The 72,089-nt window shown below is 43.5% G+C and overlaps 1 protein-coding gene and 1 long non-coding RNA gene across 4 annotated transcripts; one reads left to right on the top strand and one right to left on the bottom strand.

Annotated features, from left to right (window-relative positions):
- Positions 1-22,310: 22,310 nt before the first annotated feature.
- On the bottom strand, positions 22,311-44,347 carry LOC127297299 (MADS-box transcription factor 50). Of its 3 annotated transcripts, XM_051327596.1 has the most exons (9): positions 44,074-44,346; positions 43,684-43,933; positions 43,056-43,094; positions 23,958-24,036; positions 23,414-23,475; positions 23,227-23,326; positions 23,080-23,121; positions 22,941-22,982; positions 22,311-22,755 (listed from the first exon to the last, which is right to left on the bottom strand). In XM_051327596.1, the coding sequence occupies exons 2-9, from the start codon at positions 43,863-43,865 to the stop codon at positions 22,606-22,608; spliced, it is 696 nt and encodes a 231-aa protein (XP_051183556.1). In that variant the 5' UTR covers positions 43,866-43,933; positions 44,074-44,346; the 3' UTR covers positions 22,311-22,605. The 3 variants fall into 3 exon arrangements, with proteins under 3 accessions (XP_051183556.1, XP_051183557.1, XP_051183558.1); XM_051327597.2 differs by having other exon boundaries at positions 43,684-44,347; XM_051327598.2 differs by lacking the exon at positions 43,056-43,094 and having other exon boundaries at positions 44,074-44,330.
- Positions 22,728-23,286, top strand: LOC127297300 (uncharacterized). Its single transcript, XR_007849054.2, has 2 exons — positions 22,728-22,866; positions 23,045-23,286. It is a non-coding gene; the product is annotated as an uncharacterized lncRNA (long non-coding RNA).
- Positions 44,348-72,089: the final 27,742 nt, after the last annotated feature.

Here is a 72,089-nt window from a genome sequence, read left to right as displayed (position 1 = left end):
GACAGACTGAAAGAGTCAACCAAATATTAGAAGATATGTTGAGAGCATGTGTGCTAGAATATGGATCTAAGTGGGAAGACTGCTTGCCGTACGCAGAATTCTCGTATAACAACAGCTACCAAGCCAGCTTGCAGATGGCCCCCTTCGAAGCACTGTACGGAAGGAAGTGCCGTACCCCTCTGAATTGGTCGGAAGTAGGAGAGAGTCAAATCTTTGGACCAGATATTCTCCAAGAAGCCGAAGAGAAGGTTCACAAGATTCGTGAGTACCTCAAGACAGCCCAATCAAGACAGAAGAGCTACGCCGACAAGAGACGCCGAGAGATGACCTTCGAGATCGGAGATTTTGTATATCTCAAAGTGTCCCCTCTTAAGGGAATGCAGAGATTTCAACTCAGAGGAAAGCTCGCACCCCGATATGTCGGACCTTTCAAGGTCCTGAGTCGCCGAGGAGAAGTATCCTATCAGCTGGAGTTACCGGAAGAAATGTCAGCGGTGCACAATGTGTTTCACATCTCGCTACTCCGGAAGTGTTTAGAAGTACCTGAGAAGACCGAGGTTTTCAAGAACATCGACCATCGAGCTGTGGATATCAACTCAGATCTGACATACCGCGAAGTACCTATTCGCATCTTGGAAGAAGCTTTCAGAACCACTCGTACTCGAAGTATCAAGTTTCTGAAGATCCAATGGAGTAACCACACCGAAGAAGAAGCCACTTGGGAGAGAGAAGACTTTATGAGGACTGAGTACCCAGATCTCTTTAGTACCTAGTTTTCTCAGATCTCGGGACGAGATCTTTTGTAAGGGGGAAGGGTTTGTAACATCCCAAGTTTCAACAATAATAAACAAGAAAGAGAAATTCCCCAAACCCAAAAATTTCAATTAACAAAAACTTTTTCCATGCATATAGTGCCACATATAGATATATGCATTTGAGTGATATTCTTTTGTGCAATTGCCATGATGAGTGTTAGTATGACTAAGTATTGCTAAGTGAACCCTAAGCAAGATCACTAAACCCAAATTTGAGGAGAAATAAAGAAAATGGGAAAAACCCATCTCTCACTCACATACACTCTATGTAAAATAACCAATCCTCAACCAAGGCCAAGTTTGCTTGCCCCATTGCTTCTAAAATGCTTCAATGTGATAAACTAACACTTTTGCATCTTTGGATCAAAAATCAAATCAAAAGAAATCAAGATTTCTTCATACATGTGATAATGGTCACTTAGCCCAAAATTATTTTCTTCACCACTTTACCCCTCTGTATTTCTCAAATCTTGAACTAAGCAAGGTCAACTAAAGCCAGGTCATCCAAGACCATGTCAAGGTGAGCAACTTTGGTGTTGACCATCCTCCCTAAAGTTGACTAGGTTGACCCGAAAAAGAGGGCAAAGAGGGAACCCGGGAGAGAAAAGAAGATCACCCCAAATTTTGAAAAGTTGCAATTCAATTCCAAATTGAGTGCCACCACCACCAATACATCACAATATTTATATAAATGAGATTCACCAAAAAGAATTTCAAAATTCAAAAGAAAAGTTCATGCGGCCATATGATCGAACACCTTGCAGCGACTTTTCCAAATTGAGACACACCCTTTTACACCCTGGTTTCTTCCCTAAACCCCTTTAATTCTTGATCATCACACTCTCTTACAACCCCTGCTTCACCCTAGTACCTGCCCTGGTCGATTAAAGTGAGAGGAGGAAGAAGAAAAACCCTAAAACTATGCCGTGCCATGTACCCCGGCCACCTTTGGGCATCCCTCTCTCTCGCCTCCCTCTCAACCTTTCCTATTGTCCTTGAGCATCTCTGGAGCACCAGGATCACGCCCGTACCACTGGATCGATCGCCACCGCACGGCACCGCCCGAACGCCCGTGTCCAAACCTTGCCAGGACGTGCCAGCCGGCGTGGTGATCACGCTGGACGCGCAAGGACGTCGTCCACTTGCACGCCACCGTCCTCGCCCCGCATCCCTAGCACCGCCTCGAGCATCGCCTCTGCACCCTCTACAAGCTAGACGACCGCCCGTGCCTGCCCTGCACCGTCGCCGTCGCCCGAGACGAAATGATGCCGCGCGCCCAGTGATAGACATTGCACGCGCCCGAGCGATCCCATCCCCCTTTTGCTGCGCCAGCTACTCCTCGAGCATCGCCAGGACAAGGCTTACACGCTCCCGTCCTTCGCTTGCCCTTTCACTCGCTGGAAACGCCACGCCATGGCCGCGCCCTTGAAGCACCCCCGCGGCACACCTCGCCGCTATAAATAGAGGCCCTCCCAGCAAGCTCCTCTCACACCACTCGACTCCCCTCTCACCACTGATCTTCCCCACCACCATAGCTTGATCGATTGCCGCCGGAGGAGGAGCAATTTCAAGATCGGAGCCGCCGGGGGACGCAGCTCACCGTCGACGATTGGCGCCACCCCAAGCGCCGCCGCTGCTCCCAACCTCTTCCCCATCGACTACACCTTCACCGCGCATACTGCCTGAGTCCTGCATCGGCCTGGTAGGCTCCCCGACCCCCTACTGCCGCCGTGCCCTCGTCGGAATACCGTCGGTGACGACGACGCTCCCCAGCCGTAGATCTCTGTTCTAATCCTACGGCCATTCTTTCGCGTACCGTTTCGCCGTGTAAAGAGGCGCCGACAGGTGGCCCCCACCCTGTCAGCGCGGCCCGAACGCGCCAGCCGCGTGTTGGGCTGCGAAGTGCTGCCGAATTTCGTTTCGGCCCAATAGCTTTTCCCGCCTAGCCCACCAATTCAAATTCCATTTATTCTTTATCCAAATTTTGCTCTGCTGAATGTCTAGTAAAATTTGAATAGTTTGAATTCTACCAAGCCAAATCTAGCAAACTTTATACCTTTGGAAAGCCCATGAAATTACCCATCCAATGCCACTGGCCCCATCTCCATTTTCGTTGTAGATTTAATTTGACAAAAGAGACAAGACAGGGACTTTTGCACATTCAAACTTTATTTAAAATTCAACCAAAATAGATTTTTGAGTAATTCCAATTCTAATAAATCACAAATGATGTCCTCTAATTTATTATGCAATAACATAGCCCTGTTGTTTGTATGATCATGGACTAGATCAAATAAAATGGCTATGTAGTCATTTCTAGAGCTTTTTGAAGTGGAATTCAAACTCAACCCTAATGTGAGATTTACCTCTCATTTAAATTTTGATCCTAAGTACTAATAACCAGGGGGAATGACTTAGGCTAATGAACCCTTGAGAATTATTACTTAGAGAGTTTAATTCATTTAAATGCTAAGTTTTAAAAACTATATGAAGTGTAACACTTCAATTAAATTGAACTCACATATAATAGATATGAAATGTTGACTTTGGGGTCAACCTATATTTCATACCCTATTATTATATGGAGAGATTAAATCTTAATATTAAGTAATGCAAAGAAATGGAATTCTTTAAAGACCTACATATCAAATCTAAGAAATAGGAATAATGAGAGGAAATTATTTTCTCTCTACTAAAGACAAATCAAATAACCCACCATGCCATGTTTGATTGATACTGGGACTAGTGTGTGAACTCTTTGAGTGTTTCTAGTTTAGTATGTGAGCTTGGTTTAGTATTTATACCTCGTATTCGTATATAGACGCTAGTAACGAGGAATACCAAGAGGAGGAGTGCTACTCACAGGAAGAAGAAGAGAACTTCGATAACTACCCAGCTCAAGGCAAGCTAACCCTTGCTAAACACAAGTGCTTAGCTCTACAAGAGCAAAGGCACCATCACACTTTACTTTTATGTATTACCTATCCCATGTTTTTACTTACTTTTGCTTTTGCTTATTTATTTTCAAAGTACTTTTGATTTATGATTCTCTTGTCTAGAATAGAACAAGAGCATCAAAGTTAGCCTAAGCAAATAAAGCTAGATAGCACCCCCTCATGACTAGTTGCTATGGCTAAAAACTAAAATTGACTACTCTAGATGGGAACATTTGTGAAAAGAACTGAAGTGAAGGATTTTTTTTGAAGGTGAATATGACCAAGAGAAGATGGTGATTTTTGACAAAATAGATGATTGAGTTTGAATGCGATACCCTTCCAATTATACAAGTACCCCCACAATACCTGATTATGGGTAGGGCTTAACTAGAAACTTGTGTATTTTAGTATGGGTTCCCTCTGAACAAACATCATAGGGGTTACGCCGCGGCTGCCTCCGTTACTTGTGGATTGATGTTGAAATGAGGTGAATGTACGGCCCAAGCCCTGTGCAGTTCCCGGGTTAACTGCGGTTTCCACCGGGAGGCCAAGCTCATGGGGAGAGGTGCTCATACTAGCGTATATAAGTGAAAGGTTTCGATTGATGATCCGCGTACTGTGTTACGATGATTCGAGGTTACCCTCGACGGATGTAATCAAAAGTTGTGGCACAAGAGTACAACCTCTGCAGAGTGTTAAACCTATTCGAATAGCCGTGTCCACGGTTACGGACGATTGGAAAGGCCATACTATCTCCGTTATCATTAAAATGTTTTGATTCTAGAAATGAATGGTGGTTTGAAAGGTGACATTATGGTGATCCATAATGAGTTGTGGGAATGACACTAATGTTCCCACTTGAGTTAGTCTAGCACATGATAAGGTTTTACCAAAGATTTATAAAACTAAAACTTGGCTTTATGCAAATAAACCTAGAGCTTAGCACTCTCTTACACTTAATGATTAGGTTATCTTAGAGTTAGTTTGCGAGTACTTTAAAAGTACTCATGGCTTTGCCCTGGCTATTCAAATGCCAGACTATGAAGGAGAGCACCAGTATCAGGATGACGGACAACAGGACGTCTACGATAACTAGGATCGTCTTCTAACGTCAAGCGTTGCCTGTGGAATAGATCGTCCACTACTACTTCGCTTCCGCTACTATTTGTGATGTTGAACAATATATTCGTGTAATATTGGATCATGTGATCTATGGTTGTAAGACAATATGTGTTGTAATAAATGATGACTCTATGCTACTTACTATTTTGTCTCGCAAAAACATTATTCCTGGGATTGCGATGTACGGCATAATAGGCATCTGGACTTAAAAATCCGGGTGTTGACACTAGCATTCTTGGTAGGGAGAACACTAGCAACATTTCTAGTTACCATCTTGCTTTCTTGAATATTGCACTTACTGGTCAGACATCTTATCACCTTGGTGCTCTTATTGCTCGCCGCCTGACTACCAGGGGGCCTATTTTTGGAGGAATTATCGCACTGCGCGTTTTAACATATCTAAGTCTTCCTATTGATCCTAATGATGTGCCATTGGTCCCTAGGAGACTCGATATTACTGCTATGAAGAGTCATCATTTTGTTACCACTGATTCTACTTTAGATAATATGGTCTATAGAATGTTGTTTTCTGACGGGGATGAGAAGGAAATTCCTCTTCCCCAACCAGGTTTGTTCAGTATTGACAGGCAATCATGGTCGTGCACTAAGGAGGAAGTGGATGAACATTTGAAGATAAAAGACTTCCACCAGCAACATGACTCCGAGGACGCCGGGGCCTCCTACGACCACACCGTCACGTATCCGGGTGCTTCTTCTAGCACATACCCGGAATACGATCCATCTTCGTCATACTACGGAGACACTACCTCATGGGATCGATGGGATTGAACTCCACTTAGGCCAAAAGCCTAAGCTTGGGGGGAGGTATACCGGCATCACTCATTCTTTGCATATTATGGTTGCTGGATACTTGTACATACTTGCTTTGTTCGTTTGAGTGGTTTTCTAATGAGAGGAAGATGATATTTGGGGAAGTGCTGCCTGAAAACAGATTCTGGAATGTTACCATAAAAATTCTCAAAAATAGCCAGAGCGTCATTTTGAGCTGAAAATTTTTGTGCAGGTTCCCCAGGTTGTTATATAACTTTCATTAGTTGAACACTTTTCGAGCTGAGCAACGTAAGATTTTTGTAAAAATCGATTTCTGTACTGCTGTCAGGTTTTGGCAGATTTCCGCCATCTCGCTTTTCTGTGTTTCTTTTAGTTTGCTATTTCTTGTTTTCGCTTTGTTTCTTTCCCAAAACACAAAAAGACCAAAAATATTTCTGTTGTTTCTCTTCACCATTTGTTTGCTTTGGTTTCTTGCATTTGTTTCACTTTATTTGCTATTGCTAGTTTGCTATGAGAAAACCCAAAAAGATTTTGCTTTGTTTGTTTGTTTCCTTTTGTTCTTGTCTCTAGTTCGAAAACACCAAAAATATTTGCTGTTCTTCTCTGGTTTGTAAAGTTCTTTATTAGTTCAATGGTCTTTGGTGGCTGGAGCGTGGTTTTCATTTCATATTATCCAAGCTGCACAAGTGAAAATGCAATAATGACGATCTACGACAATCTGATTATGGTGAGAGGCTGGTATGAACTCTATTTGTTTTCATTTTTGTACATATACTCATCCATGAGCATGCTTAGTTGGTTCATGTGAGGTATATGTTATTTGAGAAAGTCTAGTAGTTCATGATCTCTCATGTTTAGCTCCAATTTATTAATATGAGTAGCATGTCATGGATGTTTGCTTGCATTGTTTTATTCATAAGTAAGTATGGCATTGTGGTATCCTCCTCTGAATAATTCATTTATATCGACTTGGCACATGCTCACGCATGCATATGACTGAACAAAAAGTCAATTAAGCCTCGATGATCTATATTGCTTCAGAGTTCTTGTATCACTTTTATGCCTCCGTTAATTTATTTTGCCGCAAGCATGATTATGACAGTTACTGCTCTCTTGATTTGTCGCTCCCTAGTCTATTGCTAGCCTCCACTTGTACTGAGCGGGAACGCTGCTCGTGCTTCCAAACACATGAAAACCAAGTTGTTCCAAAAGTGTCCACCATAAATACCTATGCATGGCATTTCAAACCATTCCAAGTAAATTCTCATGCGCTACCTTTAAAACCTTCAAAATGCTTCTCAATTTGTGTTTATGTTTCATAGCTCATGAGGAAGTATGTGGTGTTTAGCTTTCAACCTTGTCATTTACTTTTGACGGACTCTCATATGGACTAGTGGCACATCCGCTTATCCAATAATTTTGCAAAAAGAGCTGGCAATGGGATTCCCAGTCCCGAATTAATTAACTTAAATAGACACTCCTCCATGGTTTGTGATTGTTGAACGGCACCCGAAGGATTCGGTTAGCCATGGCTTGTGTAAGCAAAGGTTGGGGGGAGTGTCATCATCATAATAAAACTAAAATAAAAAAAGGCACTCCTTCATGGTATGAGATTGTTGGCATGCACCCGAGGATTCGGTTAGCCATGGTTTGTGAAAGAAAGGTTGGAAGGAGTGCCAAATAAATATGCAATAATTCATGGGAGCCGCTCTTGAAAGTCCGGTTGGCGAGGTAGTTAGTGTACCCATTACCATTCGTTGACAACAACAAACACCTCTCAAAATAATTTTACTCCTGTCTTTATAAAAATGAAAAGCTCTAGCGCATGTTAATCCCTGCTTCCCTCTGCGAAGGGTCAATCTTTTACTTTTATGTTGTGTCTCCATTATTTCTTTGAGCACTATCTTGAGAGCACAACTGTCATTCTTAGTATAATATGCTTGTCTCAAAATATGATTGATTGTGGTATAACTTTGATGCATTTATCTTTTGACAATCACTACTTCTAGTCTTTCTATGAACTCCAGAGGTGCCCGGGCATTTATGTTTTGCCAATCAAATACAGGCAAGCGAGATACCACTTTATCATACTCTCTTATGAACATTGCAATCCTGCTTATATACATGATTCATGATGCTTATTATTAATTGTTGGTACCTCTCCATGATTGACATAGCTGTTAGATGATCTTATTTGCATGTATCTCATTATGAATTGCTTAAGTATTGGCCATAGCATGAGAATATATACATCATATGAGCAAATGTGTTCGTGAAAGTTCTTTTATCGCTCAGTTGTTAACTGAATTGCTTGAGGACAAGCAATAAGCTAAGCTTGGGGGGAGTTGATACGTCCAAAACGTATCTACTTTCCCGAACACTTTTGCTATTGTTTTGCCTCTAATTTGTGTATTTTGGATGCAACTAACACGGACTAACGTTGTTTTCAGCAGAACTGTTCTGGTGTCTCGTTTTTGTGCAGAAATCCAACTTTCGGGAAAATCCTCGGAATTTATGCAGAAGGTCCTATTTTCCCAGAATAATGACGGAGCCAGAAGGACAATTAAGGTGGAGGCCCGAGGGCCCCACACCATAGGGCGGCGCGGCCCAGGGGGGCCCGCGCGGCCCTGTGGTGTGGCCCCCTCGGCCGGCTTCCGACGCCCTCCTTCGGACTATTTATCGGCCTCGACCTAAAAACGCACGGAGAGAAGTCGAAGTCGCCAGAAACCCTCCAGAACGCCGCCACATCGCGAAACTCCATCGCGGGAGCCAGAAGTCTTCGTTCTGGCACTCCGCCGGGACGGGGAATTGGAGGAGATCATTGCCGCCATCACCGCCAACGCCTCTACATCAACCAGCCATGTTTCCCCCATCCATGTGTGAGTAATTCCCCCGCTGTGGGCCGAAGGGGATGGTAGGGATTGGATGAGATTGGTCATGTAATAGCATAAAATTGTTAGGGCATAGTGCCTAGTGTCTGTAATTGGTACTTTGATGATATTGTTGCAACTTGTTATGCTTAATGCTTGTCACTAGGGCCCGAGTGCCATGATCTTAGATCTGAACATGTTATTGTTTCATCATGATATTCATTGTTTATGGTCTTACCTATAAGTTGTATACACATGTCGCTGTCCGGAACCGATGGCCCCGAAGTGACAGAAATCGGGACAACCGGAGGGAATGGTAGCGATGTGAGGATCACATGTGTTCACGGAGTGTTAATGCTTTGCTCCGGTACTCTATTAAAAGGAGTACCTTAATATCCAGTAGTTTCCCTTGAGGCCCGGCTGCCACCGGCTGGTAGGACAAAAGATGTTGTGCAAGTTTCTCATTGCGAGCACGCACGACTATATATGGAACACATGCCTATTGATTGCTTTGTACTTGGACACCGTTTTATTATTATCTGCAAATGCCCTGCTATGATTGTTACATGAGTTTCTCTCATCCATGCAACGCCCGTCATCCGTCCCCGTGCCTACAGTATTTTAATCCTGCTGTTTACTATAATCACTACTGCTGTCTCTGTTACTCTGCTGCTGTTATTTCACTACTGCTACTGCTATAAAACTGTTACTACTGATAAACTTTTGCGAGCAAGTCTGTTTCCAGGTGCAGCTGAATTGACAACTCCGCTGTTAAGGCTTCCAAGTGTTCTTTGTCTCCCCTTGTGTCGAATCAATAAATTGGGTTTTACTTCCCTCGAAGACTGTTGCGATCCCCTATACTTGTGGGTCATCAATCAACGAGTCTTAGCAACGGTGCATACTAAGGACGATCAGTTCATGGATATGCGGATATCGTTAGTGCCCCAATAGTTGGAGGATTGGGACGCCTGGCATCTTCAACCTTCGTACATTCCCATAAAACTTATGAGTTTATGTAGTCTCATGAAATTATATTCTATCACCTTGCAACAAGGTCTTAGATATCACATATATCTCATACCTCGCTTATTTCTGAAAACAAAATTTTCAGCTCCTTAATTTTCAAACAGATTTGAACTTCAAGTTTCACGGAGACAAGATGATTCTAGGTACTAATTGAAACCATTGTTCTTTGAATCAACAATGTGAGGTTTACTAAAAATTTGCAATAGGACTTAATAATTTCTTGATTCTTTAACAATACGGTACCAGTCCGTAAATTTACTTGTCAGACTTAACAGTATTTCTATCTCAATTACAAAACTAGCGCATGGTAGAAAACGGATGCCAATTCTACAAATTAATTAAAAATACTATTCAGATTATGTTCATGATAATAAGTTCATGTTTTAATCTAATTACTAATGAACTCCCACTTAATACAACATCCCTCATAGTTGTTAAGTGGTACACGATCCATATCCACTACACCAAAACCGATCATCACGTGAGATGATGTAGCTTCAACGGTGAACATCAACATGTTGATCATATCATCCATATGACTCGTGTTCAACCTTTCGGTTTCCTGTGTTCCGAGGCCATGTCTGTACATGCTAGGCTCGTCAAGCAAACCCAAGTATTCCGCGTGTGCAAACATGTCTTACACCCGTTGTTTGTGAACGTAGAATCTATCACATCCGATCATCACGAGATGCTTCAAAACGACGAACTGTACCAACGGTGCATACGAGGGGAGAACACTTTATTATCTTGATATTAATGTGAGGGATCATCTTATAATTCTACCGTCGTGATCTAAGCAAGATAAGATGCATAAAGGATTAACATCACATGCAATTCATATGTGATATGATATGGCCCTTTAGTCTTTGCGCCTTTGATCTTCATCTCCAAAGCACGGACATGATCTCCATCATCAACGGGCATGATCTCCATCATCTTTGGCGTAGCGTCAAGGTCCATGGCGCCGTCTTCATGGTTGTTCACCTCATGTAGCAACTATTACAACTACTTTGAAATAATACTACAACAGGAAATATAAAGACAACCATAAGGCTCCTGCCGGTTGCAACAATACAATAATGATCATCTCATACATATTCATCATCACATCATGGCCATATCACATCACCAAACCCTGCAAAAACAAGTTAGACGCCTCTAGTTTGGTTTGCATATTTTACGTGGTTTAGGGTTTTCGAGTAAGATCCAATCTACCTACGAACATGAACCACAATGGTGATACTAGTGTTGTCAATAGAAAGAGTAAATTGAATCTTCACTATGGTGGGAGAGACAGACACCCGCAAAGCCACTTATGCAATACAAGTTGCATGTCGAGCGTGGAGAAAATCTCCTGAACGCGGTCATGTAAAGTTAGCCCGAGCCGCTTCATCCCACCATGCCGCAAGATGCAAACTACACGAACTAAAGACAACAAAGCATCAACGCCCACAAAACAATTGTGTTCTACTCGTGCAACCAATCTATGCATAAACCTGGCTCTGATACCACTGATGGGATTCGTAGCATAGAAAACAAAAAATTTCCTACCGCAAGAACGAAAACCAAGCCAAGATGCAATCTAGTAGACGGTAGCAACGAGGGGATCACGAGACTAACCCTTGAAGATTTCCAAAGCCTACGAGATTAGATCTCGTTGTTGCAGAAGATGATCACTTGCCGCTTTCAAAAGCGCGTAGAAGATCTTGACGGTGCCACAATCGGGCAGCACCTCCGTACTCGGTCACACGTTCGGTGTTGATGAAGGCGACGTCCTTCTCCCCGTTCCAGCGTGCAGCGGAAGTAGTAGATCCTCCTCGGAATCCCGGCAGCACGATGGCGTGGTGGCGGTGGTGGTGGAGATCTCCGGCAGGGCTTCGCCTATGCGCTGCGGGAGAGATATGTGGAGGAGGGGTGGCTAGGGTTTGGGGAGAGGGGGGCTTGGGCGCCGGCCTCAAGGGGTGCGGCCAAGGTGGTGGCTTGAGTGGTCGCCCCCCTCCCCTTGTCCCTCTTTTTATAGGTGGAACCCCCAAGAGTTGGACTACAAGTCTTCGAATAAGACCCCAACCCAAGACATTCCATAAGGTGGGAAACCTACCCAAGGTGGGACTCCTACTCAAGGTGGGACTCCCACCCCTTCCTTGGGGGGGTGGCCGACCACCATGGGTGGAGTCCACCTGGGACTCTTCCCCCCTTATGCTGGCCGGCCATGCTAGGTGGAGTCCCCACCTTCCATGGTGATTTCTTCCGGACTTTTCTAGAACCTTCCATAAATGCGCCGGATCATTTTCAAACTTGGAAAATGACTTCCTATACATGAATCTTATTCTCCGGCTCATTCCGGAACTCCTCGTGATGTCCTGGATCCCATCCGAGACTCCAAACAAATATTCGAACTCCATTCCATATTCCATATCTACTTAAACGACATCAAACCTTAAGTGTGTCACCCTACGGTTCGTGAACTATGCAGACATGGTTGAGACTTCTCTCCGACCAATAACCAATAGCGGGATCTGGAGATCCATAATGGCTCCCACATATTCAATGATGACTTAGTGATCGAATGAACCATTTACATACGATACCGATTCCCTTTGTCACGCGATATTTTACTTGTCCGAGGTTTGATCATCGGTATCTCTATACCTCGTTCAACCTCGTCTCCTGACAAGTACTCTTTACTCGTACCGTGGTATGTGGTCTCTTATGAACCATTCATATGCTTGCAAGCTAATTAGACGACACTCCACCGAGAGAGCCCAGAGTATATCTATCCGTCATCGGGATGGACAAATCCCACTGTTGATCCATATGCCTCAACTCATACTTTCCGAATACCTAATCCCACCTTTATGACCACCCATTTACACAGTGGCGTTTGATGTAATCAAAGTACCCTTCTGGCATAAGTGATTTATATGATCTCATGGTCTAAAGGACTAGGTAACTATGTATCGAAAGCTTATAGCAAATGAACTTAATGACGTGATCTTATGCGACGCTTAGGGCCTCTTTGTTTGGGCTGGCTGCGGCTAGCTGTGGCTGGCTGTGCAGCTGTGCAGGAAAAGCTGCTGCGCAGGGAAAGCTACCGTTTCGAGTTTTACTCTTTGGCTGTTTGACTAGCTGTGTGGCTGTTTCGAGTAGTGTAAACTGAGAAATTGTCTAAAATTCCCCGAAAGCGTATATTTTCACCAATTTAAGTATAATCTTTACTATTAAATTGCAATAGGCGGTTGTTGGTGTCACAAACAGACTAAAGAGTTTTTTAGGCCCAACGTCTTTGTGCAACCGGCAAAAGCTGAACACGCATCAATGTACTATTGGCACCGGCAAAAGTTCATCTACAGTAATGTCATAGCAGAATATTTATGAAAATTTTCCCGTAGCAACGCACGGGTATTTAGCTAGTAAATAATGTATCGGTAAAATTCAATAGAAACATGGATCGCAAGATAATACCATGAATACCCAAGAATATGGACGAGAAATATTTCATCAAATACATATCCATCACAAATATAGTTATATCGAAAAACATATCCATCACAGATTTCGTTTTATCCAAAATACATGTTCATGCCATTATACGAGCAAGCACAGAGCATCACGTGTTGAGAAATAGCTCACGGCAGCATGTGCGTAAAAAGTTAATTAGCTCTAGCAGCTAGAACGTTCACAAGCATCGGGAACAGAACACAAAGATCCAGCGACCATAAACTAGACTAGGAAGAAAGGGCCGGCGGAAGACAGCTCACTTCACGGGACAAGCGGACCGTGGGAGAACAAATGGACATGTGCGAGTCGGCCTCCGGTGGCAGTTTTCCAGTAAATAGATCAACCGAAAAGGGTAAAGCTGGATACCTGTTCGGACTGAAGAAGAAAAGCTCGGGAAGCACCTCGATAGGTGCTTTTTCGTGTCTACGGGAGGAGCATCGGCTTTGGCAAAAGCCAACAGCAAAGCCCACTCCTTTGTTTCATTTAGCCTACTTATTTTTGTGGAAAGCACCTAGAAGCTGAAACAAAGAGGTCCTTAATTTGGGTGTGTCCATTACATCATTCACTTAATGACATAATATTGTTATTAATAACATCCAATGTTCATGATCACGAAACTATGATCATCTATTAATCAACAAGCTAGTTATACAAGAGGCTTACTAGGAACTCCTTGTTGTTTACATAACACACATGTATCAATGTTTCGGTTAATACAATTATAGCTTGGTATATAAACATTTATCACAAAGATATATAATAACCACTTTATTATTGCCTCTTGGGCATATCTCCAACAAGATCCAGGTATACCTACAATTCCTTGCTCTATTAAAAATAGTTATGTTAAGACTGCTCTATGTGATTTAGGAGCCGAAGTTAGTGTCATGCCTTTTTCTCTTTATAGAAGACTTGATTTAGAAAATTTGATACCTACTGATATATCTTTGCAACTGGCTGATAAGTCCACTACTGTTCCTGTTGGTATATGTGAGGATGTTCTTGTTCAAGTTGCTCATAATTGTTTAATTTTAACTGACTTTGTTGTGCTAGAAATGAGCGAGGATGACAATATGTCTATTATTCTTGGGAGACCTTTTCTTAATACTGCAGGGGCTGTTATTGATAGCAATCAAGGCAAGGTTACTTTTAATGTTAATGACAAGGAGCATACCGTATATTTTCTGAAGAAGATTAATGGGACATATTGCCTAAATTCTATTATCAATATTGAGACCATTCAAATTGGTCAAATACATGTGCCTATGTCAAAGCCTCATAAGGAGTGTGATATTATTATGATTGGAGATATTCCTATTCAAATTGAGGTAACTTGATTATTTTGTGAAAATGCAAGGTTTTACTTCATATAAAATTATTTTTGATGTCAAAACCTGATCAACCTTCCCACCAAAGTGATTTTGATGAATGAAACAATGCTTTCATAAGTGCCACTACTGTTTAATTTTCATATTAGAATGTTTTAGAGCTACTGGAAGTTTTATTTGGTTTGGTCTTTCATCGTTGTTTAAATTTTTCCTGCGCTGAATCATTTGTTTTAAAATATGGAATTTGGTCAAAAATGAAGTTTCTCGAAAAATTCCAGAAAGTTTACCAAAAAAATATTCATGAGATGAGGAGGATTGGGACCTGAGGCTGCTCAGGGGGGGGGGGGGGGGCAGGCCGGCCATACATTTGCCAGGCGCGGGCACCCCCCTGGTCGCGCCTGCTATGTGTATGGGGCCCTCCTGGCCCCACTCACTCATCCCTTCCACTCATTTCACTCTCTCCCGAAAAAACTCGTACCAGTTCGTTCTCACTTGCGTTTTCTCCCGAGAGCTCAGGATTTCTCGATCTCCTTGCTCAGCCTAGATTTATGTCTGAATTTTGGCACATTTGCTCTCCGGTATGTGACTCCTCCGCTCATCCAAGTAGAATTTTGTTTGGTGGAGTATATCTTGAGTATTTTGCCATCTTAGGTGACATGTTATGTGAGCTTGCATGCTTGATTTATGCTCTTAGAAGTAGTTTTGATGCATGTTTAGCCTTCCTACTTTTTGTTATAGTGATTCTACCTTGTTTATTTGTCTTAAAATAATTTTTGTGAGATTTGTTGAAAAAATTCAGAAATGGATGGCAATGCTTATCAAATCCTTCAGCATGAATTAGAAGTGGGACAAGTCATGAGAGTTCATCGAGAAGAAAGTGTCTTCCCTTCTTTATATCCATGTCCCGAGTTCATGAGCATTGCAGGAATTTCTGCAGATTTCCAATTGTTGCCTCAAAGGGCAGGGTTAGAAAACTTTTCTTGTGATGAACCTTTTCAGTTCTTGAAGCTAACCATGTCTGTGGTGCAGGATTTTGAGTGGAATTTCAACTCTTCTAACCCCATGGTGCATTATAAAATATATAACAAATCTGTTAGCTTGCCTCTTAGTGTTTTCTGTGCAACTATTAAGGTGCCTTGTTGGGGATCTTATGAGAAGCTCAAGGAGAAACCTCAACACTTGGCGGACTTATACAAGGAAATTATCCAGGGGAGGAGCTTCAAGGACGAGAATGGTAAAAAAAGAACATCCAACTCCCATCCATACGGTATTTTGCCTATTTTGTTACAAAGTGCATCTTGGCAAGGAAGAACGCAAGTAAGTTATCCGCACATGATTTAACTTTTATAGCTGCTGCGGTGAAGTAAGATCGAACTTACAACTTGGATGCCATGATAACCCAACGCTTGGCTCTTAACCGCGAGAAAGGAAGTATTTGTGGAGGTCTTATTGCCTCCCGCTTACTTGCTTTCCACGGTGTGGCACCGCATGCGCTTGATTTGGCATTCAGTTCGAGAAGACTTGATCTTAATTCAATGATTCAACACCAGTTTGTTTCTCCCGATTCCGAGCATGACCATTTACTCTATGAAATATCTTTCTGAAAGAAAGCTAGGAGAGTAATTCAAACTAACCGCACAGTTAGATTGCCTGCACCGCTTCTTGATTTTTCTGGCAGGAGAAGCTTGTCACTTTTGGAGCCCGAGATGGACGCATACATAGCAGAGCAAGACCAACAAGCGGAAGGTGATGGGGGAGAAGCCGAAGATCACTCTTTTCAGCCCGCTAGCACTTCGGGATTCTCCTATCCACCACCGGACTATGATTATCGGCAACACACTTCATCTTCTTCATATGGTCCCGGGTATCAAGGCACGGGGGATTCAAGTGCTTGGGATCCCAACTATCGCTGGTATTAGACCTCAATTAGGCCAAAAGCCTAAGCTTGGGGGGAGTTACGCCAGCATCACTCATTCATTGCATATTACAATTGTCGGTCATTTGTATATACTTGTTTCGCTTCTTTTTGTTGTTTCTCTTTCGGTTATTTTTATTACAGTAGGTTCTTATTTTAGTTTTTGAAGGTTGTTACTACTGTAGTAACCTCTACTTTCACTTTTTATTTCATTTATGTGCCGATGGTTGACTCTAATATGAGGAAGATGATATTTGGGGAAGTGCTGTCTAAAAAAACAGATTCTGGACTGATACTAGAAAAATTCCTAAAAATAGGCAGTACGTTATTTTGAGCTGCCAATTTTTTTTCATGCTCCCCATGTTATAATCTAACTTTCATTAGTTGAGAACTTTTCGAGTTGAGCAGCATAACATTTTCGAAACAATTCATTAATGTACTGTTGTCAAGTTTTGGCAGATTTCGGCCACTTTGCTTTTGTATGACTCTTTTAGTTTTTTTTCTCTTGTTTTTGCTTTGTTTCTTTTCTAAAACACAAAAATATCAAAAATATTTCTGCTGGTTCTCTTTATAATTTGTTTATTTGGTTTCTTGTTCCTATTTTTCTTTATTTACTATCGTTGGTTTGCTATGAGAAAATTCAAAAAGATTTTACTTTCGTTGGGTGACTCTAATATCGAAAATCCAAAAATATTTGTTCTTCTTCTTTGGTTTTGTATAGTTTGATGCACAGTGGTCTCTCAAGGCTATATTGGAGCATGGTTTTCATTTTATATCATTCGAGCCACACAAGTATAGCAATAATGACGATCTACGACAATCTGCTTGTGGTGAGAGGCTGGTATGAACTCTATTTGTTTTCATTTTTGTACACATACTCATCTATGTGAAGGTACTTAGTTTATTCATGTGGGATGTATGTTACTCAATTATATTCAGTAGTACCGCTCTCTCACGACTGGTTTCAATTTACATTTGGTGGGTAATATTTTACATTCGCGTTTGCTTGCATTGCTCTTTTCATATAGCTGTATTGGCATTGTGGTATCCTCCTCTGACTGTTTCATTTGAATCGACTTGGCACGTGCTCACGCACGCATATGACTGAACAATAGTCAATTAAGCCTTGATGATTTATTTTGCCTCGGAGTTCTTGCATTGCGTTTATGCCTTTTTTAATCGTGTTTTGTCGCAAGCATGATTATGGCCGCCAATGCATTTTTAATTGTCGCTTCCCAATCTTTTGCTAGCCTTAACATGTACTGAGCGGAGTTACTGCTCGTGCATCCAACTACTGAACCAAATCATACCAAATGAGTCCACCATATCTACCTACACGTGGTATTTCATCGCCACTCCAAGCAAATTTGCATGAGCTACCTTTAAAACCTTCAAACAAATCCTCGTTTTGTGACACTGTTTTTAGCTCATGAGGATGTGAGAGTTATTATTGTCGTCTTCCATGCTTTACTGAGTACCGCAAGACTCGTGAACTTCATCTCGCTTGTCAATAAAAAATGATAGATATAAAAAGAAGAAGAGCTGGTTTGACCACAACTTCCAAAAGGGGAAGAAAATAGAAAATTATAAGAAAGTAGCACTCCTCCATGGTTTGTGATTGTTGGTCGGCACCCGAGGATTCGGCTAGCCATGGTATGTGTAAGCAATGTATGGGAGGAGTGTCACAGTTTTATAAATAACATAGATGAAAAGAGGTTTCGCCCAAATATTTCAGAACCGCTCTCAAACTTGTTTAGTATGGAAGATGACAAAAACCCTTTTACCGATTCGTTGACAAAAGCAACCACCACTCAAAAAGCAATTTTACCTCAGTTTTACAAATGAAAAGCTCTAGCACATGTTTAATCTCTGCTTTCCTTTGCAAAGGACCGTTCAACCACCGCAATGTTGAGTCACCATTCTCTCTTTTAAAGCACTTTCCTAGAAGCATTGGCAGTCATTCTTAGTGTAATGTGCTTGTCCCAAGACAAGATTATTTATTGCATATTTGTGATGCTTGCATCTTTCGATATCTTTACTTCTAGTCGTCTTTTGGACTTCAGAGGTGCCCTGTGCATTTATGTTTTTCTTCCAAATAGGGAATGCGAGATACCACTTTGTCTTACTTCATTATGACTATTGCAATCTTGCAGGTGTTTATGTTTCATGTTGCTTATCATTGCTATTGGTATCCACTCATGGTTTGCATTACTGCTGATTATGTTGTTTCACATGCTCCTTATTTATGAATTAGCTAAGTATTTGATCATCCGTGAGAATATATACATCTTATGGAACAAATAGGTTCGTGAAAGTATTTTATCGCACTCAGTTGTCACTGAATTGCTTGAGAACAAGCAATAAGCTAAGCTTGGGGGGAGTTGATACGTCCAAAACGTATCTACTTTCCCGAACCTTTTTGTTATTATTTGCCCTCAAACTTGTGTGTTTTGAATGCAACTAACGCTGACTAACGTTGTTTTCAGCAGAATTGCCCTGGTGTCTTGTTTTTGTGCAGAAAATCAACTTTCGGGAAAATCCCAGAAAAATACCCAAATGCCTTATTTTCTCGGGGAACTCACGGAGCCAGAAGGTGAAGAGCAGGGGGGCCTGGAGCTGGGAGTACATGGCCTAGGCGCGACCTAGGCCTGGCCGCGCCTAGGGGGTGTATTCCCGACCCCTTCGTCGTTTCGGCCTCCCCTTTCGGCTATAAGATCCTCGTCACGAGAAAACCCCTGGGGGTTCGAAGTTATTCCAGAGAAAAGTCTGTAGCGCCGCCGCCTCGCGAAACCCTATTTCGGAGGTAGGAACTCCGTTCTGGCACCCTGCCGGGACGGGGAATCGGACGAGATCATCGCCATCGCCATCACCGACGCCTCTCCATCAACCATCCACGATTCCCCCATCCATGTGTGAGTAGTTCCCTCGCTGTAGGCTGAAGGGGATGGTCGGGATTGGATGAGTTCGTTCATGTAATAGCATTAGAATTGTTCGGGGCATAGTGCCTAGTATCCGTTGTGAGTATTTTATGCATTGTTGCAACTTGTTATACTTAATGCTCGTCACTTTGGGCCCGAGTGCCATGATCTCAGATCTGAACATATTGTGTTTTCATGATGATGCTTCATATATTGTTCTTGATCATATCTGCAAGTTGTATACACATGTCATTGTCCGGAACCCGAGGCTTCGAAGTGACAATAATCGGGACAAACGGAGGGAATGGCTTTGATGTGAGGATCACGTGTGTTCACGGAGTGTTAATGCTTTGCTCCGGTACTCTATTAAAAGGAGTACCTTAATTACCAGTAATTTCCCTCGAGGCCCCGCTGCAACGGGCTAGTTGGACAAAAGATGTCGCGCAAGTTTCTCATTGCGAGCACGCGTGACTAAATAGGAACACACGCCTATGGTTATTTTATTCTTGGATACTTGTATCACTTTATCTGCAAATGCCCATGTTAGCTATTATATGAGTCGTCTCATTCATGCAACGCCCGGTTATCCATCCATGTGCCTACAGTATTTTAATCCTGCTGTTTACCGTATCCACCACTGTTGTTTTTTACTTTATTTCTGTTGTTACTTTATTACTGTCACTGCTATAAAACTATTGCTACTGATAAACCTCTGCGAGCTAGTCTATTTCCAGGTGCTGCTGAATTGACAACTCGACTGTCAAGGCTTATATTTATTCTTTGGCTCCCCTTGTGTCGAATCAATAAATTGGGTAATACTTCCCTCGAAGACTGTTGCGATCCTCTATACTTGTGGGTCATCAATCCTCCACCGAGGGAACCCGAAGCTGGGTATATCGTGTGCCCAATCTCGCTTTTGGAATCTCCATCGTCGCTCTCTCCGAAACCCAAGTCTACAATACGTAGGCATTGGTGAGGTGATCCCTCGTCACCAACCACATGGGTTTAAATCCTCAAAGCGGCACATTCAGGGATTAAAAAAACGTAGTAGGGGTTTTTCCAACCACATTCACTTAAAAGGGAAAAATTGGACTTTTTCTAAAGACCAAAACCTAGTCGGTTAACCTTGTTTCTGGTTCATAGGGTACAACGGTGCATCCCAATTCTACACTAAATGGGTTGGCCCACTTAGTTAGCGGTGAATCTAAAACGCACGCTATAAGCGAGAAATGAGAGGGCAAGCCATGTTTAAAAAATGGCAAAGATTAAAAAATGTACAAATTTTAAAATGTTCAAATTTTAAAATATTTCAAATTAAAAGTGTTAAGCTTTTAAAAGTTGTAAACTTCAATAAATCAAATTTTAAAATTGTTCAAATTCATAAAATGTTTATATTTAAAAATGGACGCCTTGGAATTGCCAACCATATCGGCATAGAGGATCTCCGGAAGCTAAAAGCTCAAATAGGGGACCCACAAAAGAGCACCCACCTAAGTCCCACTTGTAGTATATTTTGCTTTTCCTAGTGTAAATTTTGACATAAAATTTTGAACTAGAAAAGCCAGAATACACTAAAAATGAGATCCCAGTGGGATCCCACTTTCACACCCTAAGAACCCTGGATTCATCATTTGGGTTTACAGTCTCAAGATATTTTATTTAAAAAATGAATCTAAAAAAGTAAAGGGAAAAACTAAGACAACCCCCTACCTCTCCCCCGTTCTTCTCTATTCTCCCTCATCCCACCTTGCTTCCCTGATGAGCATGTGGAGAGCACTTCCCAAAAAAAAAAATCTGGCACCACAGCGCGTCAGAGTTTTTTCCCCTCCGCAAAGGTCAGTCTTTTTCTAAAGATTTAGTACGAATGCGTATATCTCGCCAACTCTCGGGCGAAGTGAGGGTGCATAACTCATTAGCCAAAAAGTTGGCAGCCGAGAGGGATCATCTGCAAATCCTGAACTTCTGGTGGCATTGGTGGAACAACCGTAATAAGCTACGTGAGGATGAACTGTCTGTGACGGCTGAAGAACTTCTTCGTCGGTTTGTCAGTTAAACTGAAGAGTATCTGGAGCTTTTTGGGAAGAGCAAGCAAAGTAAAGAAAGATACATGGCGAAGTGGAGGCCACCAGCACAGGACTTGTTGAAGTTCAATTTGTGATGTTCCGTATATTCCGGGAGAAAATTATACAACCTAGGGTGTAGAAGTCCGAGATTGATCTCAAAAAAAAAAGTCCGAGATCACCATTGTAAGTTGGTTGTTGCTAGTGCAGGGAAGACAAAGGGGATTCGAGGTGCTTTTGCGTTATAATTTCATGATTTAGAACAAGCTATAGATGTTGCTCTGAATATTAGTGATGTACGTGCAGTTTTTGAGACTGGTTCTAAACTCCTTGCCATTGCGATGAATCGATGTGGCCAAAATTACTCACAGCTAGCAGCTTTCATTGATGATCTTAAGATCCAATTGCATTTGTGGTTCTCTAGTACCGAAGTGTGTACGTGCAAATGTAATGCAAATAAAGTTACCCACGAGTTAGCCTTCGTAGGAAAAGTTTGTAATGACAATGAAGCTCTAGCGTGGGAAAGTGATGTACAAGCCAGTTTGTCTCAAGTTATTGTGAGCGATTTGCTCCAGTTTTCGTAATAAAGCAGTTGCTTTACCCTTAAAAAAATGTTGGCAGCCGAATCTTTTGGTGGGCTAATTTAGGCTCAAACCAAACACACCCGCAAATTCTAGCCCAGGGCCTTCAACTCGACTGGAACGCGGGAAAGGGTCGAGTACGTTCGAGGAAGAAGCTAGAAACGCCACGTCGCACACGCTCACGAAACGAGAAGACGCAGCAGTAGTCGAGTCGGCAGTCGGCAGTCGGCACAAGATCCAACCGTTGCTTTGCTCCCCAATACCTGCATCGCACCAAGCCTGCCACCACGCGCATGCGCCACACCTGTCAAAAGAACCGCCTCTGCCCCTGCATCTGCATCCGCGTCAGCGTGCCACCATAAATATCCACACCCCTTCGTCTCCGTCACCTACATCTCCACAGTCGATGATGCTTTCTTCCCCTCATCAGCACCAGCACACCGTAGCCAGGAAGCAAACACCAAACAATCAACTTATATGCATGAATTTTTCAGATCTCACAGGATTCCGGGGGCAGCTGCACAGGGGTGTTCCTATCTATCTTCCGTTCGCGGAGGATCGATCGATACAGGTTTGTCACTGTCAACACACGACGCAATTGGTTTTCTTAGGCTGTAGTAGTAATTGCTGCAAGGCTGCTGTTGCCCTTTGTTTGTCGCTGCTTGCATCTCCCATCTCCAGCTTATTCTCTTCACCATGGCCTCACTCTGCTCATGTATCCTGCAGACGCCAGCCAGCTACCTCTCAGGAGCGACCTCTGCCAGGCAACCCGATGAACAGCTCCGTCTCCACCTCCATTTCATCCTTCTCCTGCTCCGGCTGAGGATGACTCTGCTCCGCTGCCGCCACCGCCACTGGAGCCGCAGCTGCAGCCAGCTGTTCCTCGTTCTTGCGCTGCAGAGAAATACTCAAATTAGACACATGATCATGCTTCAGTTGTGTTGGTACGTAGCATCTGCAGTCTGAACCGGCATATGCACATAGGATATCACACGAGGATACGAGGTGCGTCTTCATCTTCAGTCCAGTAACAGTAACATACTAACTTTCAAGCAGACAAATCAATCGTTGATCTTTACCTGGCCCAATAGATCTTCGTTCTCCTTGCGCAGCGTTACCTCCTGCTCGACACCGATACAGGAAACGAACAACGGTGTAAGAAACTGATATTTTGTGATTTCAGGTTTCTGTAGGACAACAAGGTGGTGACGTTACTACCTTCTGTTTCAGCTTAGCGAGCTGCTCTTCAAAGAGCCGTGCCTGGAATGCAAGATAAGCAAGTACTGTTACATTGTCCTCTCAGCCTCTGTTCATATGTAGATTCATTGTTGGCTAGAATCGAATGTAGAGTGGCGAATAGCTAACCTTTCTAGCTCTGATGCTAACGAGGCTTTTCTCAATCTTGACCTCTAAGCTTTGCAGTTCTTCAATAGCGCATTCTTCCAAATTACAACCCAGAAGTTTCCTGCATCTCAACAGCACTGGATGGTCACACACTGAGTTTTTTGCTAGTACACGCTGCTACCGGTCTCCTGAAAACCGAAATGGTTACCTTTTGTAAGCATCAAGTGCTTCAAGCTTCTTTGACAAACCCTCAGCATCAGCTTTTATTTTCTGCGACAGAGACCATGTAACTCTTGAAATTGTCAAATTAAAAACAATCGCTAGGTGTACCATCAATCAGGTATGTTTATATCCAGAGTCCTCATGCTAAGCATGGGACTGAAACGTAGTTCCATAGTACGTTTGGAATAATTTAAATTCAAAATATGTGATAATTCCTCGGTCATGAAATATTATTCAGAACTTGTGATTATTCTGAAAAGTTCAGCTATGCTAACTCAACGCCAGTGCTTCAGTCCATGGTGGTTTTAGCATTTCAGTACAAGCAGCATCTATTCAGAGTATTTGGAAATGGCAGCAAACCAACTTGAGCATTGGAGGCATATATAGGTTACTAAATACCAAGTTGCTGACTATCTTAAACTTTCAGTGAAGAGAAAAGCTTGTTACAAAACAAGATAAGTATTTCCATACTTAATTTTTGTAACCAAATGTGACAAAATTAGTATGCCAATAAGCAAAGACCTATATACCTCTATATCTTGCTGTACCGTCTGGCTTCTGATGTTGTCCTTTGTGCTTGTTTTATAGCGTTCAATTGTTCTCTGCATGCTGATTCCAAATACAAATGTGAAGACATGTCAGAATAATATAACACAGCTCGATCCATTGGAGAAAAATGTAGCTATATTTCATCCAGTAGTCCAAAATATTTGGTGGGTCCTTCCTATGGTTTCATGAATATAGATAGAATTTGTTATGAACTAGAAAAAACGTACACTAATTACAAAAAAAAAAACAAATGTTGAACATCAGCTATACATCATTTTATAGCTCCAATCAAGAGCTCAGCATCAATGTTAGGCATAATATATCTAGGACTTGTGCATAGGTGTATACTTTGAAAAACACTTACGGAGTGCCATGTATTGACACAAAGCTGTGGGGATGAGTAATTAAACGTCTGATTGGTCGACCTTTTCCTTAAGAGAGTATTGAAAACAATGTTAGTGTATTTGTTTTGTCCAACTGACGGATATGCTACAGTGTAGTTTTTCAACAGCATGAGAAAAATCAAGTGTGATTCTAGTCTGGTAGACAGTAGATTTTTGGGCTACTCGCTTCTGAACTCTAGAATAATTACTTAGCCCCATTGTATGTACTTCTATCAACCAGTGTGATGACAGAGCACAATTTCATGAGCGGATGGTTTTGATTGTTAGTGACATAATATCAATGGTAATTTAATTTTAAAAAACAAGAATAACCTACTCAGTTCAGTTTGTAATGCAGAAAATTCACCAGCTAGTGACATAGCTAGCTCAGTTCAGTAGTATTGAGAACTGAGTTCCAGCTCGGTGGCAAGGCAAGCGAGTGCGCAGCCAGCCCACCCGGGTTCTAATCCCCATCTCGCGGTAATTTCGCGGGAGGGGCGAACTTTAATCGGGTTATCATCCTAGCGTCCATCCGCGGGGAGAGTCTCATTTCTTCCTAACAACGTATAGCCAAGGGAGGGATCATTCCCCCGTTGGTCAACGTTTTAGGCTTTTGCGTTTTCGCGAAAAAAGTTCAGTAGTATTACTAAAGCACGGCCATTCTTACAAACTAAAAGCACTACAACATAATTAGGTCATTGCAAGAAATGAAAAGAAAATGTTGGGCACAGTAGTGGTTTTCTCAGTGTGTCTACACTTAAAGTTGTAGGTTCCAGAAATTTAAAATAAGAAAATATTTAAAAATGAAAATTTTGACTTAACAAAATACAGAATTTTTGTTTGATTATATGTGTTTTTAAGAGTCAGAAACTAGATTGCGGCATTTTTAATGACCCCACACATCATACAATAGTAATAATATGAAAAATGCATTGGAAGGTCCAATGTGATTTTCTGTCCAATAGTATTCATGTATAGTACGAGATATACCAAAAGTGTGTAAGTAACAAGGCGCGATGAAACATGCAAGACAAATGAAAAGAAATTTGTTTAAGGCAAAACGATTTCAAAGAAACACAAAAAGATCATCATGGCCCTTGCACAAGTATTCTCAAACCTTCTATGCGCTTGAATCATATTAATCAAAACATCTCATGTGATTGTCACGAGTAGGGGTAATCCACCAAGAGGTGAACCATATTCTAGAAGCATTGGCCGCAAAGGAGGCACACAGTGGGATAGGTTGAGCACATTTAGAACGAAACTGACCCGAGAAGCAGTTTTTTCGTTGGAGTCCGGTTCTTGTTTTTCATGTTTCCCCCATTGACACCCCCCCCCCCCCCCCCTCCACCACAATATCTCTAGACCTAGTTGGCACCAAGAGTGTGCCAGTGACCAAGCAAATCATCGAACACTCAGAGTAAGATTCTTGGTCTTGTTCTTCTACATCAGTCTCTTTGTACTATATATATAGCTCAATGGTCATGGGTAAAAATGTATTGCGTGAAGCACATTCGTCAGATATTTGGTCTTGATATTGATTAAACCGAAGTTTCTAGAAACCTAAAGATTGAACAAAAAATGTCAACCCCTGTACTAGGATGCCGAAGCCCTCTCTCCCCGCCATTTGTACTAAATTTGCTTAGTTGAGATTTTGACCAACGTCCTTATACAATTTGGAGAATAGGGAGAACTCATATTTCTCATCAATCTCAGCATCCTTATCCCATAAAATCATGGGTACTGGATAAATATCTTGCTGCACCATCTAGCTTATGCCTTATATCTTTTGATGGGTATTCCCCAAGAATAAAACTTCCTTTGATCCGAAATGTAGTTCTTTTTTTGCCTAATAATATGATAACAGACAGGGATTTCTACACTCTCAATCCACTTTCTCATGTTATTCTAGTAGAGTGTATCATAAATTTCTAGAGGGTGAGTCAATGGTGACCCCAAGAAATGAGAAATGTGTTGTCTACCATGAATTTTAGGTTTTAGGGGTGGAGTGTATGTGCTAACTCTAGGTTGGTTGTTTTCTAGAGGGTGTTCTATTTACTCTACTACCTTTGGATGCACATTTTTGGGTACTTCCAAACACTCCATCTTTTCTTTGAACGAAAGATTGTTGTTTTGATTTGGAGCCACCAAGTGTTTAAGCATAGTACTTGTTGGGGTTATGGCAACTAGTTTTTTTTCATGACCGTGTAGTCAATCTACCAAGTTTTCGTTGCAAACCTCAATAACCAAAGATCATGATTCCAAATTCTACCGCATCATGCACCCACGAGGATTTGCAAAAACAGTTGACTAGTGACTCTTTCCAAGGGTATTACATGTCACTCCGCCATAACATGTGTACTTGTTAACCTATAGTGAATAATAGCAGGAGTAGGTTTCCCCTATAACATGTGTACTTGTTGCCATTATAGTGAATGATAGCAGGAGTAGGTTTCCGCCACTATCGTGGAACCTGAACTTGGGTAACTCATGTGATCACCATCCCGGACATACACCCTCCTTACGCCCTAATTCTCCCCTTGACGTGAGCTACCACCCATGGGTGTCGTGTTGACAATTCCACAACAGTTGGCACCCACCATGGGGCAAAAGGCGTTTGGAGTCGTCTTCAACTTGATCAACAATGAATCGCGAAAAAATCATCCCGAGACTGGGAAACTTGGGACTCGACATCAGCACTAACACTGTGCAGTTGGTCATAGTTTAGGATATTTTCAGTGGTCTTCCATGGCGGCTTCACCCCTGTCCTGAAGGTATTGTGGATTCTCGAGGCCTTTCAAATAGGCAAGACCTCTTGGTTTGGTTCGCTGTTAGTACTTCCAAGAAAGTACCTACCCCGCTTTGATTGTTTAAATTTTGAACCTGTTAGGTACCACAAAATCTTATAGGAATCTAAAAACACATGTCTTCCTCATGTACAATTGAATTTACAATTGCCTACATATAGGTGCTCTTGCTCCTTGGGAGGCAAAGAAAAATCATCTAAATATTTACTTGAGATCTTTGGTGCTTTGAGTGATTCCTTTGGCACTGCAAGGGATCAAGATCCAACTCAAGACCATGTGTTGTTAACTTTTAAAGGGTGTGTGTGCTTGGAAGCGTTTCTGAAGAACGAAGATAACCTAAATCATGGAAGAGCAACCTCTCGTGGTTGAGAATGTACAAGAAAGTACCAATCCTGCCTTGCTTGTTTAAATTTGAACCTGTTAAGTACCACAATCAAATCTTCTAGGAATCTAAAAAAACATATTTCTGAATTTACAAACTTGCCTATATATACCTGCTCTTGCCCCCTTGGGAGGCGAAGGGAAAATCACCTACATATTTACTTGAGATCTTTGGTGCTTCGAGTGATTTCTTTGGCACTCCAAGGATTCAAGATCCAACTAAAGACCATATATTGTTATATTTTAAAGGCGTGTGCTTGGAACCCCTTGCGTTTGTGAAGAACAAAGATCGCCTAAATTATGGGAAGAGTTACCTCTCATGGTTGAGCATGTACTTAATGTCCTAGCTAAAGGAGGGATATGAGGTTCTTGGTTGTCGAGGATTTTGTGTTGTGTCTCCAATGAGGACCTAGGAATGCACCAACAATCCGAACCTCGATTCTACATCCTTGTGTTTGTAATTGAGCCCATCAACTTTACAGTCTTTTATTGGGTACCTTTGTTGCATGCTTAGAGTATTTGTAGCCAACACGTTGAAAAAACCTTGTAAAGTTGACAACCTCCCCTAGAATTTTACAATCACCAACTCACTCTCCTCTAAATGATAGTTGTTGTCTTACAAGTACTTCATGATACATTGCATGTTCCCACAAACATAAAAGTTTAGTATGAGACTACATGTTGCTCAACTATATCTTGAGGCTTTGTACATACTATGTTTATTTAGACTTAGACACCGACTTAGAAAAACAATAAGGAGATGAGAGTCGAAATTATTTAGTGTTTTTTTTTCTATTTGTTCATTTAGTATTTCATGCAAAGCTACCATGGAGCCAAATATTCTTTTTGATGTTCCTCTTCTAGTGGTTTGTTTTCACATAAAATTACCAAAGCTAAATTTTGTCCTTGTTTACATGATCAATATGTTCCCACAAATGCATACTATTATGGATATTGAGTAGCAAATATCAAATTTTAATCGAAGTAGTTTAATTTTCTGATAAACAAGTGTGGTTTTTGAAGGCTTTGCAAGGAATCAATAGGTGGAAATCTAGTGCCAATAATATTCTTATAAGAATATACTAGAAGGGAAGATGAAGATCTTGAAAATATTTCTTGTAATTGTAACTTATTGCAGTATCAACTATGATAACTATGTTGTTACTCACTTGAATTTGCAAGGCTAGGTGTTCTAGCTATGATCAACATAGCCATAAGAGCACAACATTTTAACCTACACTTATATGACAAATGTAAGAAAGTATTTCTTTTTGGATAATAAAATTAACTATACACATAGTATAGTATTAAATATATAAATGTTACATTTGCACAATATACCATCATTTTGCTAATGGTGTTTTGTGTATAATTTTTTGTCAATTGCCAAAGATACAACCATTACAAGAAAAATCCATGAAGTGGTGCATCGGGCATATTTTCGATTTGGCACATCAGCTCCATTTGTCTTAAGGCACATCTCCAACTATTAATTCTGTCAAAATGGTGCCACCATAAGAACATAAAAGGGTAAAAGTTAACAAATTACATGGCTTAATTTAGATAATTAGCACTCTGTCAGTGGATAATACGAAAGCTCCAACCATCCATATTTAAGCCTAAGTAAATGTGTAGGAATACCACAATGTTCATTGCCACCGATTATATTTAGCTAGCTCCAAAATTTTGTCATAGGAGGTTTGGATTAAACAGTTAGCGGAACCACTAATAGTACTCACATTTAGTCTTATGTGTCTCCATCATCTCATAACTCTTGCTAACAACCGCAATCAGAAAGTTAGTTTGAAGACCATCCACAATTAGCTAAAAAAGCACATGGCTTGTGCCTATAACTCACTTAGCCTCAAACAAGTTTTCTTCTTAGCCTAATGAGGCTTCCTTTCCATTCTATTATTCTCCTGCAACATACCCCTCCAACCTCCCTTCCTATCACCGCATGAAGGAGATTTAGTTTTTGGCCCACGTGGATGTTGTGCGTGAGGGAGATCTAGGTTGGCCGCCACCACCACTATTTAGAGCCATCATGCTAGGGGACAAGAAGACCTAACATTAACACTACATTTGCACGAGTTGATGTCCTCATTTGGTAGCACCCATCAAGAGTATGTTCATTGCTAGACGAGTTAGCACCAATTAACTTGTAGCATTTTATTATTGGTAGATCTGATTTACTTGATATGCATTTTCTATTTTGACAATGGTGATAAATGTGAGTTGTACCTTTATAACAAGGTTTTAGGATTTAGTAATCGGTAACAAATGCCCATTAGAACTTTTTATTCCAAAATGTGTGAAGTGCTAACACATATAGACTATTTCCTATAATAAGAAATTCTTGTGAAATTGCATATGTAGTATTTATATGGCAAATGATGATATTCAATGTATATATGCAAATGGTACTAGAGTGTAGGGCTATATTGTCGGTGCAACTGGCTAATACTTTTATATGTTCACATTCAACACAAGTTGAGTTGTCTGCTTCACATTATTATGTTATTCCAAAGTTCGGATGCCACCAAAATAATAAAATATTAATTTTGTCTGATCAATGATGTTAAGACCTTGTATATGACAATCAAACGCCTTAATTTCACATGATGTAAAGAGGAATTAGTAAAGATAACCTTTGTATTATGAACTTCATCTCCCTCAACATTTTGACATTTTGATGTCTTGCTTAAAGCAATTTTCTAAAAGTGGCTTGTGTTGTGTGAAAAATATATTCTAACGGTGGTGGTGCTTTATTTGGTGGTATTACACAAGAAAACTTGTTGAACACCGGCGCTGACATCGACATGTGGTGGTATTGTGATTGTCATTCAATCAGTGTGAACATTTGTTCTATGACCTTATGTCATTCAAGAAAACTTGATTTCGTATAAACCTTTTTACCTTTTTGATTTGTTTATGCTGATACTTGGCCTCCGACGAGTTGATGACAAAGGATCATTTATTCTTCTCACTCTAGATGGACCCAAATAAATATCTTTATTTTCATGAAAAATTGTCTGTAAGTCACATTCAAGATATGACTCTAATATAAATCACTTAATTCACTTAATCATATCTTCTTACTTTCTTTTTTGTATTCGAGTCGAAGCACGGAAGTACGAGAATTCTGTACTGCCAAAAACTTTCAATCTTTTCAGTGGAGTAGTTTATTTAGTTACATAGTCCATTTTTTAAAAGATAACATATTTGTACGAAAGCCCCTACGGAGTGATCTTTTTATTTATAAATGCCTAAGGCAAGCAACCAAGACAAGTTACCAATTACATCAAGGGGGGAGGAAATGGGAAAGACAACATTGTAAGAAATACGTAAAGAGAACGGAAAACATATTCTTCATCTTTGAATGAACTTCTAGATGTGTTAAACTTACAATAAAGTATGTTTTCCATTCTCTTTACTTATTTCTAGAGAAAATATTCTAGATGTGTTAAACTTACAATAAAATATGTGTTTGAATGAACTTCGAACTTTTTCTATAATTTTGGTGATATTTGTGAGATTAATGTGATTTCACAAATATCGTAATGAGAATGAATACGAAACATATTCTATGTGATGTATTGGCTGGCCCGAGTTTGGCTTACCATTTAGGTGGAATATAAGAAGATTCCCAATTTTGACTGTTAACTATATTGAAATTCTTTGTATTTCTCGATGGAGGGAGTAGTGTTCACTAAAACTTTTTATGCTTGCTGATTTGTTGAAATTTGAGATGCATTATTTATGGGGTGGGGGGGGGGTGGGAGTTTGCAACCCCCTCGCGGCCCCTCTCTCCCTCTCCTCTCGATCCCTCCACTCGTACAGAAAATGCTACTTGTGCCGTACCTAAATCCAACATTGGTGGTGCACACAAATACGCCACCCTTACAGAGTGTGGTACGTGCAAGGCCCACATGGGCCTAATCTTCCCATACACACGCGAGCGGATCATCCCCGTGGACTGACAGTCACGAGGCCGTAGTTCCAGAGCAAGGCGGCGTTGACACGACTAGAAGAGGATGACGGGCCGACGAGCGATGTGGATCTAGGCGTTGACCCATCCATCTGCTTCCTTTTCTTCATCAACATGAATGTCGTGCTTGGGGCCAGATGCGGGAGGTTGTCGACGACATGGTTTTGGTGCTCCCTACAGTCGTTGAAGAGGTCGACGGGGTACAGATGGGCTCCGCAATTTCCATGGTGGCCTTTGCGTTGTCATTTCCTTCCGGGAAGAGCAATGAGAGGCATCTGGAGTCGTAGCTAGTGTCGTCGGCGAGATGCAGTCGAGGAAGGGCGCGTTATTTTGGTTCGAAATAATAGGGACCGACGGCATCAGGAATAAAATGATCTAGCAGAGACCAAAAAGAGGCAGCGGGAGCTTAGAGCGTGCCTAGTTCAGGACATGGCGACGTTGATGGAACTGTCGGACTCCGGTAAGGAATAGCATTAGCCCGGCGGCACAATAGGGAGAGAAATGCGTAGGAGGAGGTGAGGATCTTATAGGATCAAACGAGGCAAGAAATAATAGACAAAATCAACGGGAATCAAGTCGAAGCGAAATCATCACTCGAACGGGGCCACCTCGGCCTCCCATCCTCGTTGAGGACCATCACCCTACTGTTGGTGCCCCGCGCGGCCTGATGGAGTGCTCACGAGCAGCGGTGCCGACCCGCACTTGTTGTCGAACCTGGCGGAGCCAATGCTCCCGACGATGGCCACCGAGGCCAAGGATGGGATGTGTCCAGGAGGAGATAGAGAGAAGAAAAAGATCGAGAAAATATGTGGCCAGGAGGAGATTGAAGGTGGCAATGCATGGGGCCCAACCACGACGTGGTGTGCGAGTGCATACCCAAATAATGATATCTAGTAGCGTGTGTATTCGCGAGCATGCTACCATTAATTCACTATTACTAGCCCACCTAGTTTCAGCATGCTTCCGGGTGCGCTACTGATGTTGTGACGCATATAGCCATTTTTCTACTAGTGTTCTCTTCTCTTCCCAGAGTCTTCCAGATCCATGCAGCTCGGCCCCTCCTCTCTTGTAGTCACTGATGTCAAGTTAGGTGAGGAACCTATCCCTTATAGTAATAAGCCTCTATGGAAGTTCTTCACTCATATGGTAGTTGGTTATATGCCAAGAAAATGGCGTGGGATCCCTTCGGCCGGATCCGATGCTAGCTCGTAGTTCTCCACTTTGTTGTAGAGCTTCGATGGGTGGAGCCGAAGGTGATGAGACGGGGAGCAATGGAGATTTCCATCAATAAGGCCAAAAAAAATTGTGGGTCTAGCATCTACGGTTGGAGCTCGGTGTCCTCTTTGTGAGCTCGTCAGGGAGACAAGGAAGAAAGGGGCTTCCTTGCTCCTGCTGGTGGCCGGATCTACAGAAGGGGGCCAACAATGCTTCTATAGGGAGCTTCCTCCCGACGGAGAGTCCGTCAAAAGGCAACCGCTCCCACCAGAGGTGTAGGTTATGGATTATTTTGGCCAGCGCCAAATGGACTGTTGAATGTAGATGGGCTGCAGCCCAGTAAGGCAGCCCATATAGTCTACAATTCCTGAAATCTCAAGGCCCATCACGTTGGCAGCTTGGGACAGCCTTGGGGGACAAAGTTTAGTCCCACATTGCTAGTTGGGAGAGAGTTGGAGTGCTATATAAGGGCTGCTGTTCTAGTCATTCCAAGTGAGTGAGAATAGAAAGAGCCCTCGCGCACTCCTCCTCCTCCGCCCGCCCCGCCCCGCCTCGTCACGCACGCACGTCGCGTTTCGTGACTCGAGTTCGAGTTCGAGACACACTTAAGGAAGCCTAAACTTTTTGCTTGGTGCACCAACTGTGTTGGGTACGTGTCAACCTGCATGTGCATGTTCGCCGCGTGTCCCTGGCTTCCTACGCGTGTCAACGCGGTCGGGTCGGGTCGGCTTCCCAGGCTATACAAGGAGACAGATCAGATCTAGAGATATATACAGTTCTTAGAACTCTCTAGTCCATCTCTCTCGCGAAGTTCCTTTTGTTGCGCTACTCTCTAGTCTTCCCCATCCCGGCGTCTGCGTGCACAGCCGTCCGGGAGAGCAGGCCTCCGAAACTCCGTCCGTTGAGATCCTGCACCGGGAGACGGGCGATAAGGTTTTTAGGGAGCGTCTCGGCGCGATCGCTCGCTACCGTTCGTCTTCTTCTTCGACGACCCGTGCTTCATCGACAGATCCGACTACACCATGGGCGACATCAACAATACCCATGGTGGTGGTGGTCTTCTTGGTGCGACCTTCCCGTCGCGATGTACGTGCTTTTCCTCTCCTACCCTGCACCGTTACTTGTTCCATGTTCGGATCCGATGCATGTGCTTAGTCCGATGTGTATGGTTAAGTATGCTTGTGCATCTCGTAATGTTGATTTCGGTAATTAAACTCACATGGAAATTGCCTAATAATCTAACAATCCAAAAACCTTATATGCTTAGGCAATTTTCACCGTCTGGTTTTGCTGCTGCGCTTAAACCGAGCCCGTTTACGGGTTCTCATTTCAAGAGATGGCAGAGTAAGACCCTCTTGTGGCTCACTTCTATGGGCGTGCACCGGGTTGCGGAAGGTACTCCCAGAGGTCCTCTTACTCCTGAAGAGGATAAAGCGTTCGGGGATGCCACCGTAATCTTTATGGGTGCCGTTCTAAGTGTGCTTGGAGACAAGTTGGTTGATGCTTATCTGCACATACGAAATGGGAAGGAACTGTGGGATGCACTAGACGCTAAGTTTGGTGCTGCCGATGTCGAGGTGAATCGTATGCTATGGAGCAGCTCAATGACTACGTAATGGTTGAGAACCGATCCGTAGTAGAACAGCTCATGAGATACGTATCATGGCAAAGGAACTCGAGCTCCTCAAGTGTGTGCTACCTGGACAAGTTTATCGCGGGATGCATTGTCGCTAAGCTTCCCCTTCATGGAGGAACTTTGCCACTTCCCGAAACATCGTAGGCATGAGTTTTCGTTGAGAATATCATGGGCTCTCTGGATGTTGAGGAGAAGGCGAGGGCAAAAGACAAACACACCGGGAGGAACCGAGGGACGTTCACGCCAATATGGTGCGTAAAAATGCCCACAAGTCCAAGGGAAAGAATAAGGGAGTCTCCCGTACTACCAACTTCAAGAAGAAAGGGAAAACGGAGAAGAAAGATCCTTGTCGGGTGTGTGGCGAGACCGGCCATTGGGCCAATCGTTGTCCACAACGCAAAGGAAAGAAATGTCACCGGACAGAACTCAAATTTTCGTCACAAGATGATCATTGGCAACACAGAGGAAGGAACTACAGTGGTATGGTAATATGTTACCTAATGTTCTTTCGGTGTTTCAGCCCACGGAATGGTGGGTTGATACAAAGCTAATGTTCATGTGTGTGCCGACATCTCCATGTTTACCTCTTATCGTGCCCGAGGTTCCTCAAGAATGATGGGGAATGGGTTACATGCTACCGTTCGTGGTGTTGGCACGGTAGATCTCAAGTTTACTTCGGAAAGATCGTGCAACCGAAGAACGTGCCGCATGTCCCTTCCATCAAGAAGAATCTCGTTAGTGGCTCCGTCTTATGAAAGATGGGTTTAAGTTGGTGTTTGAGTCCAATAAAGTTGTACTGCCTAAGTATGGAACTTTTGTTGGAAAGGGATATGAGTGTGAGGGAATGTTGCGTTTCTCTCTAGAAGACTTCGTGATAATGTTGTGAACCATGTAAGCACTAGTGTTAATGAAACTAATGTTTGGCATTCACGACTTTGTCATGTTAATTTCGGTTGTATGACGCGGCTTGCCGATATGAGTTTAATTCGAAATTCACCTTTGTCAAAGGCTCTAAGTGTCATGCTTGTGTGCAAGCAAAGCAGCCTCGCAAGCCTCACAAGCCTGCGAAGGAAAGAAACTTGGCACCACTAGAGCTCATACATTCAGATCTATGTGAGATGAATGGTGAGTTGACAAAAGGTGGAAAGAAATATTTCATGACTTTGATTGATGATTCCACTAGGTACTGTTATGTGTATCTCCTCAAAACTAAAGATGAGGCTCTTGATTTCTTTAAAATCTATAAGGCTGAAGTTGAGAATCAACTTGAAAGAAAGATAAAAAGGGTTCGGTCCGATCGTGGTGGAGAGTACTTTTCTAATGAGTTTAATTTATTCTGTGCGGAACATGGTATAATCCATGAGAGGACGCCTCCCAATTCCCCACAATCCAATGGGATTGCGGAAAGGAAAAACCGTACTCTAACAGATTTGGTTAACGCCATGTTAGATGTTTCGGGTTTATCCAAGGAATGGTGGGGGGAGGCTATATTGACTTCGTGTCATGTCCTAAATCGTGTTCCAACCAAGAATAAAGAGATTACCCCATATGAGGAATGGGAAAAGAAAAGACCAACACTCTCCTACCTACGAACTTGGGGTTGTTTGGCTAAAGTGAATTTGCCAATCACCAAAAAGCGAAAGCTTTGACCAAAAACCGTGGACTGTGTCTTTCTTGGCTATGCTGCCCATAGCATTGCTTATAGATTTCTTGTGGTGAAATCTGGAGTGGATGACATGAATGTTGGCACCATCTTTGAATCAAGAGATGCTACATTCTTTGAGGATATATTTCCTATGAGAGATATGCATGGCATGTCTAGTTGGGAATCTGATCCAATACATGAAACTCCTATGGAGTCTGATGAAGAATTTGATGATGAGAGTTCAGATTCTGACGAAGATGACAATGAAGCTCCCACAAGGAGTAAGAGACAAAGGACTGCAAAGTCTTTTGGTAATGATTTCATTGTATATCTTGTGGACGATACTCCCACTACCATTTCAGAAGCTCTCGCATCTCCTGATGCGGACTCATCGGAAGGAAGCGGTTCAAAGCGAGATGGATTCCATCTTGGCTAATGGAACGTGGGAGTTATCTGAGCGTCCTTATGGGTGCAAACCTGTAGGATGTAAATGGGTATTTAAGAAGAAGCTTAGAGCTGATGGTACTATTGAGAAGTACAAAGCTCGGCTTGTAGCCAAAGGCTATACCCAAAAGGAAGGCGAAGATTTCTTCGATACCTACTCACCTGTGGCGAGATTGACCACCATTCGAGTACTACTGTCATTGGCTGCCTCACACGGTCTTCTCGTTCATCAAATGGACGTTAAGACGGCTTTCCTAAATGGAGAGTTAGATGAGGAAATTTACATGGAACAGCCTGATGGTTTTGTAATACAAGGTCAAGAAAGAAAGGTGTGTAAATTAAAGAAATCTTTGTATGGTCTTAAACAAGCACCCAAACAATGGCATGAGAAGTTTGAAAGAACTTTGACATCTGTGGGCTTTGTTGTTAATGAAGCCGACAAATGTGTGTACTACCGCCATGGTGGGGGTGAGGGAGTTGTCCTATGCTTGTATGTGGATGACATACTAATTTTTGGGACAAGTCTCAAAGTGATTGAGGAGGTAAAAACCTTCCTATCTCAGTGTTTCGAGATGAAAGATCTTGGAGAAGCTGATGTTATATTGAACATCAAGCTATTGAGAGATGAGAATAATGGGATTACACTTGTGCAATCTCATTATGTTGAGAAGGTGTTGAGCAGATTTGGTTATGCTGATTGCAAATCTTCTCTCACACCTTATGATCCTAGTGTCTTGCTTCGAAAGAATGAAAAGGCAACTAAAGATCAATTGAGATTCTCTCAAATCATTGGTTCACTCATGTATTTAGCTTGCGCTACGAGGCCTGATATCTCGTTTCTTTGTATGCAAACTTAGCCGGTTGTGGCCAACCCTAGAGATGATCATTGGCATGCTCTTGAGAGAGTGATGCGCTATCTAAAGGGAACCATGAGTTATGGAATTCATTATACCGGGTATCCAAGAGGACTTGAAGGGTATAGTGATTCCAATTGGATTTCTGATGCTAAAATGAAGGCCACAAGTGGATATGTTTTCACTCTTGGTGGTGGCGCTTTCTGGAAGTCTTGCAAGCGGACCATCTTAACGAGGTCAACTATGGAAGCAGAACTCACAAAGATTAGATACAACATCGTCGAAGCGGAATGGCTTCGTGAGCTCTTGATGGACTTGCCTATGGTTGAAAAACCAATACCGGCTATCCTCATGAACTGTGATAATCAAACTGTGATTATCAAAGTGAAAAGTTCTAAGGATAATATGAAAAGTTCCAAACATATCAAGAGGAGATCAAGTCCGTCGAAACCGAGAAACTCCTGAGTGATAGCATTGGATTATGTCCAAAGTGCTAAAAATCGCGGATCCTTTCACAAAAGGACTATCAAGAAACATGATAGACCTTGCATCGATGGAGATGGGTTTGAGACCCACTTGAGTTGCCGAGGGGTAACCCAACCTATGTGATCGGAAATTCCGTGAAGTAGGACCCGGGAAAACAAACCGAGTAATCGAGTTGAGAGAAAATTTAATACTCCCACTCCGCCGCAGATGCAATTCTCTCATAGCTACTCGTAAGGCGGGTTGACAATGTCTTAATGTGTTCTCGAGCGGCTCGTGATGAGCGAAGACGCCGTCCTACAGGCGATCTTTTGAAGAACACACCTATATGAGTGACACTATCGGTCATAGTGTGGGAGATTTGGGTGAATCTCTAGTAAGCTCATGAAAGGCCGAGGAGTATGACTTATAAGCTCCACCCGAGGGGAAGGCTATGGTAGCCTAGTACCGTGCCGACATTGAGCGAAACTTGCTGCACAAAGACTGACAATTCAAGGCATAGTCCATTGTTCAGTTGTAGTCAAGCGTAGCACCTTGCCTAAGTGGAAGTTCAACTTAACAGTCTCCACCGAAGTGCAGGTATATCAAACAAAGGAATGGAACTAATGTGTCATCCGATGTGCATATGAGATCTGGTGGGGGATTGTTGAATGTAGATGGGTCACAGCCCAAAGGAGGCGGCACCCCATATAGTCTACAATTCCCGAAATCTCAAGGCCCATCACGTTGGCGGCTTGGGACAGCCTTGGGGACAAAGTTTAGTCCCACATTGCTAGTTGGGAGAGAGTTGGAGTGGTATATAAGGGCTTGTTCTAGTCATTCCAAGTGAGTGAGAATAGAAAGAGCCCTCGCGCACTCCTCCTCCTCCGCCCGCCCCGCCTCGCCTCGTCACGCACGCACGTCGCGTTTCGTGACTCGAGTTCGAGTTCGAGACACACTCAAGGAAGCCTAAACTTTTTGCTTGGTGCACCAACTGTGTTGGGTACGTGTCAACCTGCATGTGCATGTTCGCCGCGTGTCCCTGGCTTCCTACGCGTGTCAACGCGGTCGGGTCGGGTCGGCTTCCTGTGCTATACAAGGAGACAGATCGTATCTAGAGATATATACAGTTCTTAGAACTCTCTAGTCCATCTCTCTCGCGAAGTTCCTTTTGTCGCGCTACTCTCTAGTCTTCCCATCCCGGCGTCTCGTGCACGGCCGTCCGGAGAGCAGCCTCCGAAACTCCGTCCGTTGAGATCCCGCACCGGAGATGGGCGATAAGGTTTTTGGGGAGCGTCTCGCGCGATCGTCGCTACCGTTCGTCTTCTTCTTCGACGACCCGCCGCTTCATCGACAGATCCGACTACACCATGGGCGACATCAACAATACCCATGGTGGTGGTGGTGTCGTTACTGGTGCGACCTTCCCGGTCGCGATGTACGTGCTTTTCCTCTCCTACCCTGCACTGCTACTTGTTCCATGTTCAGATCTGATGCATGTGCTTAGTCTGATGTGTATGGTTAAGTATGCTTGTGCATCTGTAATGTTGATTTCGGTAATTAAACTCACACGGAAATTGCCTAATAATCTAACATGGACTACTAGAATCTCCAGCCTGCCATTCCATTTCAAAGCCCTCCGACTCCAGTGCAGCAGGCTCCCGCCACCCCATCCCAAGTGGTTTCGTTCCCGATGATGTTGAGGGTTGCTGCCCAAAGCTTCAGATCCATCGTGTTGGAGTTGGACTTGATCGCATTTTTCAGTTTACTTTAAGGCCCTAACTGTGAAATGTAAGAGTTTGTGTGTATTTTTCTGTTTACTTGAGGCCTTATGTATAAAATGAACTTCCGCCAACAAGAATTAATGAAGCTCTAGATCCTTTGGGACAGAAACAGATGCGTTTTCGCTAAGATATGTTGATTTCGCTGAATTTCATTTAGAAGCATACTTGTATCCCAGCCAAGAGGCTAAGCATCACGTAGTACTTACACTAGTAGTGTATACGAGGTTTCCAACACAGATGTGATGACTAGTAAAATAAGTGTGGGTATCGTCAACCAAGACACCGAGTCCTTTGGCAGGAGGGGTATGTGAGATCTAGCAAACAAGTAAAATACTCCTATTTACATGACCGACCCGTGTACTTGAGGTACAAGTTGTAGCATATCTAGACAAACATACAAACTTAAGGCATCTTCAGCGGCCCGACGCATTCCGGTCACCAAAGTGACCGTCTACATCGGTTTGGGTTGGGCCGCGGACACAAATTGGACTCCTAGCCACAATTGGCCGTTTGCGTTGGGTGCCCCCAACAGCCCGACGCATTTTAATGTAAATTGTTTTTTCATTTGTAATATAAGCATTTACATAGTGCCAAAAATAAGTAAAAAAAGGCAACATAATAGCCCAAGATAACGATGGCGCCCGAGGAGGAGGCGGATGGGTCAGTGGCCTCCCTTGGAAGGTGGCTACTGAGGCACTGAGGCATGGAGGCCCGCAGTTGGACGGCGAGGCCACCCCATTGACCGAGGTCATCGAGCTCGCTTTTGGCAATGGCCATCTCCATGGCCTTGTCCTCCGTGAGGTTCGTTGGTTGGAGTTCGTCCTCCTCCTCCTCTTCCATGTCCTCCACCTCCTCGTCGAAGCGGGCGTAGCGCTCCTGGATGAAGAAGTCCACGTTGCCTAGGTAACCCGCACAGCGGCGCAGGTCGAACTCCCACCTCTCGAAGGTGGACCAGTTGTAGGAGTCGAGGGCGAAGGCCGGATCGTCACCTAGATCTGGCGGGAGGATGAATCGATCTCGTACTGCCATTGCCGTCCCTCGTGCGGCACCGGAGGCACCGGGACACTGAGGTGGTTGAGGTACCAGCCAACGCTCGGCATGCCCGCATCCCGCCATGGGACCGGCCGGTTCTCCTCATATAGCCGTTGGGCGTTCCACCGACACGTATTGGCGGTTGCGTGGGGTTTTCTTCTTCTTGGCGCGAGAGGACCCGGCATCGGCGTCGTGCTTCATCTTGCAGAACGGCCAGCCCTTTCCCATGGCGATGTCAGTGGCAGTTGGATGTAGGAGAGGTGCAGGCAGACTGGCCCTCTTTTAAAGGTCGGGCGGCGCCTTCAACTAGCAGGACACCCAAGTGTCGCCTGCACCGACACTAGCACACTTGGAGATAGGACCGCGTCATTTACGCGGCTTGAGGAACCGAACCATTACTCGCGCACGGAAGACGAAACATACCAGGCAGACCTAATGGGCAATGAGGTGGACTCGTGCGCTAACCGTGCAGTTTTTCGTACCAGCGACAGGCCGGTCATTATACATCGGACCGCTGGGTTGGGGCGTGCTGACCTATTTTTCGTTCGCGCGGACGCAAAAGGTTTTGTGTCCCTTTGCGTCGAGACGCTAGAGATGCCCGTAGAGCAAAATGCATATAATCATTAAAAATGATTGGAGCCCCGTGGCGGGAAAAATCACCTCCATGCCACTAGGATGGGCTAACCCTAGATCAAATTGTTTCCGCCCTTCCCCTCACCTACTCCCTCTTCTTTCCACTTCTTGAGGTTGCTGCAGGGCAAGATCTCACAACTATCGTTGCAGGTCGGCAGGGCTACTCGTGGTGAAGGCAACGCTTGTACAAACAGTGGGTGACTCCGATGGCGGCGCGAGGAATGCGGGCGACCTGATGTGAATTGATGGTCTGTATTCGAAGATCAACACAGTTGTATGGCTTGAAGAAGGGGTTGCTTGGCATCAATTCAGGGACGCCAATAAGCTGTGGGACTGCCTGAATAATGGATTTGGGTTCCCAGCGATATATCCGGAATTTTATGTTGCTAATGAAATTTCCTTTAGTTATATTATCCTGATAATTGGTATTATCATGATATTAGTCATTATCCTTATCAGAAAATTGTGTATCATCCACCCGGGTTAACCCTTTTTTATTAACAAGAAAAGAGAGAAGTACCAGAAAGTTGGTGCAAGTGAATGATTTATCAAGAGTGAAATCTAGGATGTCTAAAAAGAAATACAAAGAGTGCGAGAGAAAGGTAGAGATAATTTAACTAGCGTATAAACTCTAGACACAATTGTACATCAACCACTTGGGTTAATCCTTTTGGGGTAAAGAAAAGAGAGAAGTACAAGAAAGTCCAAAATGAGATAAGATCTAAGTTTATTTTGAGATGAGAAGCCTGAGAAGAAATCAGAATAATTAATGTTTTTATATGCGAGATAAATTTTGAAACAATATGTGATAACCCCTTGCTTCCCCAATTACAAGTTTGGTATGCCCAAAATTTATACTGGAAGTGCACCCTTTGTTTCCAATGTATCATTAGATGTACTCATAGTTTGTAAGATATACAAAAGCGCAAAAGGAAACGGGAATTCTGTTGATATTGCATGCGATCAGCACGGGGAGGTATTAAGTACCCCCTCGTATATTAGTCAGTCTTATTCCGAAACAGAGAGCGTTGTAAATTATCAATTTTATGTTAACTACAGCTCAAGCACACTTTTGGGCTGGCAAATAGCCTATATATTTTACACTCAAAAATACAGAACAAGTCCTCCCTACGACCATTGTCTGCCGAGATCAGCTGAATGATTATTTGGCTCCCTAGTGGACGCCCTATGATCATGGAGGTTGTTTCCCTTGATTTTGGTCTGGCTTTTGGTTTCCAGGCACATGATTCTGGAAAGGTTCTAACCTATAAATGATAAATAGCCAGAAACTATGCTCATAATAGCATTACAAAGGGGATTCATCATCTTAAAAAAATGTTCATAGTTTGATTGGAACCGTACTGGGAAAAGCTGGCAAGTTTAATCTTGACTCAGCTATGATATGAACAGTAACTATACATGAAACTATTTTTCTGTCTCCCATGAAACACTAAGGCGTACATCAAACACGGGCGCATTGAGAACAAGATCACTGCCCCTAAACCTTAATGACCACATCTCTTGCCCCGAATCGTAATAACGTTTTTGGCTCCTAGTATTACTTTCACAGTTTCAATTCCTATGAAATCCAAAGCTCTGTCTAATTTATGTATGCATTGATATAAGGCTGCGAAGATATAAGGCTGTTACAGTAGCAGCAACTGAACAATGGAAAATACTGGTGGTGCGGTGTCTTTCCACAACTAATTGACAATAAAAGTAGTCTCTAAACAGTTCATAAGTACTGTTTCGATTCTGGAGTAGTACACCATATTGCATGCAATAGTTTGGCTTCTGGGCAGCAAGTAAACTCACGGATTAACAGCCACACCCAAACACAGTTTCATTGTCGGCCTGAAAAACAATGTTCAGACAAGATATAGTGCGTCACAAATTATCCGATTGGCCAATACTACTACTGCTAGCAACAGCATAGATTTTGGCTTTCTTTATGTCTACTGATTAACTTACAAAAATAGGCCAATAGGGAATGAGTAGGCTACATGTACTAACTGTCCTCCAATCCTGAAACCACTTTAAAGTTTAGCCCAATTGGCAGCGATAGCCGGACGTACGGAGGGAAATTTTTACAAGTAATATAGGACGTGTTCGCTGGAACCGATGCAAGATTCTAGCAGAGATATTGGGGAGTGGGGGAAACCCATTGGCCCTCAGCCAAGTGGATGGTGGCAGCAGGAAGTGGTCGAGCAGTTATGGCAGTGCCTACTGGCATCATCTGCTGCACAGTACTCGAGATAGAGGCCTCCTCCCCATTGGGCCATTGGGCACAGCACGCGCGCGCGCGAGCAGGCCACTGGCCGTTCTTGGCAGGCTTTGGGGATAAACAAACAAATGGATCGGTCCCGATCCCGCAGGCAGCGAGGAACAAACAGTAAAGAAAGACAAGGCAAAATAAGTAGAGCGGGAGGGAAGGGTTAATTACCTGGCGCTTGCGAATTCGTAGAGCCTGCCGCGTGGGGAGAAGACGATGAGCGCGACCTCGGCGTCGCAGAGGACGGAGAGCTCGAAGGCCTTCTTGAGCAGGCCGCCGCGGCGCTTGGAGAAGGTGACCTGGCGGCTGGTGGCGTTCTCTATCCGCTTCATCTGCGTCTTCCCCCGCACCATCCTTCCTTTCTTCCGATCGATCCGCCCCAAATCCGAAAATCCTGCTCCTCCTGATCGGTCCGGTCAAGCTGTGGTGGTGGTGGCGAGAGGGGAGGAAGAAGGAGAAGTGAGAGAGTTATCCGAATTGGGGCGGCCGGGCAGGGCGAAAAGTGGAAACCCCGGTGGAGGAGGAAGGGGATCTAAGCTAGGACGGCAAATGGAGACTCACCAAAAATGGCAAGGGAGGCGCGGCGGTGAGGTGAGATGGTGGCTGCGGTGTAGTAGTAGGGTTCGGCGGGCCGTAGCTCCTTGCCCCGCCCGCCCCCTCCTCGGCTTTCCTTTTTGGTCCCTGATGGCGTTGCCGTGACGCTGTAGCGAGTGGCCTGGGTGGGTGCTGGAGAGGCCAAATCGGCCGGAGGAAAATGGGAATTTCCGTGTGTGCTCGTGGTGGGGAAGGGGTCGGTGGCCCTGCCGTTTTTATGGGGCGAGTGGAGGTGGGCAAGAAACGGCAATATTTCCCATACGGGGATAAATGGATTTTCTCCGTCCCCGGAACCGAATCGTCCATTGGCTGTCTCTTTTCGGGAAGGGCGGAATTAAAGGCGCAGCCGGCCCCCCCCCCCCCCCCCCCCCACAGTGGCGCTTTTGCGGTTAACCACCCTGCAACACGAGATATTGAGCGCTCAGGCTTCCTTCGTTACCCACCTTGATTGATTGATTGATGAAGCAATTCCGTTTCCTTCGTTCACGCCTTTGTCCTCCTCTCCTACGACGTCCTAGCACAATTTCGGACAGCGACCACACCTGCTAGGTACTGTACTACTCCGCAGGATTTAGTTGGGACTGCACATCACAGATAATCTGTTGTGTTTTGATTTTTGAACCCTAATCCTACGATGTGATACTGAGATAAGGACCTAGGTCTTGATGCTACTTCCTCCATTTTTTTATTTCCCTTGTGTTTTGTCTTTATTCAAGGAAAAATATCAACATTCATAAAACCAAACGCATCATACTATGTGAAACTATGCTCTACGACAACTCTAACACAATACTGATATTTTACAATATTCATAAAACCAAACGCATATAATGTGAAAGTAAATATCAACATTTACTTCCTCCATAAATGTTGATATTTTTTCTAAAATATTTAGCCAAACTTTATAAAGTTTGACTTTGACTAAACCCAAAACGCAGGGTAATTGTGAATGGAGGGAGAAATGCACTTGCCTCATACACTCTATTCAACGTTGTATTCGTCACACAATCTATCTCAACAATGGTTTTAAGGAGTAATTATCAGGATAGTCCCCAAAATTTTCGGGCCTTGGAGCAAAGTGTCAAATAGGGTCCTAATCTCGCTCATGTGGCAAGTAATACCAGTTTAAGAACCGGACCGGTGACCGGACTATTGGCTCGACCAGTTTCAGCTAGCGGTTTTCTAATAAATATTATTACTTACTAACTTGAGTCATTTTTTCTATTATGTGTAATTACTTCGGAACTTGATTCTAGTTTTCTATTCGAGCTCTGTTTCCTATTCTTTTGTATATAGTTCTTGATGCAATCCCATATTTTTTTATCTTCATGTAGACCTTCACAATAATTTCGATTCCATTTTCTATTCTATATTTTTTACTAGGAATCGAAATCTTAGATGAATCTAAAGGTTATTCAGATTTATTTATTTCTTTACTATATTTGGTATAATTGTTATATGACACATGTTTTTTATGGGGAAACTACGTCCTCGAGCCTGAGGTCTGAATTTTTTCATAATAGTACTCCTACTGACTTCGGCTTTAGTAATGAATAAATTTGCTTTGTCGAAATTCCTATAATATATTATTACTTAGTATAACAGTAATATATGTAATACATTTCCCCTTCTTGTACACCAAACTTAGCTTGTCTGTGCATGGGTGTACCAGTACTAATGATGATGATCCTGAACGCTAGGTCGTCCACAATCATTAAGGTATAACATGGATCTTAGAGATTGACAAATACATTGTTGCCCAAGGGAGATGAATGAAAAGCATTAAGCTTTTAAGGCAACACCGAGTGCTTGATCTGTAGCAACTGCAATTATGAAGTCTAGTCAATAAATCATAATTGTTTAACTGTGGTGACGTTGACAATGGTTGCATAAGAGTTAGGCGGGGTAGGAGTTATAGAGATCACAGAAAATAGTGTGATTTATACAATTATGCTTGAAGCTTATGTTGGCCTTAGACACTGTGGAAAATAAGATGTCGCTTGAAGCATTCCTGATAAACATAGATACACTATATTTAGTCTCGCATAACAATATATCCGTGTGTGGTTGTGTGTGGGTGCTTAATACTAATGGAAATTGCCTTGAATATTTTTCATGGTCATTATGTTCTCCACAACCATTGAAGATAATGTGTATCAAAAATTGACATCTTTTGGATGCAGAGGCTGGGGCTATGCTCCTTAATCAGAAAAAAAAATCAAAGAATGACATATAAATTAATCGTTGAATGTAGTTTGATTAAATAAATAAATAAATATATATATATATATATATATATTAAGGAACTGCAAAAAGTTGATCTCTAGCATAGGGATGAGGCAGTGTGTCTTGGTGAATTTTAAACATTTTACTAGAGATGGTGACAGCGGCGGTGGTGGATGAAGAGGGGAAGGCGTATAGGGATCGAGAGTATGTTATATAGTTGGTGTTCTATTTATGGTGTGGGGGGGAACCAACATGTTGTTGGATGGTTATGAGGGTTGTGGCACACCCATCCCAACAAGGATCAAAATGTAGCTTTGAGACTTTGGTGTCTTATCTCTACTACTATAATGCACCAGTTTTGAATTCAAATTTTCAATCCCGTCTCATGTTCCCGCCATGCAATGAAGAACCACTTTTGACCATTGATTTTAAGGCGTGTGTTGCTATCCACCGTACATCATCATGTGTTGTCAAAATCGAACGGCTGTAATCCACCGGATTCGCTCCTACTGTTCTCCCGCTCCTCCCGCGCGCTGGAACCTGGAAGCCGCTCAGCCCTTCGAGATAGCTCCACAACCTTGCTTATCATATTTTATTCTCAAAATGATTGCCGGCCGCGCCCGCGCTCCAGTACCAGATATACTCAATTCATTCTTCCCGCGTACGGCACAAAACGCACCCACTCTTTGACTCTGCTGTGCTTCCGGCCTTCCGTCGCCTGCATCTCGACGCTCACATCCGACTAAAGCTCTACTTCCATCGCCTTGCTAAAGTATTACCCGCTTGGTTGCATCTCCTATCTGCAGTGTTGCATATCCAGATTGGCTCCTCTTGACTTGGCTCTTTCCGGCGGCGCTGTCGTGTACGTACGTACGTATACGATCCGTATACACCCAAGCCCGCCCTGCACAAGGCACGTTACTGGTGTGGAAATCCAACACTGCAGGAGGAAACCACATGTGAGTCGCTCTCTCCTTTGTTAATTTTTTTTATGATGGTTATGAGTTTTCACAATTCGTCTGCGTCAGATTGCTGCACATATGGTGTTTCTTGATAGTCATGACACTAAAATTATTTGATTATTATTTGTGTGTTATCTCTTTTTTTTTTCGCACACCAAGTGTCTGGTTTTTGTTTAGTCCAGTGTCAGTTACAGTGGCAAGCGATTTGATTCTTTTCTATACCAATGAAATCGTATTTTTTACTGTTGATAAAAAAGTGATTGTTGTTAAACTTTAAGTTATGCTCAATATTTTGCCACATTAACTGATTGCAACTGCTTTTTTAATTTCCATATTGTTTCCATTTTTTGTTTTCACTAAAAGGAAAGTATTATGTACGTCAATCTGGTTATGTTTTTCTACTACACATAAGCAATTAGTTCCATCCCTATTCTTCCTGTGTCTCAGATGTCTCCAGCTCGAAATCATCATATGGTTCAACCAAGCGGTGATGTATCAATGGATGCTTCTTAACGTAAACGATACCGTGATCGGGTTAGGTACATGCAGATGACATCGGATCAGAGAGAAATGTATTTGCAGAGGAATCGGGAGTACAAACGAATGAAGCAAGTTTCCAGTGCAAGTAGTAGCAATGCACAATGCGTAACAGGGGATACCAGTATGAATACCCATGGCAACCTCCACTTGCCAACTGAATCTTCTAGAATGATAGAAGGTACTATACCCTGTGGTAGGAAAAATATCATCTTCGTTGTACATGTTTATGTGATGATACTAATATGTATTTGTGTGCCAGGTAAAGAAATAGCAGTCACTCTGTTACAAGAAGAAGATTTTCCATCTTCAAGCTCTACAGTTCAATGATCCATCAACCAAGGTGTTCAGCAAAGAGGAAACGAGGTTGGTAAAAATATATTAATTTAGTTCGAATGTATTGTATATTTACTAATATTACAATCTAATTTTTTTTGCCATGTGACAAACAGTTACCGCAGTTGGTAGTTTCGATGTGTCAGCATCTGAACAACACATCCTTCTTCATCCAAATATGTGCCGCCCGAATAATGGTACTCGAATGAAGATCAGTCCATCTGGAGTATATGTATCTTCTATTTCTTCAGAAAATCAAGCTGCAGCCAATGCACAAATATATCACAGAATTAGTGGCCATGGTGGACGTAAGATCCGATGCACCACTAGCTGCTATTCCCAGTTGACACCTGAACAAGGAGAGACACACTTGCAAACAAGCCGTGAGTACAAGAGAAGAAGAAAGTCTCAAGGAGTAAGTTCGAATGGTTTACACCATACACCTGATGGAGTATTTATTAGCAATGAACGTATAACTGGACGTACTCCTGTGAAGCTACAAGATTATACCAACCTTGAACATGAAGATCTTATCTACGTGTCAAGGGATTCTTTTCCTGTCATCATTTGAGGTAATTTCAGTACCACTTTTCACTGATTTTACTTATTATGCTCAGAAAAAATATTATGTCACCTGATTTTTATGATCACAAACGACAGATAATATTGGGGACACTAGAGAGGTGCTTGAATATGATAACCATTATATGACTGCATTTGTATTGATCGTGCAGCGCACGTGTCCACTCACTAGTAAATGGTAACATGTGCTTGTTCGTGTGTGCAAACAAGCGCATGTGCACACATTTGTGTGTGCGAAACATAGGTGTTGCGAACCAACCTGTGGTTTGATGGTTAGGATGAGCAGTGACACCCCCAACTATAGCTGGGCATGGGTAGCTCAGCCCGGCCGAATGGACTGACCCGACCCGGTCCAAAATTCTCGGGATGGGCTGGCCTAAAATTTGAGCTCGATGGTCGGGCCTGGCTGGGCTCGAGCCTCCAAAATGTGTGATTCAGGTAACAGTCGAGTTGGGCCGAGCTTTTTCGTGTTTCGGGCCGGACTCAGGCCTAATTTCTATTCCCGATCATGGAGCCATGCCTGTTTGGGCTCAAACCTACGTTTCCAGCTTCGGGATTTTTTTAGGCCTGAACCCAAGCCTGGCCCGACCCTGTCCGAGTTTTGTCTAGGTTTGACATTTTGGTGCCTTATAAAAGACGAAATATTCTTCGATGGGAGGTGATGCTCCCGTCCACAGTGATGCACATATGTTGAGTTCATTAATCTCAAGACCCATGCGATCAGTTTTTTAAACTCGATCCCTCGGAGGAGCTTATAGAGGTAGATTGTGCGTGCGTCTATAGAGGTGAGCGTATGTAAGTATTTGTGAGCGTCTGCCGTCTGTTTTGTGTTCCGCAAAAAAAGTGTTATCTTACTTTGTTTTTTACATTTTGGCTTCACCTTTTTTGTGTGATCTTCACCCTTTTTTAGTACTAACGAGTATGCATATAAGACGTTTTGGTAGCCTTGCTTGCCAAAGAGTCTTATAATTTGGGGCATAGGAAGTAGCTTTCCAAAAACATGCCCAACATTTTGTGTGAGAGAGTAGCGTGTTCGTGTGTGCAAGCGTGTGTTTGTGAGAAACACAGATTTTATCTTACCTTTTTTTTTACATTTTGTCTTCTCCTTTTTTTTATGTGATCCTCGCCACCTTTTTTTGGCAATAACGAGTATGCCTAGACTGGATGATAAATGTGTTGAGCTCCACACTTGCTGGACTCGAATGGTAGTGTCACGTGCCAAGTTGATAGTCTGGGAGAACTGAAGAGGCACACACGCACATACAGAACTTCACAGGGTGGAATCTGCAAACGCCAGTACTACCTGCAGCTGCAACTTGACTGGGTTGCGCGCCCACTGTCACGGTGTGACCCGTCGTCCGCTACTTCCAATCGCAATCCCACTTGCGACTGCTACATGCACCCCAGCGACCGGATGATGGGCCGCGCCACAGATCGATGGGCCCGGGTTTCAGTGCGACCAGAGCGAACGTCACGCGCTGGGTAGAAAATGAAGTCATCTCGCTGGGTCTCGCTGGGGCCCGCGCCTCGAGCGGCAAGCGACAATTGGCCAATCAAGAGCGCATGGGGGCCATCAGAGTGTACGAGGCTCGGAAACCTGTCAGTGTCCTCGGACCAATAACTGTACGGAAGAATCCACTAGGAAAGCTACACGTGGGCTCACGACGTTTTATCCGTGCGCGGGTCCACGGGCCTGCTCCTCCCGCCGCTCCGATACCGCTAGAGTGCTAGACTATCTGTAAAAAAAAACCTAGACTAAGGCGCATCTCCAGCTGCGCGAGGTATTTTAGCGTTCGCACGCGTTCGTTTGCGTCGATCGAAATTGTCGAAATCGACCGCACATCCGTTTGCGTCGGGGGTGGCTCCAGCGGCACGACGATTTTTTGGCCGAATCATTTTTTTAATACATGAAACATAATTTACATAGCTAAAACATGAAAAAAAAACCTGCTGTGGCGGCGGCGGAGGCGCCAGCCGCCAGGCAGTTGCACGCCGGCCCAGCGCTCGCACGACATCCATTTGTCGTGCATGAGCCTCCCCAGCGTGACGGGGAGCGGCACCCTCTTGCAGCCGCTGCCAGAGGCCTCGAAGTCATTCTTCTTCCCCATGGCGCTGCGGCGGTGGTGCTGCGAGTGGAGGTGTGGGGGGAGGAGGAACGCGGCCGGTGGACTTTTAAGCGTGGCCGCTCGCGGGATACGATGGCATTGAAGGCGGCGCAGAAGTCCAGCCGCCGCCCGCCAGTGCGCGTGCAGAACAGGCTGCCGCGCCATTGATGGTGAAGGCTGCGACGCAGACGTGGAAGCGCTGACCGCCGAAGCGATGCCCTCGATGCAGGCTCGCTGCCAGGCGGGCCCGGTGGAGAAGCGAGCGGACACTTTGCGCGTCCGCAGAGACGCAAACCTGGCGCATATTTGTGCCAGGTTTGCGTCTCCGCAGACGGCCCGGTCAATTTGCGTCTCCCCGCTGGAGGGGGTGCCAGACGCATTTGCGGTCACGGCGGACACAAACGGTCGCTCAGCGTCCGTTTGCGTCGCGCTGCTGGAGATGCCCTAAGGTGGCCGGACTTATTTTGGACACGATTTGTGTTCATTTTTGTCTAATGGGGACATGAAAATTGGTCACATGTTCATATGTGTCTGTCCCTTTCGTACCTTCAGAAACGTATTTTTTTACCGCAAGAACCTTGATATGCATTAATTATGAATGAGAGTGAAAATAATACTTTTTGTGTGGTCACCATTGGCGAGCACATGGGTTTGCCCTGCATTGAAGGAGGAGAGAAAGGGGACAGTCAGCTAAAAACATACATGTTGGTCACTATGCCACTAGCCGTTGGGTGCCTTTTTTGTCCGCATAGATGCAAACGAACGTTTTTGCCGCTGGAGATGTCCTAAAGTTTCAGGTGGTACAAGACAACCCACTTATGTTGCCACCTGTACCATGCAAAACTGCTTTGTGGTCACCCAAACTGTTGTGGTGGATTTAAGGGCATCTCTAGTGGCCCGACGTAAACGGAGAAAAGGTAAGCGTTTGCGTTCGCACTGTGAATAAAATGCGGCTGCACCCATCAACAGCCCCACGTAAAATGATCGGTCTGTCCACGGGGACACAAACGCGGCCCAAATTTGAAGTCAAAATGCATCGACGCGGACGGACCACTCTCCTCTGCCTCGGGCCCGCCTAGCAAAGACCGTGTGTGCTTCCTCTTCTGCGTGGCACGGTAGTACTTGCGAGCGGCGTCGCTTTCGCATCATACCAAGTGAATCCATGGCCGCACAACGATGTTGGTTCCCCAATCCTATAAATGGGTGCCCGCCTTAATGCACGCCATCGGCCCCTCTGTTGCCTCTGGCGTATAAAATAGGGTTGGGTGCATCCATTCCCGCACACAAACCCTAGCTACCTCCCCAATCGCCAACCCTAGCGCCACCATCCATCTTCTCTCCATCCACCATCTCCTCGCGCGTGCCATGGTGGTTCGTAGGGGCCGGGGCTGAGGATGCGGCCGCCAGGGAAGGGGTGACCGTGCTGGGTCTACACGCTCTCCATCACCTGCGCACCCACCTTTCGATGGGGAGTGGGAGTGCCCGTTCGCAATGCACTTCGAGTTTGTCGACCACATCACCAAGGACCCCTCGACCAAAAGAAACTTTATTCATCTTGGTTTCATCTTACTTTCAAAATTATCCCGTAATTCAAAACTTTATGAATCTTTTGATGGTTCCTCATATTAAAATGAGTGTTTGCTATTTTATCTAAACAACTACTCTATGTATTATCGGGAACGTGCTAAGAGATATTTAGTTCCATGCAATACTTTGGATATAACAACAAACTGGTATATTTTGTATTGTAATCTTGCCAAGAATGTTTATACAAATTCACAATGCGATATATCAAGCCTCCATGGGCCCATGCACACCTCCGACGTCGCAAGATCTACATCTCCAAGTTCAAACATCATCGTCGTCAAGCCACGCTGCCACGCGACGACGTTTAAGTCTACTCCGACAATCGGATCGAACCTCTTACCCAACATCGGCCTAGCACCGACGAGGCGAAGCCACTCCACCAACTTGTCTTTTCTTCGATGAAGCGAACCATTTCTTGCCGGGCACCGACGAGGCGAAGGCAAGACATCAAGTCCGACACCGACAAGGCGGACACCACCAGGCCTGGCACCGACGAGGCGAAGGCCACCCATCTGTCTGAGCTGACGAGGCCAGACATCGTCATCATCGGACATCGACAAGACGGAGAGTATGGCTAAGCATCACTGATCGCTTTGTTACGCGTACAGCAAGCGTCCGTTGGGAACCCCAAGAGGAAGGTGTGATGCGTACAGCGGCAAGTTTCCCTCAGTAAGAAACCAAGGTTTATCGAACCAGTAGGAGCCAAGAAGCACGTTGAAGGTTGATGGCGGCGGAGTGTAGTGCGGGGCAACACCAGGGATTCCGGCACCAATGTGGAACCTGCACAACACAACCAAAGTACTTTGCCCCAACGTAACAGTGAGGTTGTCAATCTCACCGGCTTGCTGTAACAAAGGATTAGATGTATAGTGTGGATGATGATTGTTTGCGTAAAACGAGAGAACAAGTATTGCAGTAGATTGTATTCGATGTAAAAGAATGGACCGGGGTCCACAGTTCACTAGTGGTGTCTCTCCCATAAGATAAATAGCATGTTGGGTGAACAAATTACAGTTGGGCAATTGACAAATAAAGATGGCATGACAATGCACATACATGTTATGATGAGTAGTGTGAGATTTAATTGGGCATTACGACAAAGTACATAGACCGCTATCCAGCATGCATCTATGCCTAAAAAGTCCACCTTCAGGTTATTATCCGAACCCCCTCCAGTATTAAGTTGCAAACAACAGACAATTGCATTAAGTATGGTGCGTAATGTAATCAACAAATACATCCTTATACATAGCATTGATGTTTTATCCCTAGTGGCAACAGCACATCCACAACCTTAGAACTTTCTCACACGTCCTGCATTTAATGGAGGCATGAACCCACTATCGAGCATAAATACTCCCTCTTGGAGTTACAAGTAAAAACTTGGCCAGAGCCTCTACTAGCAACGGAGAGCATGCAAGTCATAAACAACACATAGATGATAGATTGATAATCAACATAACATAGCATTCACTATTCATCGGATCCCAACAAACGCAACATGTAGCATTACAGATAGATGATCTTGATCATGTTAGGCAGCTCACAAGATCCAACAATGATAGCACAATTAGGAGAAGACGACCATCTAGCTACTGCTATGGACCCATAGTCCAGGGGTGAACTACTCACACATCACTCCGGAGGCGACCATGGCGGTGTAGAGTCCTCCGGGAGATGATTCCCCTCTCCGGCAGGGTGCCGGAGGCGATCTCCTGAATCCCCCGAGATGGGATTGGCGGCGGCGTCTCTGGAAGGTTTTCCGTATCGTGGCTCTCGGTACTGGAACTATTATCGACGAAGGCTTAAGTAGGCGGAAGGGTAGGTCAGGGGGCGCCACGAGGGCCCCACACGCCAGGGCCGCGCGGCCCAATGCCTGGCCGCGCCGCCCTGTTGTGGCGTCGCCTCATCGCCCCACTTCGTATCTCCCCCGGTGTTCTGGAAGCTTCGTGGAAAAATAAGATCCTGGGCGTTGATTTCGTCCAATTTCGAGAATATTTCCTTACTAGGATTTCTGAAACCAAAAAAATGTTAGAAACAAAGAATCGGCTCTTCGGCATCTTGTTAATAGGTTAGTGCCAGAAAATGCATAAATATGACATAAAGTATGTATAAAACATGTGGGTATCATCAATAAAGTAGCATGGAACATAAGAAATTATAGATACGTTTGAGACGTATCAAGCATCCCCAAGCTTAGTTCCTACTCGTCCCGAGTAGGTAAACGATAACAAAGATAATTTCTGAAGTGACATGCTATCATAATCTTGATCAATACTATTTGTAAGCACATGTAATGAATGCAGCAATTCGAAGCAATGGTAAAGATAATGAGTAAACAACTGAATCATATAGCAAAGACTTTTCATGAATAGTACTTTCAAGACAAGCATCAATAAGTCTTGCATAAGAGTTAACTCATAAAACAATAAATTCAAAGTAAAGGCATTGAAGCAACACAAAGGAAGATTAAGTTTCAGCGGTTGCTTTCAACTTGTAACATGTATATCTCATGGATAGTTGTCAACATAAAGTAATATGATGAATGCAAATATGTAAGAATCAATGCACAGTTAACACAAGTGTTTGCTTCTAAGGTGGAAGAAAGTAGGTAAACTGACTCAACATGAAAGTAGAAGAATGGCCCTTCGAAGAGGGAAGCATCGATTGCTATATTTGTGCTAGAGCTTTTATTTTGAAAACAAGAAACAATTTTGTCAATGGTAGTAATAAAGCATATGTGTTATGTAAATTATATCCTACAAGTTGCAAGCCTCATGCATAGATTACCAATAGTGCCCGCACCTTGTCCTAATTAGCTCGGATTACCTGGATTATCACCGCAATACATATGTTTTAACCAAGTATCACAAAGGGGTACCTCTATGCCGCCTGTACAAAGGTCTAAGGAGAAAGCTCGCATTGCATTTCTCGCTTTTGATTATTCTCAACTTAGACATCCATACCGGGACAACATAGACAACAGATAATGGACTCCTCTTTAATGCATAAGCATTCAGCAACAGATAATATTCTCATAAGAGATTGAGGATTGTTGTCCAAAACTGAAACTTCCACCATGGATCATGGCTTTAGTTAGCGGCCCAATGTTCTTCTCTAGCAATATGCATGCTCAAACCATTCAACTCATGGTAAATCGCCCTTACGTCAGACAAGACGAACATGCATAGAAACTCACATGATATTCAACAAAGGGTAGTTGATGGCGTCCCCAGGAACATGGTTATCGCACAACAAGCAACTTAATAACACTACAAGAAAAGTTCTGATAGGCAACGTCCCAAAATCGTCCGCTAAGGGGTATTTTTCGTCGCCTATGGGCCTAACCCGACGATATGGGTTCTGTTGTCGAAACTGCGTCAGGCAAAGTCCTACCACGTTTTTTTCGGTCCGTCGCGCTTGGGCGCCCTTCCGCCACGGAAAATCGGACCGTTGCAGAAGTGTTTCCGGGAGCCCGTTGACTGCTGACGTCATGCAAACTGACACGTGGCAGACGCCGTTAACTGCCAGTTAACGGCGTTAACCGGCTAAACCCCGTGGTAGATGGTAGGCCCACACGAGGCCTACCACGTCTTAAGCGGGCCGGCCCATTAAGTTTGCGGGCCGGGCCAGGTGACTTAGTTTGACCGGTCAACCATATAGCTGGGCTGGCCCATAGGTTACGTGGGTCGGGCCTAACCTCTCAGGTTGACTGGTCAAAACTTTAATGGGCCGGCCCAATTAGCATGTGGGTCCCACTTTCCTGCTATCGAGCCGACCCATTTAGTACGTGGGGTCCACAATAGATCAAATGGGCTGGCCCAACAAGCCAGTGGGCCGGGCCAAAAACACAGGTGGGTCCCACTTTCCTGTTAATGGGCCGGCCCATTTAGTATGTGGGGTCCACCATATAGCAAGTGGGCCAGCCCAAAAAGATAGTGGGCCGGGCCGAAAACACAGGTGGGTCCCACTTTCCTTTTAAACGGCCGGCCCATTTAGTATGTGGGGTCCACCATGTAGCAAGTGGGCCGGCCCAGCAAGATAGTGGGCCGGGCCAAAAACAGGGGTGGGTCCCCCTTTCCTGTTAAAGGGCCGGCCATTTAGTATGTGTGATCCACCATATAGCAAGTGGGCCGGCCCAACAAGATAGTGGGCCGGGCCAAAACACAGGTGGGTCCCACTTTCCTGTTAAAGGGCCGGCCCATTTAATATGTGGGGTCCACCATATAGCAAGTGGGCCGGCCCAACAAGATGGTGGGCCGGGCCATAAACGCAGGTGGGTCCCACTATCCTGTTAAAGGGCCGGCCCATTTAGTGTGTGGGGTCCACCACAAAAGCTTTTGGGCTGGCCCAACAAGTTAGTGGGCCGGCCCAATTAGTATGTGGGGTCCACCGTAAATCAGGTGGTCTGGCCCGACGAGTTAGCGGGCTGATACGTCCAAAACGTATCTATTTTCCCGAACACTTTTGCTATTGTTTTTCCTCTAATTTGTGTATTTTGGATGCAACTAACACGGACTAACGCTGTTTTCAGCAGAACTGTTCTGGTGTCTCGTTTTTGTGCAGAAATCCAACTTTCAAGAAAATCCTCGGAATTTATGCAGAAGGTCCTATTTTCCCAGAATATTGGCGGAGCCAGAAGGGCAAGCCAGGTGGGAGCCCGAGGGCCCCACACACTAGGCCGGCGCGGCCCAGGAGGGGCCCGCGCGGCCCTAGTGTGTGGCGGCCTCGGTCAGCCCCCGCCGCCCTCCTTCAGACTACTTATTGCCTTCGACCTAAAAATGCACGGAGAGAAGTCGAAGTCGCCAGAAACCCTCCAGAACGCCGCCACATCGCGAAACACCGTCTCGGGAGCCAGAAGTCTCCGTTCTGGCACTCCGCCGGGACGGGGAATTGGAGGAGATCATCGCCATCATCACCACCGACGCCTCTCCATCGACCAGCCATGTTTCCCCCATCCATGTGTGAGTAATTCCCCCGCTGTAGGCCGAAGGGGATGGTAGGGATTGGATGAGATTGGTCATGTAATAGCATAAGATTGTTAGGGCATAGTGCCTAGTGTCCGTAATTGGTACTTTGATGATATTGTTGCAACTTGTTATGCTTAATGCTTGTCACTAGGGCCCGAGTGCCATGATCTCAGATCTGAACATGTTATTGTTTCATCATGATATTCATTGTTTTATGATCTTACCTGCAAGTTGTATACACATGTCGCTGTCCGGAACCAATGGCCCCGAAGTGACAGAAATCGGGACAACCGGAGGGGATGGTAGTGATGTGAGGATCACATGTGTTCACAGAGTGTTAATGCTTTGCTCCGGTACTCTATTAAAAGGAGTACCTTAATATCCAGTAGATTCCCTTGAGGCCCGGCTGCCACCGGCTGGTAGGACAAAAGATGTTGTGCAAGTTTCTCATTGCGAGCACGTACGACTATAATTGGAACACATGCCTATTGATTGCTTTGTACTTGGACACCGTTTTATTATTATCTGCAAATGCCCTGCTATGATTGTTACATGAGTTTCTCTCATCCATGCAACGCCCGTTATCCGTCCCCGTGCCTACAGTATTTTAATCCTGCTGTTTACTATAATCACTACTGCTGTCTCGTTAATCTGCTGTTATTTCACTATCACATCGTTATAAAATCACATTATCGATAAACTCTTGCGAGCAAGTCTGTTTCAGTGCAGCTGAATTGACAACTCCGCTGTTAAGGCTTTCAAGTATTCTTTGTCTCCCTTGTGTCGAATCAATAAATTGGGATTTACTTCTCGCGAAGACTCGCTGCGATCCCCTATACTTGTGGGTCATCAAGATCTGTTCTCGGCGCCGTTGTCGGGAGCATAGCTTTATTTGGAAGTTCACTTGGATTGATATTGTTCGCTGCAAATTCTCCATCATGGGTAAAACTCGCGATCCTAAAGTCGCCATATTACCATCCACTACAAGAAAAGGTACAACTCTGAGTACCTCTGCTACTCTTGATTCACCATCTGTGATAAGTCAACTTGTTTCACCGCCGCAAGCTTCACTTGCTGGTACTTCTGCTGAATCTGAAAACTCTCATAATATTGATAATGTTTCTGCTGTGCTTGATGATAGTGGTTCATTGGGATCCTTTCTAGATGCTACAATTGCTAGGTCTAGACAAATTGAAAATGCTGAAACTCCTAATGAAAATGCTACTACACCTGAACTTGATTATTCTAGTGATGAACCTGATGAAGATTATGTGGAGCTTAATGATGATTTTATTAATAGATGCAATGCTACTGCTGATGCAAGAAAAATTAGAAAGTTTCTCACACAATATACTGTTAGACATAAGTTATCTCCTGATCCTAAATTTGCCACATCTCCTATATGCATTAAGGATAAAGATTATGATTTTTCTCTTGATCTATCTCATATAGCTATTGTAGAGAAAACACCCTTTTGTGGTACTGAAAAAGAAAGTGCTGTAGAACACATGATTGAACTTTCTTCTATGAGTAGCTTGTTTTCTGATGATGTCAAGATGCGTACTTACTTTGTCGCTAAATTTTTTTCTTTCTCATTAAAGGATGTTGCTAAAACTTGGTATAATAATTTGCCTCCTGGTTCTATTAAAAGTCCAACTGAGCTGCGTGATGTTTTCTTTCGAAAGTACTTTCCTGCTAGTGCTCAACATATTGCTTTACAGAAAATTTATAGGTTTGACCAGGGAGATGAAGAGAAATTGCCTGAGGCGTGGGCAAGATTTTGTTCTCTTATCAGAGCTCGACCTGGACATGATTTAGAAAAGAATGATCTACTTGATATATTTTATAGTGGACTAACCATTGAGTCTAGAGCATATTTGGATAGTTGTGCTGGTTGTGTTTTCAGGAAAAGAACTCCGCATTTAAGTCGAAGAATTATTGGCTAGAATAAGCCGGAATCATGATGATTGGAATACACCTGAACCAACTCCAACGCCAATATTGAAGAAGAGGGGTTTAATTGAATTGAATGATGAAGATATGAGGGAAGCTAAGAAGTCTCTCAAGGAGAAAGGTATTAAATCCGAAGATGTGAAGAATCTACCTCCCATAGAAGATATATGTGAGATAATTCCCCCTTCATCCATGATTGAGGTAAACTCCCTTCAACGCTTTACTAGGGAAGATATTCCGTATTCAAAACCTCCTGCTCAATGCTTAGATGAGTTTGATAATTATATTGTTAAGCAAGAAAATTTTAATATGAGAGTAGAGAATCATCTAATGGAAAATTCTCAAGATATTAGCAATTTGCATGATATTGTGGAGAGAACCTCCAATGATGTTAAGATGCTTGTTAAACATTTTCAAATGGTTCAAACTCAAAATGATCAACTCACTAAAGTTCAAAGTGACTTGCTAAAAAAAATTCTAAAGAGAAACATGCTTATGAAGTAACAACTAGAGGTGGTGTCTCTACCCAGGATCCTCTATATCCTGAAGGGCACCCCAAAAGAATTGAACAAGATTCTCAATGAATTGAACCTAGTGCTCCTTCTAAGAAAAAGAAGAAGAAGAAACATAAAAATGTTGTAGAATCCTCTGAACCTGTTAATGATCCTAATAGTATTTCTATTTCCGATGCTGAAACTGAAAGTGGAAATGAACATGATAATGATAATGATAATAATAAGAATGATGCTTCTGATAAAGAAGAGGTTGAAGATGAACCTGAAAAGCATGCTAAAAATAAAAAGTATACTAAAGAAGATTTTATTGCTAAGAAACATGGTAATGAAAGAGAACCTTGGGTACAAAAGCAAATGCCTTTTCCTGCTAAGAAACTAAAATCAAAGGAAGAAGAACACTATAATAAATTTTGTGATTGGGTGAAACCTTTATTCTTGCAAATCCCTTTGACTGATGCTATTAAATTGCCTCCTTATTCAAAGTATATGAAAGATATTGTTACTAACAAAAGGAAAATCCCCAATGAGGAGATTTCCACTATGCTTGCTAATTACCCTTTCAATGGCAAAGTGCCAAAGAAGTTGGGCGACCCAGGTATACCTACTATTCCTTGTTCTATTAAGAATAATTATGTTAAAACTGCTCTATGTGACTTGGGAGCCGGTGTTAGTGTTATGCCTTTTTCTCTTTATAAGAGGCTTTATTTAGATAAGTTGATACCTACTAATATATCTTTGCAAATGGCTGATAAATCTACTGCTATTCCTGTTGGTATATGTGAGGATGTTCCTGTTCAAGTTACTAATAACTGCTTGATATTAACTGATTTTGTTGTGTTGGAAATGCCTAAAGATGATAATATGTCTATTATTCTTGGGAGACCTTTTCTTAACACCGCAGGGGCTGTTATTGATTGCAATAAAGGAAAGGTTACTTTCAATGTTGATGATAAGGAGCATACCGTCTATTTCCCCAAGAAGATTGATAAAGTATGTGGAGTCAACACTATTTCTAATGTGAGAACTATCAAAATTGGAACTATTGATTGTCCTATATATGAGCCTAAAGAAGGATATCAAAATCTTATGATTGGATCCATATCAATACAATTCAAGGTAACATGATTGAGTTGAGGTTTATTTCTTCATATGCTATGTAAAATTTATTTGGTGGCAATACTTGATCAACCTTGTTAACAAATACTTTTTATATGCATAGAGGAGGTAAACAACATCTCTCTCTTCCTCCACTTGGTTTACTTGCTGTAGCACTTTTGATTTGCAAAGTTCCTTAGTTAATTAGAGATTTCAAAAAAAAATCCTGGCCAGTAATAATAGATTTAAGGGATTTCTATTTTCGTGCCCTCGGGTCCTTAGTTGTGCTCAGTTTTCCCCAGCTCCTTAGTTTTTCCTCAGTTTTACCCAAGCGTTTGTCTGAAACCATCACACGTGATGTAACGCCCGGTTGCCCGACGGTTGACCGTTATCTTCTGACTAGTGGGGCCACGTAGAGCCTGCAAAGACACGTTAGACCATCCATCTTTGTTTGACCGTAAGCATCGCTGTATCCCTGACCAAAACGCGAACGAGTGGGGCTTCGCTATATCAAATGACAAGTGGGGCCATGGCGCTGATACAAGGGGCAATACACGGGTAGGATTAGATTTTTAAACGGAGCTCTACAGCGATGGCACGGAGGAGGTGGCCTGCGGAGTGCCGAGATGAGATCGAAGTCCACAAAGAACTGCATGAGGCGAGACCAGACGCATTAGATAGATATGAACTAGACGCGTTTAACCATGCAAAGAAGAGAAGAAATGGTCAACGACATCGACGACTACCTCAAAACTTTGACTGACCGTGTCCGACACGAACGCGAGCAATGTAGAGAAAACTAGTGTCTCTCCTTTCTGGCGTGTATAGATGGGTGCTAGAAGAGTGTGGTGGCGAAGGGAAAGACCTCGCGGTGGTCTGTGGCGTCCAACATAGCGGGGCGGCGTGGCCGTGCCCACATCGGCGTGGATGCATGTTCGGCATTGGCATCAGCATGTACGTTCGGCATTGGCCTCGGTGGTATCTCTGGTGTGTCAGTGATCGAATGAGGGGACGGGATTGAGGGTGCATATCCCGACGGTGACCTAGCAGTGGCGTCGAGCATAGCCGTTCTGACCATGCCGATATCGGCATCGGCAAAGTTTGGAGGCTGTGGTGCTCGAATCAAGGAGGGATTTGTTTCTTGTACGCCAAAAGTGATTTGAAACAAGTTTCGTGTTGAAGGTTAGGTAACGAAAGTTTGTAAGTAAGCCCAAAATTATACTAGCGCCATGGTGAGGTTCTTTTTGATAGAGCTATACGGTTGGGCAAACTTTTTTGACACTTTTTAGATAGGGTTCCTTGTTGTTACACGTATGGCATCATGTATGGCAAATTTGGGATCATTTGGAGATGTTCGAAAAAATCACTTTGCTTAAACGCATGCCGTTTCGTCTCACTGAAACCAGCTTTTCTAACAAGGTGATTTATTCTACCTCCTCTAAATGACCTCAAATTTCATACAGCTGATCTTCTATACATAGATAGATAGATTGTTTCGTTTTTATATTTTTTGAACTTTTTATTTCCCTTTATAATATCCAATTGATTTTCAGGTCAAAACCTCGAAAAACAGCATCATGTATGGCATCATTTTCGCCATAAATTTCAAATTTTGTGAAACTTTCCCTTTTAGATATTCCTTGTTGTTATAGATATGGCATAATGTATGCCAAATTTGGTTAGGTCTCACCGAAACCAGCTTTTGTAACAAGTTAGGTTTTTCGACCTTCTCAAAAGGGATTTTTTTCTACCTTCTCTAAATGACCTCAAAAATCATACAGACGATCTTCTATACAAAGATAGGTAGATTGTTTCGTTTTTACATTTTTTGAACTTTTATTTCCCTTTATAATACCCATTTGTTTTCAGATCAAAACCTCGAAAGTTAACATAACTAGATGGTGAACCCTTCCAAACTTCAAATACGAGAGATAGATAGATTGGTTCGTTTATCATTTTTACCGTGAATAGTAATGGCTACAAGAAATCGGTGATGGTCTATCATTTTTTGCGTGAAAAGTAATGGCTACAACAAATCGGTGATGGTTTATCATTTGGGATTTTCGTGAAAATTAATGGCTACAACAAATCGGTGACGGTTTATCATTTTTTGCGTGAAAATTTATGGCTACAACAAATCGGTGATGGTTTATCATTTTTTGCGTGAAAAGTAATGCCTAAAAGAGTTTATAATTTTTAGCGCGTGAAAATAAATACAGAAAACCGCCATTTAGCAAACTTAGAGAGTGGAAGGTAACCGCCGACAGAGAGAGGGAGGGTTATCCTGCCCGTTAGATCATACGATCAACGGTCGGCGGGCACGATCCGCGTGACATGGGCTAGACCAATCAGGGCAATGTTGCACGTGTGAGAGAATTTGTGGAGGGAGAGGGCAAACCGAGTAGTATCAAGAAACCAAGGGCACCTATGTAATAAACAGACTAAGGGATTCAAATATGAGATTTAAAAAATGAAAAATGCGTGTTTTGTAGAATAAAACCCATCTTGGCCTATCTCAAACTATTTGCAATACAAATATACATGAGTGTGAGAATTGTGGCCTCATTTAGACAAAGTATGTTTTGGGGAAAGCTGTTTTGGGAAGGGCTTATTGTGGAAAACCATGCACCTTCATAGCTACTAGGTGATTTGAGAAGGCCTTTGAGAAGTGGCAATTTGTGGTAAAACTTGATTTATCTATGACTTATGTATGTTTTGAGAACTGGAAATTTGTGGTAAAGACTCCATGAGTATGTGCCACTATTTTTCGGAATTTTTTGCACATTAAATGACTCATTTAACTAGTTAATCCCATTTGTTGACTGTCTGTTGACCAGCTACTTGAGGGTAAATCGAGCATATTGCACTAGCCAAGTACTAGCACTCAAGGGGAAAACTGAGCACACAAAAAATGCTAGTATAATGCTCGAGGTTATAACTGAGTATATCTAAATTTTCAGGGTTAGACTCGAGGACGCGTGTTGCGGTGCGTAAATGAAAGACGTGCAATATTTGACGCGTAGACGCCGGTCGCGGTGCGTAAGTCGAAGACGTGCAATCGTGGACGCGTGGCGCATTGCGTAAGTCCAAGACGTGCAGTACGTGCAGCGGTGGACACGTAGGACGCGGGTCGCATTAACCACCACTAGCCTTTATAGACGCCTCCTCCCACTATCTCTGTCACTCTCACTCGCCTACGCAACGCCGCCTCTCTCACGTCCCATCATCTTCTCCAAAGCAAAAAACCCTCTCCCTCTCCCTCTCCTCTGCCGGCGAGATGGACAAGGAGAATGCCAATCCCATCGTCCACGGCGCCGTCGGCTCCAAGCGCGACGCCTCCCTCTTCGACGCCGTCCCTCAACGGACGTCGCCGCCGTCCCTCAACGGACGTCGCCGCCGCCTCCGCCGGTGCATCGGAGGCTGCTGCCGCCGGTCGCGGTCAGATCCCACCGGGATGGGACCCCTACGAGCCGGTGCCGTACGTCCCGCCCCGAACCGCTACGACACCTCCATAGAGGACCCATGGACCGAGGTAATAACTACGGTTTGCTTCCTTTTTGTTCCCCATTCCTTTTTGAACCCTATTTGTGCTGGTGTAGATGGATCTGTGGATGGATGAGTATTGGGCTAATATTTGCGCCGATTGTGTTCGATTTTGCTTTGATCCCTCCTTTAGTTCGTTCTATAGTGGGGTTTCTGCCGTTCGGTTAATTTATGCCAGTAATAATGGGATCTCAATCGCTTAATTTATGCAAGTAATCATAGGATCTCAATCGGTTATTTTATGCACGAATCAAAAGATATCAACCGTTTAATTTTGCAAATAATCCGGAATGTGTTCAAGTTCAGATCTGGAATCTGTTTCTTTGCCTATGATGAATCGGTGGGCACAGATTTTTACAGGGAGGGTTCAGCGAACCATTTCTGTGTACAAATCTGTTGTGCATGAGCTTTGGTTCGCTTACACCGTCCCTGTAGACATATAATCGTGTCCACTCTAACTGAGGCTGCCTCTGTTTTTCCTAACTTTGTTATCATGCACGTTTGCAACTCATTCACTAATAAATTCCCGTTTGATATGGATCAGCGGTCTGGCAGCGACGTCGGCAGCGACGACGAGCACCATGACGTCAAGACTCGCCAGGTGCTGCGGAGGCTGCAGGGCGGCCAGTATGTCTCGTGCCTCGTCGTCACCATGGGTGGCTCCAGGTGCCCCTTCGCACTAGGAGGCTCGGCGGCACCGACTTCAACTGCGTCCTCACGCATGCCGAGAACATCGGCCACACCAACCCCAAGGTCGGCGCGTCGGTGAACCCCAACTCCTTCCGCGCCAAGCACTTGGCGCTCGGCATGCACCTCCGCAGCATCCAGCGGGTGGAGATCTCCGGCGGGTGCTTGCCTCCGCTCAAGCCCAAGGCTCCCAAGGGGAGCAACAAGTGGAGGCAGAGGCAGATGGGGTAGGCGGAGTCCTGGACGTGTCCGCTGCTGCCTCCTCCATTTTGTTGTTGGGATCCCTTTGTTGTTAGTTAGGGATCCCTCGTTGTTATGTTGTTAGTATGATGGTGCTGTACTGCTGTGAAGAACCTCGAACCCTACTATGTTTGGCTGCTGAATGCAGCTTATTATCTATATTATCTATCCCTATTCTACTATATGACCTTGTGAATTTATCGTACATTCCCTGTAGATTTGCTTCTAGATTTAACTACATACATATGGACCAGATGGAGTACTAGATTGGGCTCCCTACTAGATTTGCTGCCATATTGGGAAAACAACCAGGGCCAAAAGGCACAAATAATAATTGAAGAAAGACAGAAATGCAAGCTTCTCTAGATTTGATACTAATTATGTGAAAAAAGGCAGAGAGAAGGAGGCAGAAAAGGTACTCTTAAAAGGGAAATGCCAATGGCCGAGAGAGACAAAACCCAGCTCCTGCTCACGTGCAACCAAACGCAATCTCGTCCTGTCCCACGCGGTCCCTTTCTACCAGCCCCACGCGACGCGGGCCCACACGACGCGGCCCCACACGTCAGAACGGAGCGGTCAACTTAACGGGAATCCTGCCGTCTGAGCTGCCTTCTGCGGGTTTCAAACAAGGACTTGGGGAAAAGTGAGGAAAAACTAAGGGGCTGGGGAAAACTGAGTACAACTAAGGAACCGAGGGCACGAAAATAGAAATCCCTAGATTTAATACCCAGAAATGTGCATTTTTCAAAGTTTTCAAAAATTCACAAAAATTATACCGTTGGTCCTATTTTTCGAAAATGCACCTGGGAGCACCTGGGGATGACCAGTGGGGCACCCCAGGGTGGCACCCCACAGGCTGGCGCGGCCAGCAAGGGGGGCGCGCCACCTTGGCGTGTGGGCCCCCCTTTACCCGACTTCAGCATCTCTTCCTCCCACTTTCTTCTCTCTCCCGAAAAAATCGACACCAGCTTTCTCTCACTCGCATTTTTGCTCAAGAGCTCAGGATTTCTCGATCTCATTGCTCAGCCCAGATTTCTATCTGAAATTTGGCACATTTGCTCTCCGGTATGTGACTCCTCCGATTATCCAAGTAGAATTTTGTTTGGTTGAGTATATCTTGAATATTTTGCTGCTGTAGGTAACATGTTTAGTGAGCTTGCATGCTTGTTCTAAGTTGTATAAACTAGTTTTGATGCATGATTAGTACCCAAGCAAGTTCCTATAGTAGTTCCCCTCTATTATATGTCACCAAATCAAATTTTATATTGTTTGTTGAAAAATTTCAGAAAATGGAGTGGAATAGATATCAACTAAACCAACAAGAATTGGAGGTGCAACAAGTCATGAGAGTGAACCGCGAAGAGGGAGTATACCCCTCTTACTACCCGTGCACAGATTTCATGAGAAGTGCAGGAATATTGGAAGATGTTCAGAATCTAATTTCTCGTGCAGGGTTGAATGATTTTGTTGATGGAGAACCATGCCAATATGCAAAATTGACTATGTCTGTTGTGCAGGATTTTAAGTTCAATTGGTCGCAATCTAACCCCATGGTTCAGTATAAGATTTATAATAAAACTGTCAACTTGCCATTCAATGATTTTTGTACAGCAATAAGAGTACCGCAATGGGGATCATGCGAGAAGATAAGGGGATCGCCGCGAGAGCTCTTAAGCCTCTTCGAGATGATTTGTCATGGAAGGAGTTTCTCAGAGGATGGTGGTAAAATCACTAGCATTCAACTCCCAGCTATCCGCTACTTTGCTTATTTCATTACTAAATGCGTTCTTGCTAGGAAGAATGGTAGTAAATTATCTGTTCAGGATTTAGCTTTTCTAGCTGCTGCACTGCAAGGCAATAGGGCTTATAATCTGGGTGCATTGATAGCTTATAGACTTGCTACTAACCGTGAGAAGGGCGGAATTTGTGGAGGTCTCATCGCCTCTCGTTTATTAGCTTTGCATAGGGTAGAACCTCACCATCTTGATATTCAACTTTCCATAGAAAAACTTGACATAGTCTCCATGATTAAACATGAATTTGTTTCTGATTCATCTAATTTGGGTAACCTGTTCTACAAGATGACATTTTATAAGAAAGCTTGGAGAATAACTAAGAAAACTGAAAAAATTAGTAAGATTGCCTGCGCCTGTTCTATTTAACCTTGATTCCAGGGAGGATTGGTCAGTCACAGAAGGTGCACTGAATGCACACATAGAGGGAGGAGGCCATCATGCAAGAGACAACACGGAGGCCGAGGAACACCTCGACTCATCATCCGATGTAGCAAGTTCCTCGCATCAACATTTTGGGTATGTGGAGCCTCCACGCTCTTCTTCTGCACAGGGACCTTACTATGACTAAGCCATGCATTATCCACCGGCGAGGAACAGCGACCCTCGCTGGGGTTGAACTCCACTTAGGCCAAAAGCCTAAGCTTGGGGGGAGGTATACCGGCATCACTCATTCTTTGCATATTATGGTTGCTGGATACTTGTACATACTTGTTTAGTTTGTTTGAGTGGTTTTCTAATGAGAGGAAGATGATATTTGGGGAAGTGCTGCCTGAAAATAGATTCTGGACTGTTACCGAAAAAATTCTCAAAAATAGCCAGAACAGTATTTTGCGAAGCCAATTTTTGTGCATGTTCCCCAGGTTGTTATCTAACTTTCATTAGTTGAACACTTTTCGATTTGAGCAGTGGAAGAATTTCTTAAAAATCGAGTACTGTACTGCTGTCAAGTTTGACGAATTTCTGCTGCTTTGTGTTTATGTGACTTTTCTAGTTTGCCATTTCTTGTTTTTGCTTTGTTTCTTTCCCAAAACACAAAAAGGCCAAAAATATTTCTGTTGTTTCTCTTCATCATTTGTTTGCTTTGGTTTCTTGCATTTGTTTCACTTTATTTGCTATTGCTAGTTTGCTATAAGAAAACCCAAAAAGATTTTGCTTTGTTTACTTGTTTCCTTTTGTTCTTGTCTCCAATTCGAAAACACCAAAAATATTTGCTGTTCTTCTTTGGTTTGTAAAGTTCATCATGATTTCAATGGTCTTCGGTGGCTGGAGCGTGGTTTTCATTTCATATTATCCAAGCTACACAAGTGAAAGGCAATAATGACGATGTACGATAATTGGATTGTGGTGAGAGGCTGGTATGAACTCTATTTGTTTTCATTTTTGTACGTATACTCATCCATGTGAGCATGCTTAGTTGGTTCATGTGAGGTATATGTCATTTGAGAAAGTCTAGTGGTTCATGATCTCTCATGTTTAGCTCCAATTTATTAATATGAGTAGCATGTCATGGATGTTTGCTTGCATTGTTTTATTCATAAGTAGGTATGGCATTGCGGTATCCTCCTCCGAATAATTCATTTATATTGACTTGGCACATGCTCACGCATGCATATGACTGAACAAAAGTCAATTAAGCCTCGATGATTTACATTGCTTCAGAGTTCTTGTATCACTTTTATGCCTCCGTTAATTTATTTTGCCGCAAGCATGATTATGACAGTTACTGCTCTCTTGATTTGTCGCTCCCCAGTCTATTGCTAGCATTCACTTGTACTGAGCGGGAATGCTGCTCGTGCTTCCAAACACCTGAAAACCAAGTTGTTCCAAAGTGTCCACCATAAATACCTATGCATGGCATTTCAAACCATTCCAAGTAAATTCTCATGTGCTACCTTTAAAACCTTCAAAATGCTTCTCAATTTGTGTTAATGTTTCATAGCTCATGAGGAAGTATGTGGTGTTTAACTTTCAACCTTGTCATTTACTCTTGACGGACTTTCATTATGGACTAGTGGCACATCCGCTTATCCAATAATTTTGCAAAAAGAGCTGGCAATGGGATTCCCAGTCCCGAATTAATTAACCTAAATAGACACTCCTCCATGGTATGTGATTGTTGGACGGCACCCGAAGGATTCGGTTAGCCATGGCTTGTGTAAGCAAAGGTTGGGGGGAGTGTCATTATAGTAAAACTAAAATAAAAAGGCACTCCTTCATGGTATGAGATTGTTGGCAGGCACCCGAGGATTCGGTTAGCCATGGTTTGTGAAAGAAAGGTTGGAAGGAGTGCCACATAAACATAAAAATAATTCATGGGAGCCGCTCTTGGAAGTCCGGTTGGCGAGGTAGTTGGTGTACCCATTACCATTCGTTGACAACAACAAACACCTCTCAAAATAATTTTACTCCTGTTTTAAAAATGAAAAGCTCTAGCGCATGTTAATCCCTGCTTCCCTCTGCGAAGGGTCAATCTTTTACTTTTATGTTGTGTCTCCATTCTTTCTTTGAGCACTATCTTGAGAGCACAACTATCATTCTTAGTATAATATGCTTGTCTCAAAATATGATTGATTGTGGTATAACTTTGATGCTTTTATCTTTGACAGTCACTACTTCTAGTCTTTCTATGAACTTCAGAGGTGCCTGAGCATTTATGTTTTGCTGATCAAATATGGGCAAGCGAGATACCACTCTATCATACTCTTTTATGAATATTGCAATCCTGCTTATAGACATGATTCATGATGCTTATTATTAATTGTTGGTACCTCTCCATGATTGACATAGCTGTTAGATGATCTTATTTGCATGTATCTCATTATGAACTGCCTAAGTGTTAGCCATATTATGAGAATATATACATCATATGAACAAATGTGTTCGTGAAAGTTCTTTTATCGCTCAGTTGTTAACTGAATTGCTTGAGGACAAGCAATAAGCTAAGCTTGGGGGGAGTTGATACGTCCAAAACGTATCTACTTTCCCGAACACTTTTGCTATTGTTTTACCTCTAATTTGTGTATTTTGGATGCAACTAACACGGACTAACGCTGTTTTCAGCAGAACTGTTCCGGTGTCTCGTTTTTGTTCAGAAATCCAACTTTCAGGAAAATCCTCGGAATTTATGCAGAAGGTCCTATTTTCCCAGAATATTGGCGGAGCCAGAAGGGCAAGCCAGGTGGGGGCCCGAGGGCCCCACACACTAGGCCGGCGCGGCCCAGGAGGGGCCCGCGCGGCCCTAGTGTGTGGCGGCCTCGGTCAGCCCCCGACGCCCTCCTTCGGACTACTTATTGCCTTCGACCTAAAAACGCACGGAGAGAAGTCGAAGTCGCCAGAAACCCTCCAGAACGCCGCCACATCGCGAAACTCCGTCTCGGGAGCCAGAAGTCTCCGTTTTGGCACTCCGCCGGGACGGGGAATTGGAGGAGATCATCGCCATCATCACCACCGACGCCTCTCCATCGACCAGCCATGTTTCCCCCATCCATGTGTGAGTAATTCCCCCACTGTAGGCCGAAGGGGATGGTAGGGATTGGATGAGATTGGTCATGTAATAGCATAAGATTGTTAGGGCATAGTGCCTAGTGTCCGTAATTGGTACTTTGATGATATTGTTGCAACTTGTTATGCTTAATGCTTGTCACTAGGGCCCGAGTGCCATGATCTCAGATCTGAACATGTTATTGTTTCATCATGATATTCATTGTTTTATGATCTTACCTGCAAGTTGTATACACATGTCGCTGTCCGGAACCAATGGCCCCGAAGTGATAGAAATCGGGACAACCGGAGGGGATGGTAGTGATGTGAGGATCACATGTGTTCACGGAGTGTTAATGCTTTGCTCCGGTACTCTATTAAAAGGAGTACCTTAATATCCAGTAGATTCCCTTGAGGCCCGGCTGCCACCGGCTGGTAGGACAAAAGATGTTGTGCAAGTTTCTCATTGCGAGCACGTACGACTATAATTGGAACACATGCCTATTGATTGCTTTGTACTTGGACACCGTTTTATTATTATCTGCAAATGCCCTGCTATGATTGTTACATGAGTTTCTCTCATCCATGCAACGCCCGTTATCTGTCCCCGTGCCTACAGTATTTTAATCCTGCTGTTTACTATAATCACTACTGCTGTCTCTGTTACTCTGCTGCTGTTATTTCACTATCGTCTTTGCTATAAAATCTGTTACATCGATAAACTCTTGCGAGCAAGTCTGTTTCCAGGTGCAGCTGAATTGACAACTCCGCTATTAAGGCTTTCAAGTATTCTTTGTCTCCCCTTGTGTCGAATCAATAAATTGGGATTTACTTCCCGCGAAGACTGCTGCGATCCCCTATACTTGTGGGTCATCACGGGCCGGCCCAATAAGCTTGTGGGGCCCACTTTTCTGTTACTGGGCCGGCCCAGTAGTGTGTGGGGTCCACCTTAAAGCAAGTGGGCTGGCCCAATAAGTAAGTGGGCCAGCCCGTTTAGTTGGTGTTTATATGCCGGCATAATAGGCACTTTAGGATTTTGCGGGCCGGCACATATGTGATTTCGCTTAATTGGGCCGTTTAAGTGATGGGAATTTGTGATTTAGATACTGAGAATATTTATGCAGCACTTGATTTCTGTCGGATAGCCTCACTTACCACAAGCACCAAAAGAAAAAATGCGCGAAAGAACTATAAAAACTAACTAAATATTACATCAGCTGCAAGGCTTTGAAAAAATATTACAGAACCCAGAGAAATTGAATGATAATTAAACCTAGCAATACAATGAAGCGATCCGGCAATCTTTTAAATTGTCCATGCAGCACCTATATCTGAAACAAAGACATTACAAGTTAAGACAGCAACAATG

This window comes from Lolium perenne, chromosome 4 (genome assembly GCF_019359855.2).
Source record: "Lolium perenne isolate Kyuss_39 chromosome 4, Kyuss_2.0, whole genome shotgun sequence".
In the NCBI taxonomy this organism is placed as follows: Eukaryota; Viridiplantae; Streptophyta; class Magnoliopsida; order Poales; family Poaceae; genus Lolium; species Lolium perenne.
Note: the sequence above shows the minus strand (reverse complement) of the source record. Positions and strands in the feature narration are given on the sequence as shown.

What these genes read in the sequence shown, in the direction of transcription:
- LOC127297299 (XM_051327597.2), bottom strand. Translation starts at nt 43,865, where the DNA reads ATGGTGCGGGGGAAGACGCAGATGAAGCGGATAGAGAACGCCACCAGC. An exon ending in CGGTACAGCAAGATATAGAG is followed by an intron (nt 23,476 to 23,957) that starts GTATATAGGTCT and finishes TCTCTGTCGCAG; the next exon opens with AAAATAAAAGCTGATGCTGA. An exon ending in TCGCTAAGCTGAAACAGAAG is followed by an intron (nt 22,983 to 23,079) that starts GTAGTAACGTCA and finishes GGTGTCGAGCAG; the next exon opens with GAGGTAACGCTGCGCAAGGA.